The sequence below is a fragment of the Ischnura elegans genome, chromosome X, assembly GCF_921293095.1.
Source record: "Ischnura elegans chromosome X, ioIscEleg1.1, whole genome shotgun sequence".
NCBI lineage: Eukaryota > Metazoa > Arthropoda > Insecta > Odonata > Coenagrionidae > Ischnura > Ischnura elegans.
In genome coordinates this window covers 121,323,149-121,395,237 of record NC_060259.1, presented here as the reverse complement: position 1 = coordinate 121,395,237, position 72,089 = coordinate 121,323,149, and the positions used below count along the sequence as shown (strand labels likewise).

The 72,089-nt window shown below is 39.6% G+C and overlaps 1 protein-coding gene across 1 annotated transcript; it reads right to left on the bottom strand.

Moving 5' to 3' along the window:
* Positions 1 to 30,386: 30,386 nt before the first annotated feature.
* LOC124171071 lies at positions 30,387 to 34,157 on the bottom strand. The gene is made up of 2 exons (XM_046550220.1): positions 33,409 to 34,157; positions 30,387 to 31,394 (listed from the first exon to the last, which is right to left on the bottom strand). Exon 2 carries the CDS (start codon positions 31,363 to 31,365, stop codon positions 30,418 to 30,420), a length of 948 nt encoding a protein of 315 aa, XP_046406176.1. The 5' UTR covers positions 31,366 to 31,394; positions 33,409 to 34,157; the 3' UTR covers positions 30,387 to 30,417.
* Between the last annotated feature and the right edge of the window lie 37,932 nt (positions 34,158 to 72,089).

Sequence of the window (72,089 nt, the reverse complement as noted above, 5' to 3'; positions counted from 1 at the left end):
CAGCCTCAGATGGGTTGGTGTTGGATTTCCATATGTATACTGAAATGACTTGAAAGAAATGGGTCTGGGATCTTCCGTGGTAAAGCTACTTACCCAAAGTGTACCGCAAGATGGAAGGCACTGCGTTACACCGATAGATTTTTTACCAGCATTAAATCCATCAAATACCTCAGGAAAAATAATATCTTTCAAGTAGAAACAGTAATGAGGAACAGAATCGGACCAGTGATAAACAAGTGAAACTGAAAAAAAACTCAAAAGAGGAGAATGGGACGAATTAGTAGAGGAGATGGATAGCACTTGCCTCGTGAAGTGGAAAGATAATTAATGTGTTTTAATGCTGTCATCCTGTGCTGGTAGTCAACCACTCTCTACTTGAAAAAGGTGGAGTAAGGAGGAGAAGAAAAAGATTGAGGTACCCCAGCCATACGTTGTAAAAATTTACAATGAAAAAATGGGAGGTGTAGATTTATGCGATAGGTACATGTCGTACTATAGATGCAATGTGCGCACTAGAAAGTGGCCCGTGAGACTTTTCAACCATTTTGTTGATTTGGTGACTGTAAACTGTTGGATCATGAACCAAAGACACTACAAAAAGGAAGACACTCCAAAATAGGAAACAACATCGTTATTAGATTACAAAATGCATTTAGGAAGAGCACTGACCCTGTATGACAGAACTGAAGACACCCAGCGAAGTCGAGGACGACCACGATCACACTCGCCATCACCCAATGTGGAGGCTACCGGCGAAATAGAAGAGCCAATGGCTGAGCTACCGAGAAAGATTGTCTCGCATGCCATTCCAGACGTTCGGATGGACAATATTGGGCATATACCCACTTATATAGAAGCGAAAAATGCCTCCAAATGTAAAATGCCAGGCTGTACTTCTAAAACCAGGACGATGTGCAAAAAATGTCATTTGTATTTGTGTATAGTTAAAAATAATTGTTTTGAAAAATATCACAAAAAATAAATTGTTATCTAACGCCAGTTTAAAAAATAGTAATTATTTGAAAAACCCTCACAATGAACCATAAAGAAGTGACGCAAAAAATAAAATGGATGATTTTGCTTTGACCATTCTTTGTGTTATTAGAGCCCTGAGGTCCACAAATGAGGACCTACCATTATGCCGAAATAGGCTGGTGAAAAACATTTTTTTGTAAATTTGGTTTTCAGTACTCCTTGCATGGCCATATTTCAGTAAATAATATTTTTTTAGGCGATACTTTGATCTCAGGTCTGAAGAGGTTAAGCGCGCACTGCAAATACGATTGCACAGTTTTGACTAAAAATTAAATTAGCCTACATTTCCGAGAGCAGAGAGCTCAATACTTAAATCTTCATTCTTTTTCGCATTGCCATCAATATCCTTCTCTTATAAATCAGAGAATTATTTTACATTTCACAACTCTCTCCGACAGAGACCACATTCGGCCAACTATATACGGCTGTTCTACTTTCTTTGAGACTTCTACAATGAAGCGACTCGCACAGCAATTACTTCCTAACTTCACTATTATTCGACCAAAAAATACAGAACACTTTTTTTCATGACCTCTTGGAAATACCAACACGACGTTCTTGCAAGCGCGTGATGTACACCGTAACTTTGTAATATAATACTGAAGAAAACCTCATAAAAAATCAATATCATTCAAATCGAACAGGAAAGAAGATATAAAATAATTTTTAATATAATATTTTTAATCACGCAATTGTAACGGAATGTCCTCTAAGAATAGAGGTCAGTAAATGCTGAAAATATTTAAGGGCGAAAAAAAAATGTGAGACGGGATGTGCGGTCGTATTCAAGAAACTGCAGAAGACGGGGAGAGGAAATAGGAAGACACAAGGTCAATGGCGGTCAAGTGGAGAGGGGTGGGATGACGATAAAGTGAAAACATGAAGGGAAAAAAGCGCGCGGCGCTCGCATCAAACGCGAGAGGAGGGAAGAGATCGGAATTGAATCAAGTGATGCCGTCGCCGCCGCGGTAATACGAAACCGTAAAATTGCGGACTTTACGGATTAGTCCGGATGTACCCTAAATGTAAAACACTCGCTGAGGCGGCAGAGTCGTTTAGAAGGGTTCTACTTTATCTCTCCTCCCTCTCTTCCCACCTAAATACGCATATGATTCCCAAAATAAAAAAAAGAGAAAAAGCGGAAAGAAATGTGGGCGGTAAAGATTCCGCCGAGGCGGGTGCAGACAGCGTGATTGGCGGCAATCCCTTCGACGCTCCCGGGAGAAAAGTGTTGATCCGGGGAAGGGAATGAGAGAGAGAAGGGTTGGAAGAAGATCATCATTTACCATAATCACTGTGGGCGGGGCTGCAACACAGGAACGCACTTATTCAGCGATATCGGAAAAAGGAAACACTGCATCGATTGAGTTCTCGAGATGGCTGCTTCCCTCCATGCGCCCCCACACTCTCCAGAGATTTCCTCCTTTTTATGCACATATCGTGGAGTACCAAGATGAAAATTTGAAACAATCAACAAAACGAAACATTTTTGCTCAATTTAATGCGTCAGTTCGTCATTTTACTCCGAAAAGTCGAAATAGGTTTCAAAGAGAGAGAAATAAAACAAAATCCAAATAAAAAACTTAAAAGTATAATGACTGGATTCCGGGAAATCCGTCAACGAATGACACGGCAGATTCTTGACGCTCAAGTGTCCTCCTCGTCGTCCATTCACCGAGCGCACCCCCTCCATCCCCTCCGCTACCCACTCAAACTCCCGATAAGATGGCCGCCCGCGCATTCATCCTCGAAGAGCGAACATTTCTCAGCACCCCGTCGTCCTTCGCCTCCCTCACCCCCCTCCCAAACCCTGTTTTCGCGCTAACGGCTCGCGCATCCGCCTCCAGGGAAAGAGAAAGAGTGGCCCCATCCTCCGAATAAAAGCAAAAGAATCATTCTTGCCGTCATCTTGAGCCCTTTACCCAGCGTCCCCCCTTCGCTCCTCGCCTGCCAGCCGTATCCCCCTCCGACCACCACTCAGCACTAGAGGCAGCACCATCCACGAACCCAGCTTCCTTCAACGAGCCCAAAAAAACACATTCCTCTCGGAGTCGGAGGATCAGCTTAAGTTATAAAATTTGCGATTAACGATTCCTTTCCGAGTGAAAAGTATACACACAAAATTAAAAAGGATTTTATTATGATGGAACCAAGCGAATACCGCCCAAAAAGGAGGCATCATCCCTTTGATATAAGCATAATTCCAACATCCCTTGCTGTGTGAGTAAACTCTTCTCGGGATTCCCACCGGGTTAGTTTTTCCATAATGGCCAACTTTTCAAGCTCCGACTCGTTACTCATCCTCAGGGATAAATTACGTTGAATCCCGAGAAGAGTTTACCCACATCATTCGCTAGGAAAGCACCAAATCGCATTTCATCCCTTACAGTGGTCTATTTGCTAATTGCACTACGTTGGATTAGATTTGCGACATGAACATTGGGAGGGTAATCTAGGGTGCGTTCCGAATCACGCATCATGCGCATCAAAGCATGACCTTGATGCAGCCGTTCCGAAATTGCATCAAGGCATTGATGCGCTGATGCTGATGCGTGATTCGGAACGGCTTGATGCGATATGAGCGGGAAGTATTCCGCCGTTCAAAATACCCGCAGGCACCAGTGCTGGAAGATAGTTCGGGTTAAGCGATAACACAATGATTGATATGCCGAAATTTAATATGCATAGTACATATGATGATGAAAAACGTTTATTGATGCGTATATTAATACTTTATTATGTTCATTACGGTCGTTCGCAAGTTCCAAGCCGTAACTTGCAACTCATTTTTACTTAAAATAGTGATAGACTGAGCGAATTGACGGGAATTCGTGCAGCTAACTCGAAAAACGGTCAATAAGGAAGCGTAGTGTATAGTATATCTCAGCCATCAGTGAGTTTTACGGGTTAAATTGTTTTGAAGAGACGATTTTTACGATCAATAGTACGTAGATTTAGCTGCTAGACATCAATTTATGGCTTTCCGATAAGATATACGACTTGAAAACAAATTTTTTCATAAAAACCGGGAACAAATACTTAAAAGCTCGGTAAAATTTTCACAAACGCTTTTTCATACTGCATATATAATGCTTAAAAATAAACTCCAAGACATTTCTATTTTAGTATTTTTGGTATTAAGGTAGGTTTGCATGGAGCATTCCAAAAGTCCCCCCTGCCCTCATGGACTTCCCTCCGGAATTAACAGCTTCACCCTTTTCATGCTATCTAAAAATCCTATCCTCTCCTTTGTTTACCCAACATTCTATTCTCTAATAGTGTTTTCAACGTCCACTCCCAGCTCAGTACTCGCCTAATCCATACCTCCTGTCTCCTTTGAATTCTATCCAGTGCCTCTCTTCACTCAACATGTCTCGCACTTTGACCTTCTTTCTTCTCTCAGTCCACTTCACTTTCTCCTTACCAACATCTCAAACACCTCCAGTCTCTCCCATCCTCCTCCCTAAGTGCCCATGTTCCCACACTGTAAAGTGCTATACTCCAAATCAAAATGTTACAAATTTATCAACCGATGTACTGTCTGTAAGCAAGCTAGTTAAAAAGACACAGCTGTCTTGTTTAATGAATCTGGGTACGGCTTATTTGATGCCAGATCTTTGGAAGTAAAAGGAGTGATCTAGTCACTAGTTTTGAAGAAAATGGCATATGTTGTCAAGATTTGAAACAATTCAGAAAGTAAAGGTAATGCAACTTGTTACGTAGGATTGACTGTCAAAGTAGCAGAGGAATGTTTACTAAGTCTGTGGCACAAGAGTAGCAGACTTGTTACAGAGTAACATGCAGGTTATAATGTGGTTGTCAGTGGTGTGGATTGTCCCCCTAATAATAAATTTCAGCCTTGTGCAGCATATGTTGATGGCAAGTTAGCAAAGAAATGATTCGAGATAAGTGCTAGAATGGAAGCTGTATGTAATAAATTAAGGCTGACCCTCTCATAATTGTGTGGTCTGATGGTATTATAGGTGAAAATATATGTCTACTATTTATGTAAAATATATGCTCACCTTCACCGATTACTGCACAAGAAAGGTTTTTGTTTTCTTTATTAAAAGTAAGGAGTCTCATTTAGTCCTACAATGCTATACAATTTTTAAGACAAGCATGGAGAATGAGACAGGGAACAATATGAAATGCCTGCATACAGATTATGGGGGTGAATATATGGGTCAGGCATAACAGGGAAGGTTAAGGGCATGAGCGATAAAAGATTAAACTATAAAATCTTATAATATTCAAGCAGAAATGATTAGCTGAGCAAATAGAAAGCTAGGTACAAACTCTCTGGCACCAATTTACTAAAATATTATTGGGTTGAAGCTTGTTGAGCAGCTGTATATCTCAAAACAGTACCATCCAAAGCAGGAGGGAATGCATTACCTGAGGAGAGATGGTCTGAACGAAAATTTAATCGAAGACATCTAAAAGTATTTGGATGTATTTTCTATGCTTATGTGGCTAAAGAGCAATGAAAGATGCTGGATGCCAAATCCAAAGAGTATTGGCAATTGTGAGGAGTGGTATCTTTTGGCTGACCCTGATATATCGGGAAGATTCATCGTAGCATGTGATGTAGTATTCTTTGTAAATATGTTTAGGGACCTCAAACTCTTGGTAACTCTTTTATTCTACCTAGGCTCTTAGGGGGATAAGGGATAATTAGGTACTAGCCTCAACCTGACAGTGGAGAGAATGGCAGTGCTGAACTCACAAAGGTGCCCAAGTAGTGAGGAGAATATCAGAATATCAAGTAATGAAGACTCCATCCCTGAATCAAGTTGTGAGGATAATGACAAAGTTCCAACTAATGTAGACACTAGTTTTGAGAGTAATCAAGAAAATGAGTTAGTGTTTGGAAGCGAGGGAGGAGAAGCAGAAGAGATGTTTTCTTTAAAAAAATGGAGTGGCTCGAAAATTACCAGATCACATAATCTCCTTGTCATCTACTAACTTGACCTGCAATCAACCTTTGTCTCATAGAAGCAGGTATTAATGTAGCTCCTGGTGACCCAAAAACATTTCCTGATGTTCCATTTCTAGTTTTGATTGGTTGTCTTACGTATGCAATGATTTGTACAAGACCAGATCTTGTCTTTGCAGTGTCAAAGTTAAGAAGTTTATTGATGATTTAACAATGCAATACTGGGCATATGCAAAGAGTATATTAAGATATTTGAATTCAATTGAATCCCTTAAGGGAACTATAAAGTATCTTATTTCTTATTCTTAATCAAGAAAGTTTTTGGAGGGATACACAAATGCTGACTTTGCCATCGACAAAATAGATTGAGTGTCCTGTACTGGATATACGACAAGTTAGTTCATGGAGCAGTAGCTTGGGAAAACAAAAAGTAGTGCTGAGCAGTGGCTATGTATACAATAGAAGGCGAGTATGTTAGTTAGGCAGCTGGAGCAAAAAATGGTACTGTAATCTCCAGAGAATTATAAAAGAAATCATTGGAAAGAACTGCATTTAAAAACTTGGTACTGATGAGGTGCATGTATGCAATGATGACCAGTCTGCAGTAAAAAATACAAAGTGGAGATGGAAGGTCAAAGAACAGAGGTTAGACATCATTTTGTTAAAAACTCTGTTGCCAAAGGAAAAAATATTTTCTGATTACATGCCAAAATATACGGTAGCAAATTTGTTTTTAATTTTTATAATAATTAAAATTTAAATGTGCTCCCAAATGGGCTTAACAATGGTAAGCATTTGAACTGCATTAATGAATAGAATTTTGTAGCTGATGGAAGCAACTAGTTGAAGGGAGGTTGTTGTGCTTGTAACCTAATGGCAAAGTTAAGGAATAAATAGCTACATGTTAAAATAGTTCTTGGAGTGTAGGTCAATGTCTCATTTTTCAACATAGGTACATATTTAACTGTTCCGAGTCCATAAACAAGCCTAAATCACAATAAAATTAAGTACATTTTGTGGATTGGATAGTTGGGCACTGGCCATTTACGGAGTGGCATTCATCAAATAGAATTTAGCATTTCCTTCTGATCTTACAAAATTTTATATGGTGTAATTATGACTGAAAATTGAACGTAAACATTGAAAACCGGTAATCACTATATTTAGTTATGGCGATTTCCGATTTTCAATAATTTTGTTTACTTTCCAATGCTTGATGATGCAGCTTCTTAAGACAAATACCCAAGTTCAAGCGAGAACCATTTTGAAAACCCATTACTTTTGATATCATTGATAGAAGTGTGCCTTTAGTTGGATAGCATTTAGGAGGACACTGAAAATAAGTTGGCCGCGTCATCAATGCGTCGATTAAAGAGTATTTGGAGCCAATTTATAAACTAACTGCAGTACGTATTTATGCGGGCTTACCAAATCACACGCTATAAAAAAATAATTGCACTGAATACTCAATCAACTCGATGGGATTCTTCAAGCACACATCACTGTAAATCAAGCACACATCCATGATCCTAGCACAAATGCGTAAATAAATTAATTGATGATGTTAAATTTATCACGGCATCACTACCCTGAGTGTCCCTTTACTTGTGGTACCATAACGTGAACTAATCTCTTTAGCAGGGGAAAATAATTTTAGTACCTACCGAGCAAATTCACTTGCAATGAATGTATAGTTTCGCATATTAAATAGCTAATAAACGTTTGGCAAAATAGCAATAATTTGCAACATATATGCCTTCAAATGATAGACCAGTGAGATTCTGCAAAGCGTAAGCAATTCTAATATTCCGACGAACAAAGTCTTATATAGCTATTTTGAAGATACTATAATACTATAAACCACAGTCTCTGTGCTATAAACACTCCCTGATGTAGCTTTTCAACTAATCTTCTCACAATATAACGTTAAAGTGTCGAAAATTTCCACAAGTTAGGGTACAGAAGCAAAATTACGGTTAAAACTACCACGCCTGCATATCAATGTGTGAAATTATAGATCGTATTTTGCATTTTTTACCACCAATTAAATTAATAACGGTTGTAAACAAGTTAAATACACGCAGACTTCAACGCATCGGATATAGGTTTCACCATTTTCCATTTTATATGGACATATTATTTCAAAAACTAATAACTATAACTCCTTCAACTCTTTCCTATGATCGTAGAAGCACAATAGAGTCGTGTAAACACCCTATACAAACACAAAACAACAGTCACAATTTTAAAAGTTGCGCCCATTTTCGCCTTCGCATCAACTGCATCAAGAATTTCTGATGCGAGCCGATGCGAGTTGATGCTTCCGAAACCTCGAAATATGCTCGACGCAGGGCCGCATCGATGCGCATCAATGCTTAATTCGGAACGGCCTGATGCGCATCGATGCACATGATGCGTGATTCGGAACGCACCCCTAGGGACCCAATTTGCGTTGCTGCAAGGATGCGCTCGGCGACCAATCCGAGATTTTTTTAATTGCTGTATTTTAATATCGACTTCAAGGACTACCCGCTGATGATATATTAGGGAGACACTCCGGTTCCTTCGGCTATATCTGAGCTTAGTGCTGTGGAAATTAAAAATCTATTGATGAACGCTCAAATTTGAATTTAAATATTCCTTTTATTACACATGCGGACAAGAGATTCGCGAAAGAATTTACCAAAACTTTGTTGACAGCAGCGAAAGACGAGGAATGACGCTGACATAAGAAATACAGACTGGAAAGTAGATAATTGAGTAATTCTTTCGTGATTGTTCCTCACCGGACGATGCTAAAACATCAAATAGTAGTAAGACTAACGAAGAAAGACGCATTTGGTGTGCATTTTGGTGCTCCTGGGGAGTTTGAGAGGGGAGGGGGCAGGGGACGCCGGCGGCCTTCACCCAAAATCCATTTCGTCAAAGCTGTTGGACAATACCGGAATAGAAGTGCATATCCTAAGTTCCCACACCTTCATAGCCGCTCGAAAGGCGTCTTCATAGACCGTAGGCTTCTTTCCTGCGCTCGCAGATCTAAAAATATTTCATCAATTCTCTAAAAGCCGTTTTACACGGGACACGTACTTGCACAATCTGACATGCGTACGGAGGCGCAGTCGAAATTGCGTCGTGTAAAGCGGTGAATCGCCAGAACACATGCGACAATGCGTGGATGTGAGACGGCATAATAGCCCCTGTTCTAATTTAGGGGCATAACTTTTAATGCCGTTTTACACGGTACACGGAATTGCGCAGGTTAGAGCTGCATGAATTTGTAAAATGGCGTGGAATTGCGCGAATACATGAACGAAATAAGAACAGGGGCTATTTTGCCGTCTCGCATCCACGCATTCTCGCATGTGTTCTAGCAATTCACCGCTTTACACGACGCAATTTTGATTGCGCCTTCATACGTAAGTCAGACTGCGCAATTCCGTGTACCGTGTAAAACGGCCTTTTAAGGCCATCTCATCCACTCGCGCCGGTGGCAGTTTTTATCTCCTAGAAAACAGTGCGGATACATTTTCATTTTGCCTGATACATTCGCCTAGCTCCGGGGGATATTCAATGGGGAATTTTTCATTGAAGATAACTGCCTCCTTTTCTCTCCCTCGATATAAAATCTTTCCCTTCTCTCCTTCCACCCAAGCGCGTCGCGTCGACCTCCGCCGTAAGTCCCACTAAGTCTTCCAACCAAATGCCCCTCTTATTCTGCCCTAGCCCCGAGCACGAGAAAACGATAATTCATTCTGTAAGGCTACGTGGGTTTAATTTCGCCAATGCCTCCAAGGTTTCAATTTCATTTCAGTTCATCTGAATAAGGTGGAAAAATAGATGTTGCCGTACTAATTTAACTAATGACTTTTGTTACCATCGATTTGGAAGATCAGAGCTCTTAATTGACACGAACCAATCATGACAGTGACGATACAACAGCGCGTGGGTGCATGTAGCCTTATGACGGACAAATCTTCCAAATATATTCAGACATAACTTTATTTAAAAGTAGGAGACACCTGAGAGCAATATAAGTTTTATATCGAGGAGAGTGTCTTGAAATTTTCAATGATAGAAATGGGCGGAATGGCTGGAAATCAATTTCATATTTTTGCACTATTGTACTGTTAACACCTTCAAAATGGTAAAAACTTCACTTTCGTGGCCAAATCCATTTAGGTCCCACACACTTAATATAAATCCATACCACGAATGACAAATTAAAGCTGGAGATATAGACCAAACAATCCTTCAGAAGTGAAGTAGAGCAATAGGGAAGTGCACTAATTTTTTTTTATTGCTGAATTTGAAAGTTTAGCCTAAAGAAGAAACATTAGTATAGTCACTTTTATTTTCTGCATCTGGGGTATGCACTTTAAAACGTTTTGAAAGTCGGAAAATTTCATGTTGCGCTGAAACACAGTGCCTCCATCTTGATTGAGATGTGACGTCACAAGGCAGTAGTCACCAGTGGAGTATTGCTGTATTCCGTCGCCTTCTTTAGCGCGGCGAGAGTTTCCGGGAATCGGTGGAGTTTGCTTCCTAAAAATGTCGTCTAGTACCGAAAACATGAATTCAAAATAGAATTATAAATGATTTTTTGTTCCAAATTTCATCTCGACGTCGAAACAAAAGCCTGGAGAAGATATTCATTCTTGTGCCTTAAGCACAAGCTATACGGAATAAATGGTTCAAGGCTGCTCCTGACTCTTACCTATCGATTATATTCTGTTTTGAAGATCATTTGAAGGTATCGTAAGATCAAATTGATATTTATATTATAATAATTTAATTAATAGGTACCTCAGTCACATCAGAAAGTGTGTTGAGTCAAAATATAGCATCTTCCGCGTAGACCTACGTAATTTATAAACTGAAAGTAGTTTGGTTAAAGAATTATGGCGCGACTGTTTTTTTACACGACCGGGCAAAATGCGTACTTTGCCCATGATATGTGCATATATGATAACAAACGATTTTTGTTAAAGTTAATCTTTATTTGTTGAAATTAGTACATTTATAGGTGATACAGATATAAAGGTACACGGCAGGTCGCGCGGCGTAATTTGTACTCCACTGGTGACGGGTTCATCTTGCTGATCTAAAAAATTAGCTACAATACCTAGAACTTTGAAAACTCGCATTATAGGCAGTCAAAGTACATTGTAAGAATACACGATACCATTATAGCCCAGAATGTACGTACAATGTCGAAATCCTTGGTTTTCAAAGATTGACGTATTTTATACGCCAGCGCGCCCGGTTTCAGGGTTATCAACTTTTGTTTCATCCTATTTGTTAGTTGAAATTATATTTCAGAATGGTTCTTTTAGCACTTCTACTGAGGTAAACTGGTAGGTACTGAGTACAAGGTACTGAGGTATGTACTGAGTAAGTAAACTCCCTTTGGAGTAATGTGAATTACAAGTGTTCGAGATATATGGCATTTTATATTCGCTTTGTGTTCTTATTAATTATGCCTGTACGCATATTGTTGCTTGCCGCGAGCCTTTAATGGTATGTGCTCTTGCAAGAGTGGTTTTCATTTTTAATGTGGAAGTTGGTCAGTATAAGCATTATAATTAACATTTTAGCGCACACCAACCCTTGTAGTCATCGTGTCTCGGCGTTTGTAATGACACTGCTAAAATACCTAAACGCCATAATGACGATAAAAAAATTGTCTCATGTCAATGATTGCTGCAATTATAATTAATGATAAAGTAGACGCCGTATGATCACAATGAAGGCAACAAAAAATAATGCCATAACGTAGACTTGAACCACGGTCCTTCGAGTAACATCTTTACAGGTTATAGTGCACTCTACCACTACCCCAACCGACCCTTTGGGAATTGGAGGATATTTTAGATTTATATATATACCTTGTAAAAAGTAACGCAAGAAAATTAATTAATTACAGCCTAACTAACGCCATAATTGAAAAATATGCAGCAAGGTACGCGGTCTCCCCTTGTTAGCCTTAACGTCTCGCATTTCTATGGAGCGTTGAACCTGTCCTCCTTATTCAAAAATTCAGTAACCATAAATACATCAAAGTTTGGTATACCATTTATAAATCGTTGGAATTTTCCTTCTCCCAACCAAGATTATCTTTTCTTGAACCCATCCTGGACAGCGAACCATTGCAACGACCAGCTAGCTCGGAAATAAGGCTAACATCCCATGATTCTAGTTGCGAAGGGCGAACGTTCCGGCCGGCGTGAATACATACGCAACGAATAAGTCTTGCAGCAAACGTCTGAAATAGGTTTATTAGTTTGACTCGGTTCTTACAAAAAAAGTTTTGGCATGATAAACGGCATTGTGCCAAAATATACCCAGCGAAAAATAAATGCCATCATGCATTTATTAAAGATTCAATTGTGCTATTCGTACTACTCTTTCCAAACTTGAAGTTGACACGTAAATGAATATTAATATATTACGCAATGATGAAGTCATTTACTCAAAAGAGAAGCAGCCACATATATAATCTGAAGATATTTTATGACAGCAAAAAACGGATACCCTCAAATTCTGTAATTTTTCTATGCAATAATAGTGGTGGAACTAAACGGTGTAGAAGCTGCCTTCTGCTACTGCCTTGTGACGTCACCGCCAATATTCAACATGGACACCCGTTTTCGCGGCCTTTGAATTTTTCCATATTTCAGACGGTCATCTCGAATCAAGTATTCACTATTAGGATTTAAACTGTGGTTTTACGACATTATGTTATTCTGAACTCTAATTTAAAACATGTGTTTGGTGCATTTGAAACACTAGTGCACTTCCCTATTCCGAAGTACTGTGACCGAAATTACCAAGCTTTTACCCCCCCTGTCATCTTACTTTCGCCAGTACATTTATTTACTAAACTTTTTCTTCCTCATTCCAGGCAAATCTTCCAAAGCTTTCCCTCTAAACATGGCTGGGTGGCAGCGTTTCCTCCACGCGTCCCCTTGAGACAATCCCTCTTCCGTCGCGGCGGAATCACAAACAAACACACAGGATAGAACACTCGGAATGAGTGTCTCTATGGATTCCAAAAGTTACCCTCAAAAGGATTCAGCAAACTTTATCCACCAATTAGCCCACTACCTCAAGCACTTCAACAAATATTGCACTTATCTTGAGACCCATCTCCCTAACTTACCCTGCCGAGGCAGTTTTGAGGACGTTGAAGATCTCCCTTGCTCTACGGGACTGACTGAAGAGCAGTGAGTGATAGGAGAAATCACTATCGTGGCATAAAATTCCCTGAATAAAAAATCAAAGAGAGCTAAGCCTAAGACCCGAAAAAGAATAGTTATCTTAAATCGGGTAACATGATTAAAACAAGGTTAGCGGGTAAAGATGGGTAAACGAGGGAGAAGAAGAAAGATAATAGAATTTTTAATAAAAAATAAAAGGGAAATACACGATATTGAAAGTTCGCCATGAAAAAATTTGACTTAGCCGGGATACGAACCCGGAACTCCCGTATTGCCATCCAGTTACCCCATGAAGCCATTTTCTCGGTGTTAGCTACGCGTGACTGCGTACAAAGTCACTTTTTCCTGCAGTGCTTTGAGAATAGAAGGGGTGTTAGGTCTTACTATGAATTGATGTGGGAAGTTCATGATTGAAGGTGGGACTGCCATTGTGCTTCTTAGATACTCCATGAAAACCTATCTTAATCGGTAGAACACTCAAATAATAATAATACTTTTATGACATGAGTGAAATAAACTATGATAATGCCATCAACTAGATTATAGCGTCTCACAATGGTAAAAGTACGTATGCGGTTCCCATTTGTTAGACATGTATTAATTTGGGGGTCCAGTACACATCAAACGCACCTGTAGTACTTTGTATCGACAAATAATGGTGCAAGAGGAAATTCTTTAAAAGTAAGATGTGATAATGCGCGCGTGAATTCACGTTGATCACTTTAATCAGAAGAACGGCACTCAGAAAAAAATCAAAACCCATTGCCATACTTCCTTGTTTTTAAGATTGAGAGCTCTAAACTACACGATTTTCTCATTCAAAACACACTGACTAAATGCAAAGAAGCTGTAAAAAAAAAGCCGGTGAAGGCCACCACGATTAAATGAAACACGAGGATTTATTTTAACGCGTTTTGTTCCATAAAGCCGCTGGAACCCAATTTGTTCGGCGCGGCCTGGCTTTCACGATTCCGGGGACTTCTCCCCCTTCCCCCACCCCCAATGACCTGCAGAAACCAGTTCGGACTTCAATTCAACCCCTCGCTCCCGTAACGGACACAAACCGAGGCGACCCTTGGCGTATGCACTTGACAAATGACTCGCGCTGACAATAATTACGGACGTGGCCATTACGACGTGCATGGTATCTCTTGCTCCCGCGATTACGACATCGAACCTAATGGAACACAGAGGGAGTTTTTAATATGATGGACAGGTTAGAATGCCGATCACAATCTAATGCTAATTTCCAGCCGGCTCGAAATAAACGGTAGACCAGTGATGGAAGCGCTATGAATATAGACAAATCGAAGATCGTGAGATCACAAATAATCTTCAATTGTTGTGAAAAACTTACGATCACCAGCAAACCCTTGTGATATTCAACCTAGGCTGTGGGCATAATTTCCCATCATTACTCACCCGAAAAGAAAAAAAAAACATTAGGTCCAAGGTTAAAAATGTTCAAAACACAGAATTTCATACCAAATTCGAATTATTAACGATGTTAACATATCAACCTAATAATTTAAATTGACAATACGTGCGTTGAAATAATAATTCAATGCCAAAAAATGTCTTTTAAAAATGACCTTATAATTCATAATTACGAATGCAACTGCAAGATAGCAGATTGAAAAAAGAGAATTGCATTACATACAATACTATGACTTGGCTATGAAGGATATTGAAGTGTATTAAGTTTCGCAGGTTCATAAAATGAAAAATATCGTAAATTATTTTCAAAAGGGAGATAAGGATAAAATGGAAATGAAAATATATGGAAATACGGCAACCAGGTTGAAGATGAAAGATTTAGTGCTTCACCGGCGTAATAACTAGGATTAATTCTCTCAGGTTTTTACCGGGGGATGCTACTATAATTTCCGAAGTCTTAAGGTCCAAACCTATCCTCGTCCTCTGGGTGCTTGTTACCCGATTTGCAAAACCAAGAGAAATACATTAAGTTTTACATTTTGATTAAAACATCAATGATTTCGTTCAAATCAGATTCTTTTCCTTACCTACTTGACAAACATATCCGTCTAGCATTTCGCTGTCCCCTCACAATGACACTCTCTTCCTCACCATCTCCGCCAACCACGCCGAGAACTTTCTCCGAGAATGGTGGGGGAGAGAGAGAGAGGAAGAGAATTGGAATGCCAAGGCAACTGGGGACGGAGGTTCCCAACTTCCCGTGAAGTCGAGGGGCGGGCGGGGGCAACGGACGAGGCAGTGGCTGTGGGGGCGGAGAGGCGGGGGAGAGGAGATCAACCAACCCCCAGGGCCGGCGCTGCACCTGGCTCCTCGCCATGCTAATGCTAATTGTACCTTTAATTTGGACGTTAACGTCATCACCAACAAATCGCCTTGCCATGTTATTCGCCCATTCAACCGTAACGGCCAATTTTTATGTTAACTGCGCCGAAGATTGGCCGGCAAAACCGGAACGCATAATAAGGTATTTAGAGGCAATGAAATTAGCCTTTACGAATATTAGGCCCAATTAAAAAAATATACGGCAGCAAGGCATTAATTATAGCACTGCTCGATAACTAACAAGTAGATGATGGTGCCATTCCTCGAATAAAGAGTCTGAAATAATACTATCAGATGAGAAATTCATCCTTAAAATCAGAATTGCACAGGCACTTGGTATGTCAAAATTATACGGACAAAAGGTTCAATTACTGAACACGTACTCGTACAATACACGTGGATTACTAATTCCTCCTTCGTTTTGCACTAAGATTTTCAAATGCTTACAGGTTTACATTGTAATAACATCACTAGAGATCTCTTTTTGTATATTTTATAATTGTACCTTTGATAATACATTCTATTTTGTTATTCTATTCTGCGATGAAGTTTGTTATTTTTATGGACAATATAGTTTAACAATCCGCTACATAATTTAATTATCCTAAAGCCTTTGCTTTGTTTCACTTACGGGCCTTACTTCCTTGTTTATTTTTCAAAATATTACTTGAATTTAGCATGATTTTCTTGCTTCTACTCCACCAGCCGAAATGTAAGCAAGTGTACGGCAGGGCATTTTGGTGGAAAAAACATACCCCGCTAAGTCCGTCAAAGCCTCCGCTCCGCGGTGTCATAAAACGACCATTTTCGCAGTAGGATCCTGGGGGTCAGAGAACGAAGAGTGAAGAAGGTATAAAGGTACCAGCTGGTGTCTTTATGGGAGGTCTTTTTGTATGAGTCCCAGGGAAACAACTCACTTTTTCGAGGTTTGAATGCTTTTAATAGAAGCATGGTCTTCGATCTTATCGAAAGAAAACTAAATGAACTTCAATGAAACGTGCGCTTACGTTGGCTGATAATTCTCCACTGTCTTCACCATAGACTAATTGAGAATCGATGTCTTGACGCAAAGCTTAAAAACGGTGAATACTGAGCGTTAAAACCCATAAGTACACTTTAAAAAATCTTACCGCGTCGCGCCTATTCCAACTCCAGACGCGCGGAGACAAACCCGGCCGCGTGATCGAAAAATCAATGTAATTTCCGGCGACGCAAACTTAATTCAAAGATAACAGCTTAAAAACCTCAAGAAATCTTCCAAGAATGCTCTCGTATAAGTTACTTTGCGTGACTTTGCCGAAAACCCATTTGAAACCCTACCTAAAAGTAATATTTTGTCTTAAAACAGTGTTCGCCATTTTGTAACAGCATGGTAAGAATTTATCGATGATATTCTTTAAGATTACGCAAAATTGAAGAAAAAACACCATGCCAACAGATTGTGCGGTTTTTTGTTCCGCAAGAATACAACTATAACTTCATCATCTACTTACTTTGGAAGATTTTCAGAGAAAATGGAACACTGGCGTTTTAATAGAAATTTGTTCATGTTTGAACCTCTGCATCTCCGTAACGGGTAAAAACTATGTCAAACGAAGTACATATCTATAAAGTTCAATTATGTTCTAGTATACATGCTAAGTTTAAAGTTTATAATTCCAAATAAGACATTTTGTAATGTTAACCGGCTTTTTCCGATTTCCGCCCACTGTGGCGATGGAAGGAAATATGAAACATAAAAATGAACGCTTCCTTCCCCGCAATCTTTTTCGCCCGATTCTAAACCCTTACTTTCTTGACCCTCTTTAAACAAATGTTGTTCCTAATCAACATCAATAATGTTTAAATTTCAGCTCTATTTAGGACATATCTAAACTAAATATTATTTTGTACTTACCGTGAACTCTAATGACTGACTCTAATTCAGCTGCCAAGATAATTATCATTGAGAGTAAAATTTTCAAGTTTTCAAAATGAAAAATCTTGAAATTTGATTTCTCCCAGAAACAGCTCTGGGTTAGAAAGCGTTAAGTTGATATCATCTCATCACCTTAAAAAAACCTAGCTTTTTAAACTTGAAGATCAGACTAAAAAAAGCTGAAATTTATACGATAAGGTCTCTAGTAATAGCTTTTGAGAAAGATATATCATGCAGCAGACAGCGTTAACGTTAGTCTCCACTGCAATTCGTCCTTTCGAACAAATTTCAAATAAAGAACATGATGTATTGGTTATTAATACCAGAAATTACTAATTATGGATACAGGCGGAGATGTCAATCACAGCGTTACTCTCTCTATCACTTCAAGCAATGGAGGTAGAGATAAAAACGATGCCCAGCTTACGGTTTCAGAGTCCAGAAATCATATATATTCATCCTTTTTTCAACTTTTGACTTACGAGAGGTAGAAATATGATGGAAGGCGAAAACGAAGCCTTCTCTGATTTAAACGCCTACGGAACATGCTCGAAAAGAATAGTCAATTTCTTAGCGCTTGACTTCTGTCTCCAATACTTCGCATTAGAAAGGGCACCGGATTAAACCGGGTTCGTTCCCATAAATCTCTCTCCAATATTCATAGGCGATGAAATATAATCGGCTGTTTTCCCGGCGTAGGTGTTGGATGAAAAGTTCTCGGAGAAGGATTTTATTACCCGGTGGAAAGCCCGAGAACTATTCATCTATTCATAGGCGATGATTACGGCGAAAGTGAAATGAGGGATTAATAATTAATTTTCCTCAATCCCAACCGATTGCAATGAAGAAGCCATTTCTTATCCTATGAACTATGGAAAGCTCACAAATATGAGCATCTTGACTGCTGGCGGTCGAAAAACTGACTATAGAACATTGCCAATCAGGATTGTGTTGAAACAGACACAAATGAAGGGGTCTACGAACTCGGTGGAAACCATACCAAAGACCATCACAATAGCAATTCTCTTAGATTTACGCTGGTGAAAGGGCAACTTCAATTTAAGAAAAGTTCTTCAAAAGTTCTCTACTGACGGCGCACAGTGGTCCCAAATCGAAAAAAGCTGGCCAAAATTAATTACGCCGTTGTTATTATGTATATATTTGACCTAAAGGTCTATTCTTATTGTTTTTGACCCGCTTATTCTGAATTTATAACTATGTTTTATGTATTTGCAATAATTTTATTGCTATTTCACATTTTGTTTAAACAATTAATTTTTTTAACATTGGAATTTGAGATTATACTGGTGATAGCAAATTAAAATTATACATATCATAAAACTGAATTAGGTATTTAAAACATACATAAATGCATATAAAATGACTGCATTGTTTATTTTTGGACAAATTTTGAACAACTTATTTTGAATGAACCAAGAGAACATTTTCTACTTTCTCATATGTTTGATCGTATTTGATACGAAAAATAAGTTAATATTAATTGGAAATTTATATTATAAGTATATTATTAATATTATTGTACTGCATTAATTGTTTAAAAATTATAATATCTAATTCTAATTAAGTAGACAATTTTATAGTTCCTTGTAACGTGCCAATGGATTTGGAAGCAATTTTAAACGGGGTTCCGTATTTCACAAGTTTCAACGGAGGCATTATTACAATCATTAAAATGTTATAAAACAATATTTCATAACTCCTATAACTCAAGTTAAACGCCAAATTTATTGATACGCTTGCAATAAGCTCTTTACGAAGTGAGGCATCAATTTAACGAGCACATGATTTGGTACGAAAAATTAAATGAGATTTTCATTAATTTGGGCTTTTTTAATTATCAAAAAAATAAGTTAATATTTCTCCTTATCTTTCTCAGTCATTGTTACGAAAAAAATTTAAATACATTCATGATCACTATCCGACAAATCCTCATCACAGTCGTCATCCACTCAATTCTTCCAGGATTAATAAACTCTTTACCGCGACTGGTAATTGAAGTAATTTACTTCTGTGAGCCTTAGAAATACTTGATATCATTGCATCTGAAGTTAGGAGTAATCTTTTAAACAGGTCCTCATTCGTTGCTATCCAGGAAAATTTCCTTGCATGATGCTCCCTGAATCTTCTTATGTCCTTATTCCTCGCCTCCATTGCCTCCTCAGACAAGTGGACAATAGGAAGGGCAGCTTCTTTAGATGTCCGTCGGAGGAGCAAGTACTGATGTTTCGTGAAATTACCAGAAACGATCATGGAAAGGGCTTCTTCGTGGGAGATTTTACTTTGCCTCACATCCTTGGCTCTCCATTTTGATAACACTCGCCGCGCTCTTGAGAGAGTGGTTGTTGTCACCTCATTTATTATTTTCGCCACGAACTCATCACCTTTGCTTCGATAACTCATTATGCTCTACTGACGATGTGCTAGCTCTAAGATCCTCCGTTTTCCATCTCTAGGCCCTTTCACTGGACTTCTCAAATTGTTTAAATAAAGGCGGAGGAAATTTCAACTTCTCATTTAGGCAGTCAGCGAACTTTCTTCTAAAAAACCTGTCATTTCTTTTTCTTTCCTTCCAACGGCGAAGATAATTTGAGAGAAAAAACACTTCTCCGCAATTTTTTTAGGATAACTTTTGAATTAACGTCCTCATCTAACTCTATCCTGTTGCTCCAGCAATCCAATAAGTATTGGTTTTTAAACGATACGGACCCTTTTCCACTTTCAAGAAATTTTTCATGCATCTCAAGACGCGTGAAAATTTTCAGAGTTATCGAACTAAAACACTATGGGCACTCTTCTTTAACCCCACAAGTCTTCTTTAAAAAGTTCGAGGATACTCGAATTTTTCAAGACTCGATCTTCACGCTTGAGGAAACTAACTTTCACGTCTTTCGTTTGGCAAAATCTGAGTAAAACTGAGTTTTGGCGAGAAAATTTCGGGCAAGCGATGTCTAGAAGTAATTTGGGGGTTCCACAGTGTGAGGTTCGCGATGCTATTATCTATATTTTCTAGTAAATATCACATTTGAAAGGTGAAAAGGCTTACTCCGTTCATCCCCGGTGGCCAAAGTGCAATTCATAATAAGTGTATAGAGAGCGGTGGTTGTGTTTTCCCGATGGGCGCAATCAATAGCCTAGGCCTTTTCGGCCGTCGTTTGCCCTGCATGTGGTTGAGGGGGCCGCTAAGGAGGCGACAGAGGGACAATGTGCCGCGTGAGGGCGAAAACTAACCCGTCTAACGGAAGGAAAGGGTGGAGTAGCATTTGAGGGATTCTTTTTTGTTTTGAATGCATTCATGTTTTTGAGGATTACTATAAGTACAGCTGCGAACTTTCGTTCCATAAATATATCCTTCCGCTCGAGTCCTTAAGCAATTTTTATCAGAGCATGGGCACGCGTAAATAAAAGGTAAGGTCAAATGGAAACTATTAATGATAAAACGTTCTACGTATGACAAGAGATGTTTATTCATAGGGTAAATATTTTTTGTAGAAATAAAATATCCAACAATGTTGAATAACACCCATAAATACTGGATTTCCTCGAGCCCTACCACGCGCCAGCCAGGCCGCCGCCCGCGTCAGCGCATTGCATCATTATAGTTAAATCAATGCTGAGGTCGGAGTAGCAACTGGTAGCAAAAATTTTCTTCACTACTGCGTTGCATATACTTTTCCCTTTGTATTGGTGCAAAAGACACCGTGCATTCACGTGCCTTTCTAAACGATATTGTACATTTTATTTGAAAATTCGGGTAAAAAACACTAAAAGTTACAAAATATATATAAAATAGTAAACATAGTAAAATCCGAATAAAATTTATGTCCCACTATGTAATAATGTTTATGTTTGTAGTTAAAAATGTTTTTGGCCAAATATATCGCGCAAAGGTTGTCCTGCATGACGCTGAACTTCCTCAAAATCGACCGATTTCACGCAACTGTGATTTTTACGGTGAATGCTCCATGTTTGACGGATCACAGCAGCCGCTCTGATGAACAAAAATACTAACTTAGTAGTGTATTTTGTAGACCATATCCTGTAGAATCCGAAAATAAGGTTCAATCATTCCTTGAAAATTTTCGAAAAAACAACTTTTGGCCAGCTTTTTTCGATTTGGGACCACTGTGCGGCGTCAGATAGATGTGCCGTTTTACTTTACATATTTATAAATGGGCTTGTACGCTAAAATTTATTATTCGTCATTCTAAAGATAATTTTTTCTTAGTCCTGTTTTATTTTTTATGAAAATTTCAAAAATGTGGACACGCCAGTGAAATAAATGACTCCACGCACCGTAAACTTAGTCGCTTTGTCAACTTCATGAAGTTTGCAACTCAGCCTAGGGAATACTAATACGTCTACAGCATTCATCTTGCACAATAAGAGGTAGAAATTATTTTATTTTATTTTTATAACGTATGTTTTGTTGCCAATTTAAGAAAACGTTTAAACGTTATCTAGTCCTACAGTTACCCCGAAAGAAAAATAAAACTAAGAGAGACAATTTTTTATTTATTTGCAATTTTTCAATGAGCCATAATGAGCATATAGAAGTAACGATTGGAGTGGATGTTAATAAACTCTATCAACAGGGAAGCTCACTAATTAATTCATTTCCGAATTTGAAAGTTTAGCCTAAAAAAGAAACATAAGTATAGTCACTTTTATTTCCTGCATCTGGGGTATGCGATGCGTTTTGTAAGTCGGAAAAGACATATTCTTCTTTATTTTAAGACAAATCAAGGTTGATTACATTATTTTTGATACATTTTAAAATTAATATCAGTCTCGATTGTTTACATTCGCTCAGCGCCGAATAGCTGGTAACAGTTTTGAGGTATCGTTAAAACTTGCTAACGTTAATGCTACAGTTGCTCGATAACTGCAAATGTAAAAAATGACGGCTCACACTGCCTCAGAAATAGCATATAAATGTCCTTATCTTCTGGCTTTGATCTATAGCGAACCGGGAAGTGGTTTAATTTAAGCTCAAAGATAAAAAAGGCAAGACGAAACAAGCATGCAAGAGACTGACCTAATCAAAACGTGGGAAAAAAACAGAAACTGAAGAAGAATCGGGTGGACACAAGGAAAACGAAAGCCTTTAGTGTTGAATATCAAGCCAAGGGCCAACGACCAAGAGGTTAACAGACAGGAGGGTGCGAAAGGTCATGAAGCGGTGAGATTTCATTAAAAGCTATCGCCAAATGACTAAAGACAGACAGTACGCAATTTCACATTGCTTTAAGAAATTCAACTCGGCTCCATGGGCAAAATGGATAAAAGCAGCAACGTCGACATTGTAAAAATGATAGCAGCGGCACAAAGGTTGGTGAATTTACAAAATGCATTTTATGGCCTTTAACTTCGTCTCTGAGGCATCTGCTTCTTTTACCTATGCAACAGTTGCAGGTGAAATAGTGGAAAATTTATTGTTTAGAATGTGGAATAAATGAAAAATCATAAATCTAGTGACCATCAAACAAGGCTTGACGAAATAATAATACGGTAATGAGGATTGTGATATTGCTAGGGAACTGAAGATGACCATAATAATAATAAATTATGCTCTCACCGGTTTCCTGGCTGAAGTTTTCCAAGTATCTAATGGCTGGCCAACAACCAAAGCATCGTCCATGCACTCCAGCGGTATGCAGACTTCCGGCAAGAAGCACAATGCATTAACTCTCACGTGGATAAGTTAAGCACGTAGATAGCCGCAATATGGTTCACAGTGGAATCATCATCAAAGGATATAAGTAAATCCGAATTGCGATGCTGGTTGAAGGGTAACCTCGCTAAACCGAGTAACACTATCCGGAAACATTCACTATCCTGGTAATTTCACGTTTAAATTAAATTATAAGCGACACTACCACCAAAATAGTATCATGCTGCAACCAAATTAATGGCCGGGAACGAGAATACAAAATGTTGAACTTGAAAAGTAGCCCATCACTGCACGCGAACAAATGAACGGATAGAAGATCATAAGCGAGCATCTCTACATAGCGATACATGCAAAGCATTTTTTTCCACGCAAAAAAAGAAATATCCACAAAAAACAAGGTCCAGGTAAGTTGAAGGTATTCTTCTCAGGTTATCCATCGCGTCAGGATATCCGTGACCCACGTTTAGATACACGAGTCGAGCATCAAAAACTAAGAGCTAAGAAAAACCTGACCCGGAGGAGAACCAGAAGAGAATTCATCGGACGAGATCGTCGGGAAAGCTTTTCATCGTAGGTATATTTAAGTGAACACTATTTCCTTAACGGCTTTAAAAGTACTCGCTGTCCGTTCCACTATTCTCCCGTTGTTGAAGCGCAAAGAACACGTATCGCTTATTGTGAACCGTGCAAAATTTGGCACAAATAGCACGGCTGTGCACGAGATACCAAAGCACCGGATTGAAATTCCTACGGAGGCGATCGCGGTGGGTGAGTCGTGTCTCCGTGACAGCGAATCCAACACTGGCGGTCGGTGGAGTCGACTCCCGGGATACGCGTGGCCCATTGAACTCCAAGCCCCCCCCCCCAACGACCTGCAGCAGTAAACAAAACCAGCGAGAGCCGTGGGCTTCCTGCCTTCATGAATCCACAATGGAGGAGTGACGATGACTTCTTTGGGATCACTAGGTACTTGTCGGATTGCTCCGGATTTTGATAAGTTAGCTGGAACCCCCTCGATCAGCAGCCAAGCCATCTACAATTTAGACTACCACACTCAAGTGGCGTAGACATGAATTTCGTTGGGGGTTCCAAAACCAGGGGGGAATTTTTTGAAAAACAGGGTACCAAGAAATGGGTAAAATAATTTTTAGCGCCTTTCATAATCGAAAAAACCTCATTTGTTAAAGAAATATTTTGTAAATTCATGGTTTTTCAATATTTTGATTTCTTTTACGAAGGAAAATACTTTATTCAGGGGGGGTCCGAACACCCCCACCCCCGCCCCGGCTACGCTTCTGCCTCATTTCCCTCACTAAAACTACCTATCCTATTTTTTACGACATTCCTTCGAAAGAAATTAATATCCTTGTGTCTATTTCTTTATTTCATCTTTTTCTTATGAGCCTACACCGACAGTCAGTGTTTCACACCCAATGGGAACTCTGATAATTGAGGGTAGGGCTCAACCTGGAGTAAGCCAGAGGCGTGCGATTCTCTGTTATCCAGAGAAGGCAGTTTACTTCCTTAAGTCGCCTCTAACCGAGTGGATTTTCGTTTGGTTTGTCCAAAGGTTATATCAGGGATTTAAACTATCAGACAGTCTTCCGACAACAAAACGATCTGCCCGTAGTGTAAATACGCCAACCAAATCTTCTGCGTCAAATATTCCACATGATATTCCTGTATGACCAACATTATAAAAGAAATTAAAAGAAATTATTTTTGTACTCTTTAAACAACTCTTAAACCTTGAGAGATAGGCTAGTGCATAGTAAAGCTTTAAAATTGAAGTCATAATCTCAAAGTGAAAAAGTTTCCCCAGCACACGATGAGTGGAGCTAAATTTAATTTCGAGTCTTCCATTTTGCAAGAGTTGGCACAAAGACGCAATGAACGAGCCGTCATGTCAGGATAGTCAGACAGACGTCTGCTTCTGCGTTCGCCGTTTGTAATCTCTTGCAGAAATTAACGTGCAGGAATTAACTGTACGAAAGGTTTTCCTTTCCCGGAATCGGCAACAAGAGCCATCGCATGATCATTTAAAAGTCATTGAAGAGAAAGAGTTTGGCTCTGCGTGTGGCGTGCCTCTGATCCCATGGCTAGCACGGCACGCGAACGCATCCACGGAGGTCAAGGAGAGCTTGAAACGTGAATCCCTCTCTTCAGATTTTGGATTCAATACTATGAATTATCTTCTGACAGGCAAAGCTCTATATACCTTACAGTTATTTTGTAGTTCGAGTCATTTAAGCACTTTAAGAGCACTTCGAGTGCGTTGGAATTTGAATGAATAACACAACGCTGAATGAAATTTTAAATTGAGGAATGCAATGGAGGAGAAAAATTCCATCAAGGTCCTGAAAGAAGAGGATTTCCTTTTTCGGAAGATATGAACATAAAAATTAAATTCACGCAATTATCGCTGAGGCAATGTGGAAGATTACCATCACTCAAAGAATTAGGTGTGCAACTACGTTTCTACCATTTTTACATTGCCTTCGAATTCAGCCGGGCGGCCAGAGAGGTCATAATATCCTTTCAGTAATTCGCATAGCAATCTCGAGCCTTTCTTTCAGCTACAGCACCCACTCCATACATAGAAAATATGTTTCAAAAAGCTTCTGTGGCCTTTTATTTTTGATTGAAATCAAAAAGAATGTGTCAAAAATGCTCATTTTTCTGAACTTGACAATCCATTTTATCGATTTGAAAAGTAAAGGAAATTTATCTTCAAAAATCTTAGCCTACATTCCGGGAAAATTTTTCCTTTTAAATTACTTAATATATTGAGCTAAAATTATTTAATGACACGCGGAATGTTACAATTAAAAAAAGGCGGGAATTCAGTTGACAAACTAATAGTAACCTTTCTTTTGTTTTTATCGCATTAAAATTTGGATAAAAGTACATATTTGCTTTCGCAAGCATATCTTGTTTTCGGAGGAGTATGTTTGAGTCCATTCATTTCGTATGTTTAAAGATGTCAGTGAATCTTATCCCGTGGAGTAGAACAGATTAATAACATCAAGATCTAGTCTTCTGCGGTAGGAAGGTATGTCACCGCAAAACCTGCAGATCCACGTTCTGATCCATGGCTTACAACTCTCAGCCAAATATTACTTTTCCGTCCTCGGCGGCGGCAGGGTGAAGTCCTAGCCTGCTAATTCGAAGGACAAGGGCTCGAGTCCCACCTTACCTCTATCCTGGACATTGGAGTTTGAAATCGTCTTAAAATCGTAGCTGTAATGACCATAAGTGCGCTTTTTCGCGGCTGTGAAAATATGTGAATCAATAAAATAATTGAAGTATGCAATTATTCCACTATTTTTTCTGGAATTTTGTATTTACCTATTACATCCCACCTTCCTTTAACATAACATGGTTCTCAGTTATATTAGGGAAACGCCGAAACGAATAAAAGAGGAGGAAACCACTTCGTCAGCCAAAACCTTATGTCGCAGATTATTCCCGGCTTTGAAGGCTAAAATTCTTAAAACGTGCATACAGGCAGTTGAATTTAATAGTGTATCATTATATTTTAACAATGATATCGATATTGGCGTAATAAGTTTATAACTAGTAGAGAAACTGTTTCTGAAGCATAATGAAGTAGTACTCGAAGGAAATGTACGTAAGGGAATACACGATAAAAGAACACGAACAGTATGTTCCACACTTTATAATGGGCCTCTGTACAAATTTCCAGAAAGTGCATTAAAAAGTTCTTTCCGTCATTGCTAGAAGCTTAAATACTTAATTTCTCCAATGTAACGTTAATTTTGGCGAAATAATAAAAAAAAATAGTAGATGATTTTGAACGATTGCGAAAACGGCAAGAACGGGGAATTATGGGAAATGACGTCACAAGTCATACCCAGTTGCTTTGGAGTAGTTCATTCTGTTGTTTTACTGGCTTTGCACTGTGCTTAATACGGTTAAAATCCAAGCTATGGCTACTGTGGCTCAAAACAAATGGTGTTTTGTACCCATGTGCAACAATACCACCAAAAACGCTCCGGATAAAGTATTTATTACTGTTCCAAAGGATAAAAAAAAACGAGAACGTTGGTTCAAACGTGCACGGCGAGATATGAATTTGTCTCCCTCTTCGGTTCTATTTTGCTGCGGTGACCATTTCAACGTAAGTATAGATGAAATAGTATTCGCTATTAAAAGTAAAACTGCCGATATTTATGCGATATACTACATACTTCGTAAATTTCAGAATGCTTATGTAGGTAGTTGATAGTGTATGCATCATGATTCTATTCCATCGCTAAATTTGTATCTGGTCTGTGATTTAATTCTATTTTTAATATTTTACCTTCAGCTGGAGGAGGATATAGAGAATTATAAATACTTTGAATTGATGGGGGGACGCATTCGGCTTAAAAGAGATGTCGTTCCCCATATCTTTCACTGCCAAGAAAGCCAAAGATCTACGAATTCCACCAACAGTCCTCGGCCACTTGCAGCAAAATTGAAAAGGAAGCGAGATCTCCGCGATGCATTCGAGGCTTTCGATAGAGGAGTCGAAAATGAGGAGGCCGAATCTTGCGTTCATCACAACGAAAATCTCCCGATGCATTCGGAAGAGGTGACCGAAGCAGATCCTGGAGAGCCATTAAAGAATGATAAATGCATTCAGACGAGGCCAAGCTCATTTCGGAGTAAGGGTGTTAGCTGCTCTCTAAAAAGTAGCCAGGCGCATGTCGCTACGTCCCCAATAAAATTTATTACAACGAAAAATGCAATGACGTCGCCGGTGCGGAAATGTGTTGCATCTATGATGGAAGAGTCCTCCGAAGAGGGTGAAAACGAAGAATTGGGAAGTGATTATAATCCGAGCTCTTGTGATGAGGAACACTTTAGTGACCACGAAAAAGAAAGTGAGCGTTATTTTGAACAAACAGACAAATTAATAATGAAGAACCCGAAGAAGTATCTCGGCCTGCCAAGTGATTGGATCCCCATTATGTCGTTGTTGGCGCAGAAAACTGGCTGCAGTTTAAAATTTATAAAGCTAACGCTAATGAAAATTAAACTCAATGACTCCTTCGAAAGATTGGCTGACCAGTTTGGCATCTCAATGGGTTACTCCTGCCGAATGTTTCATACGTGTCTGCCCTTCTTAGTTCATTTTTTAAAAACCCTTATTTTCTGGCCTGAGGTTACCGATATAAAAAGAAATCTGCCTTTACCTTTTCGATGGAAGTACCACAATGTACAATCAATTATAGATTGTTTTGAGGTGGAAATTGAAAAACCATCGGACCCCATTAAGCAAGCCCTCACATGGTCAGAATACAAGAAATGTAATACCCTGAAATATTTAGTGTCTTCCACCCCTGATGGATTCATCAATTTCATTTCAAAAGGGTATGGGGGAAGGATGACAGATAAGAGTATCGTTGAAGAAAGTGGTTTTCTTGATTGCTTGAGACCTAGATCTTCAGTTATGGCAGATAGAGGATTCAAACATATTGATTTGATTTTAAATGAGAAGGGATGCAGATTAGTTAGGCCTCCCTCTGTGAGCTCCTCAGTAAAACCAACAAAAGAAGAGGTTCTAGAATCTAAGTGCATTGCAAGTTTGAGAGTGCATATTGAAAGAGTGATTAGAAGAATTAGGGAGTTTGAATTTTTGAAGCCTCATTCTGTAATTCACCACAGTTTAATCGGTTGCACTGATGATGTGGTTGTTGTTGCTGCAGCTCTCATAAACTTACAATCACCTATTATAAAATAAAGGAAACATTACTGCAACATTGTTTTGATTTATTTGAACCACCAAGGCAGTTCTCATTTCAGGTCTTAAAATACTGAATTTCTGTTAGTTTTTGTATTTTGCTAATAAAGTTATGTAGAAGGTTGTGGGGTCATCTTTCGTCTAATGATGAGTTTGATCATTTAACTCTGTTATAATGTATAGCTTTCATTAAGACTGTTGTGCTACTTAAATCTGCTTCAAGGGCCAATAAGTATACAATATTTTCTGACAAGAGCACTGATTTCTTGGGTATTGTAGTTGACATATGCAGTATATTACCACAGTAATGTTTTGGTTTCAAAATTGGTGATTGGATTAAAGAATACTAGGATAATTTGATTTCAGCCTACATTTCCACATTAACAGAAATTGTAGGTCATTCATTGCAATAGCTTTGTGAACCCATTAGTTGAATCAGAATTCGGAATAACCCAATAAGTTATTGATTTTGGAAAGGATGTCCTTACGCTTTAATAATATTACTGAATAAAAGGATAGTATGTACCAACTTGTGCCTTTATTAATAAATCCTGTTATGATATCTAATGCTTTCAATGAAGCATTCTTATAGATGCCCTCTTCTTTGTTGGCTGTTCCTGCTGTTTCATGTAATCCAAGTTTAGTGAATTGTAAATAATTTTATGTAAAACTTCATCATAAAAAGATCTAAAACAACATTTGACAATGGAAGGAGGTAAAAGTACTCTGGGTATTCATGGTGTTTAAGGGGATTGTCAGTGCGGAGACCTCATTCTTGATCCTCTCCTATCTTTAGTCAATCAGTCTGTCAGAAGTTGTTTATACTGATTCTCTTAAGGTGTCCAGGGTGGTTCCTGTGTACAAGAATAATAGAAAAAGAAACTTGAATTGCTATTGGCCAACATCCAATATTCCCCCGCTCGGTAAAGTTATGGAACGAGTATACTGTAAAAGCCTTGTTGGCTTCCTGTATAGTCAGAATCTGCTATCTGCATAACAATTTGGCTACAGAAAAGCTAGGTCTACTGAACAAGCCCTTTTTAACACTATTGAGCACATACTGCATCAGATGAATAAGAAATTTATAGAATTGTTTTATCTTTGTGAAGATTTTGATACAGTCAATTACTATTGACTACTCTCCAATGCCAGGCATTAGAGGTGTTGCATTTAATTGGCTGAAAGCATACCTAGATCACAGACAGATAGCCCATCAACAAGAAGGTAACATTTACTTGCTGAGAAAATTTTCTCTGTTCCAGGGCCTTTACTCTTTCCGCTTCCTTATAATGTGGAATAGGATAACGTTTTAGTTAGGCGATTCTGTCCAGATATTAAGGTCATAGCCCCAACTGAAATAAATCATAGTTTACTTTTATATTGAGATAACTTTTTCTTAATCAACTTCCCATCACCTTAATAAATTAAAGTTGCAATTATGCTAGCATTATTTTGAATTATTCAACTAGTTTTAATGTGTTTCATTCCCCATAATGTCATAGAAGAAAAGAGAGACATAGGTTTACTAATTTATTTTTCATGAATAAACTAAGGAGTTACAGATTTGAATAATCTGGGATAAACACTATTTTTCCAATATATCATTGCACCATCAATAATTTCATTCAGGAAATTTTGGTCTCTGCTCACCCATTTACATTCAACATATTTATTTTGTTCAAAAGATTCATTTGCTAAGCAAAAGAGTCCTTTCTGCATACCAGTTGCAAGCATTTGCAGTTGTATCTGGGCCATATATTTGGGTCGGATACTATCATTACATAAATAGCTTTTCTGCGTGGAATGCTTTGATGGGCACTTAATTTCTACAACAAATCCATCACCAAGGGCATCAGGTGATGCTCCCAAGGCAGGATATTCTTTCATAAGAAACAACCCACACCGAGACATTTTGCACTTGAGCTTACTTTCAACAACATTTAGTACACGATTTTCTAAGTAAAGCCCCCTTTTCATCGCCTCTGTCTCATGCCACTTGGTAGCACCTAAAATTAGCCTCAATATTGACCCCTCTGCTTTACATCGGCTGGCATCATATAGTCTGGAAGCAGTAATCCTCCCATATCGAAGCTCTTGCCAGAGGATATCCTTGGATTGATTCAATGTCTCATTTGCTGCTAGATCAATCAATTCATGTGACATTGCACTTTCAGCAAACCTTAAAAAATCGGTATATTCTCTCCCTCCATCTTTTGCAAAATTAAATACCAGTTTATGCATGGATAATTCCATCAAATCATTCCCCTCTGTTGTCATCTTTGACAGCTGACAAGATATGCTTTCCTTTGAGGCAATCTCTTGAACTGTCTTCAGAAAATCTTCATTTGAAGGCATTTTCAGGGCCTCAGCCTCTTTCTTGAAGTCCTCAGCTCTTATGTGGCAATGAGAGCTTTGGAGTCCTGCTAGTTTAGGCTTAGACCAATATGATGTAATTTCTGTGGGAGCTGGCTCCTCACTCCTCCTATGCATCCACATAAGGAATGCATAAGCATGCTTGCAACCTCCTAAAAATGGGAAAATTCAATATGTTTGTAAATTGGCAACAAAACAGCTTTTATTTAGCATTTAATTTATTCTCATCTGACCCATTTCTAAAACCAGTTATTCTATATTCCATTGAGAAGCAACCATATATAATTTTATTTGTATTAATAAAATTTTCTTTATTAATATTAATTCATTATCATAAAGCAAGACTGCAAGTTGTCTAATGAAAACCATTCCCGATCATGTATATTACAAATGTGAGCTCTAAATGAAAAATTCATTTCATTGAAATTATTTTTCTAGCCATTGTTAATATGAAGATGCTTTCCAAATGCAGAGCCACTGAAAGCAATTTGCATTTCCCACCAGGTCACTTCTGTCATTCCTACCGACATTTTGTGACTTGAATCAAGATCCATCCTCATGGCTACAGATTTACATGCTAAAGGCTGCAGTAAGAGTAGTGTCTCTGTAGGATATGAAAATAGATTTAAATGGTATTATAAGAATTTTGAGACATAATATTTCTAAGCATCAGCACTCCCCAAAACCTTGATCTTATATTAATCTTTATTTTTATTCACCTAGGCGTATGCATTTACTTGGCTTGTGCACACCAGCATGTATTAGTAATAAGACACATGTAAGTAGAAAGACATTCAAGGGACTGTATTAGTGTAGTGAAGTTTGGCATGATATCTCACAGAGGTTATTTGAAGGATTTCTCTGGCATCAGTCCTAAAAGTTATTATATGATGCATAAATAGGGATACGTGCAGGTGAGCTTTACGTTTCATCTCCATGTACCAAGAGGGAGCTTGTTACCTTGAAATGCTTCGTTGAGTTATTTCATCGGTAGGAAATGGGATGCTGTAGCCAATCTATTTTTACTGCCAAATCATTACATGATTCAATAATTGATAATGGAATGCAAACAGTGCGAGAAGGGATAAAGTGCAGACCAAAGCAAGCAATGATCAAGGGAGTTTTAATGGGTGAGAGGATACTTTAAACTGTAATGAAGGGAAGGATGATGGGTTAGGAAGAAAGAAAATAGGGTGCATGGATAGGATGAAGACATGTGAATCTACCTGGACCTGGAGATTAAATGTAATGATAATGGTTTGCGCAAGAACATGATCTATTCTAATAGCTACACCAAGCAGTGTTGCTTTTGGCACAAGAAATTGTATAATCAGTCAATGTACCCCATGTCACTGTCATTTATGGTGTTAAGACAAACTTAATAAAGTAACCATTACCTCTCAACCCTTTTTCTTGAAATAATTATATCAATGATACTACCTGTAGCTATTGCCAAATTAGAACATTTTCTTAATTTACTTTTCCATTGGCTAACAGAAGTGTAATGATATGCTAACACATATTATTTGTCATACATGTGTATAATACAAACAAATATAACTACTTATTTGTTCACCAGCACACAAATTGTTAGTATAGAAATTGTTACATATGAATAACAAACAAGCACAACCTAAATGGCAGTATCTATGACTGTTTATAACTACAGGATTATAGAAAATTTACCCCTCAAACAGTCCAATCACATTTTTAGAAGCATTTGAACAGTCACATCAAAATATGTTATTATAAATTTTCATTCTGGTATTATATTCACAAAACTGTAAGCCCTAGAGGTGTTTCAGTTTATCACAAAATCTGGCTAAGCAGGTCAAGGATTTTTTTGCTCTCTTGTGAGCTCTATGTTAAATACCTGATTACCAGGATGTAAAACTTGCTAGAGGAATATATTGAAAATTGGCAACAGGAAAGTTCTTAATTGGCAATAAATTTAGTCCCATAGAACCCATTTCCCAACCCAAAAACTCATAAACCAGATAGATCATTTGTTTATAGAACCACTACTTGAAAAGTATAACTCTATTATATGAAATGCATACAGCATATATATGCAGGTTATTTCAATGTACAATTCAATTAAAAAGTGAAGTAAACTAATTCAGAAGAAATATATTTCTAACGTAGCTAATTCCAACTAAGGCTTACCAGTGGACGCAGGGCAATCCAGGCAGTTCAGCTCCTTAACTGTTTCCTCTTTTTCGTTCAAAACGAGGGAAACATTATACGATTTGCTTCGTATTTTATGCTCCGGGCAAACTCGAGCATTTACAATGCACTCCGATCCCACTCTCTTCACTTTAACGTAGCCGATTGCAGAATCGCCGTAGTTCTCTCGGGCCGTCCTAATGAGTGATTTTCAAGTAGGAAATTAATACTATTCCTTACAACATAATTAAACTAGCAATGAGTGCTATATTCCTTCACATTAAAATATTTATTGGTGAAACTTGGCCGTATGCAGTAAGATATTCATTTCGGGGGATGGAACTTACCTCTTCATTTTTGTACCTCTGACCTCATCGGCGTTGAAGCGATCATCTCTTCTTATAAATTCGTGAAGAGTAAAAATGTCCAAGGCGGGAAGATTGTTAGAATCAGCTTTAACGAATTCTTCCTGATCCATTATATAAATTTATTATCGTACACGACGAAGGACACAGTACAAAGCGTCTTACTCAATGAATCAGCAGCAATCAGCAGACAGTTCGAGTTCTGGCCATGCGGGATATGACTTCTGACGTCATCCGTCCTTCAGCCAATGAAATGTCGTTTCGCGGCGCATAAGTTTTTATGCTAGATTTCATACTTTATTTTTAATACAGTAATTTAATACTTCATTTTATTTGAAACTTTCAATGATTTTTATAATCTGCTGCTCATAAACTATCGCTTAAGCTAAATAATTTAACAATATTATTTTTAGTACAGAACCCCATTCCAAAACTCAACAACCGACCATGGTTTCAACACATTGTGTCATTTCCAAGTACAAGTACAATGTGTTCAAACCACGGTCGGTTGTTGAGTTTTGACATTAAAAAGTGTGGAATATACTGTTAGTGTTCTTTTATCGACTTCCACCCAATCAAGCCAGAAAGATTTTATGCGTAGAGGACTACCATGAGAAAATAAATCCGGCAATGTAAGTAGGATTTGGGTAAAGAGAACTGTAAGGAAGTATTATGGGAGTGGCACGCTATTTGAGGAGATGGAGTGAACCAGTACTGGGATTGAAGTAGCGGTTACATCTATAGCATTGCTTCCCTTGCGAGAGACGCTAAGTAGTGCACTTGGTTTTGAAGTGAGTGGAGTTGAACTTAAGGGTTGGGTGTAGAAAAAAACGACCGATTAAAAAATTATTTGGATCGAAGGGATGAACACGAGATTAAATCCGCGAGATTAAATCTGCCGACGGCCAGAACACCAGACGATTATGGCAATGATCACGGCTTGAATTCACATTTTTCTGGCCTCGTTTTCAGTAGGTTAACGTCCTCGCCCGACAAAACAACGATCGCGGGTTCACATCCCATTTGAGCGCTAATTAAGCTTGAATTCGCCAAACTTTTCCATTAGTTAATTTAAACAATAGGTAGGTAAAGCATTCTAATTTCAACAGTCACAATGGCGTTACTATATGTGTTCATGTGTGGCGAGAGTGGGTGTGTCTCCGCCGCTGTGGGGGAAGGGAAGATGCGGCGGGCGGAATGCGAGGAATGTTCCGCCCCTCTTTCCCCACCCACGCCCTCCCCGTCCCGTCGACGACGCCAGCAGATCGATACGCAGGTGCGGTGCGCGTGGATCTGGGGAGTTCCACGCCCCGCGGTCGGTTGGAGGCAGCGGAGCGATCGCAGGTGGAACACGGCGCCTTTCCATGCGCAAGGCTCGTGCGACGCGAGACAAGGCTCCTGCGTGCGAGAGCCGATCTGACGAACATGCTTCAGCGGAGAGAAAGACAGTGTTTGCTTTCAAAACAAAAAATATCACGCCTGTCACTGCTGGCCCTAATAAAGAATTTGGAATCATTCTACCGGCGTTGCCTGATACGCCTATACATATTTATGTACTAAAAGTGGGAGAACTGCTCGGAGGTGGGAAATCCATCTCGCATGCAGCCCGATTATCTCATCTGCGTATTTGCATCTACTTAAAATCAAAAGATCTGGTAATTTCAATAAACAATAATTGGGTCGAGGCCAGGAGAATGGTCACCAAAACTGAAAAAAATTATTCTCAACAATGTCCCCCCGGAGGTAGGCGATGATGATTTGGTAGAGATATTACGTCAAGCGGTGAGAGTGGTTTCCCCTATTTATCATCTGACTCTGGGTATAAAAGATGAAGGCACATTAACTCATGGTAGAGGATGACTTACGTCGTCAAACGCGATGGTGTTATCCTTGCAGACTCATTCCAGGTCGAGATTGGAGATAACCCGTATCGCATATTCATCGAGTCTAATGATGAAAAATGTACCTTATGCAAGAGACGAGGCCACACCTCGACAGACTGCACTCGCTCCCTTTCCTCTTGGGAGATTTACTCCCTCAATCAACTCAACAAGATCGAGATCACGAGAGGATCTGCCCTGGACCGCAACTACCTCCTCCTCCTCCACCACCACCCCCTCCCATCCCAGCATCCTCTGCACTGATTTCGATGCCTCTGCCTAACCCTAATACTGAGCATCAACCCCTTTCCTCTTCACAGCCCATCCAAGCAACAACGATGGATGATACAAAAGGGTAGTTTCCTATTATTTTTTATTGCCTAAATCGAAAGATTATTACTCCTGGAGTATGTATTTCACGCTTTTAGATTTTTAAATGACGATATCTATTTTTCGCGATTAAATGAAAAGTGAAAATGTTCAAGCGCGCGAAAACGCGACGGGTAAGTATGAATGCCGGGAAATCTTTCCGTGTGACGTCTTTCTGGTTCCCGCAGCCACCCTGTGAGGTGACCTTGAGGCGATTCTTAGCGCTGATACGACGCAGGCTGCTAGCGGGTAGCCGAGTACCCTGCTGGCTGGTAGCGCTTGGCTTAAATAAGGATTATTAATACCTAATCAAACGAAGAAAACTTTCTTTTTTCTTTCGTTTTCTTTGATGAAGGAAACTACCCTATCCCACCGCTTAACCCATCGCAAAAACCTTGACTTCTTACGACCTTATCCCCGACTCCCTCAATGAATCATTAGATGGTGACTCTGAGATTCAATCCCTTACCTTTGACATATTACACACCAACAATGACGACATCTATGATAATATTATAGCCGGGCCATCGACACTGGATAGGCAAGGCAACAGTGGCGCCGACTCCATAGGGCCTGAGGGGGCCAGAGCCCCCTCAAAAATTCGTTATGGGTTTGAGAAAAAATGTGTCAGGTTTGTCGACTTTCCCCGGAGTGTCCAGATATCGAGATTCGAGTTATCAGGGTTCTGATGTTCATCATATGACTCTTCTTAAATTCTTAAAAACTCAATACTTAAAAAATTTACCAAGGCAAGATCCCTGATTTGGGCCCCCCAATATGTTTTGCAAGTTGGCACCCCTGCAAGGCAAACGAAAGATCTCCGAAGATGAGCACCACCACTACACAGCTCAGTCACCAGAAAGAAAGAGGGGGACAAAACTTAGATCTTCCGATTTGGACGGGTTACGCCAAACCGATGACTTTCATGCTGAAAAGCCAGATTGTAGCTCGATACCCTTCGCAGTGCTAAAATCCTACTCATAAGATGTTAGATGGACCCACATAGAAAGGCGAAAGAGCTTCTAATAGATTTGCATCAGCTCATTGAAACCCTTTGTGAGTTACATGACAGAAAAGGTTTTAAAATACGGGCTCTGGGAATCAGGTTACAGAGGCTGATGAATGCCCTCCACAAACGGAGAACACTCTTCTGACAAAGACTGATTTTAAATATTTTGTAAATAATTATTTTAAGTTCTTCCTCTTTCGTCAAAGTGTTGAGCATTTTCTACACGTGTTTTATGGCGAGATTGCCGTCTGACATTTTGAGAATAAGGCTGCATGGGCTTGTGATCTCTTATACAATTATCACAATCATCAGCGAAGGGTTTTATACAATTAACTTTATTATTAATTGCGTTTTTAGCGTCATCTCACGCATATCGTATTGAAGAATTTGGATTTTTAAATCATTTATAGATTATTTTATTGGTTAGCTTATAATAAATTTATTTATTTATTTATAGTTATGAGTGATGTACGGGTGATGACAATAAATGCTTGATCGGTACGTAGCGAGTTGAAATGGGCTCAGATGTCCTTGTTTCTCAGGCGATACGAACCTGAAATCGCTTTTACTCGGGAAACAAATACTGACTCACCTACTATGCGATCCCTACCAATGCATGATTTTTATTTCACCACTCCACACGTTCCACATGGAGGGACCGCTATAGCAGTGAATAAGAGTGTTCGTGTCTTCTCTGTGCCACGTCAGATAATCACACCGGGCTATGCATTAGCACTTTAAGAGTTTCAACTAATTACCCTGACCGACAAAATTTCCTTGTTATCAACATATATGGCCTTCAAATACAGGATAATGCAGTTGAATTAATGCATTTAGTTAACTTGTACATTAAAAACACCATTTCAACTCAGGGAATTCAAAACAAATAGGTAATTGTTGGTGGTGATTTCAATTGCACTCTTGTTCCCGGAGCTGACAGACGAATGGAGTTGAAAGATACCCAAGGTATGCAGACGTTTTAAGACATCTTGTTAATCAACATCGTCTCGTTGATGTTTGGAGACGCTTGGGATCCAATTATCCTGGCTACATCCACCTGAAGCGCATAGGAATAGCCACTGCTTCGCGTTTGGAGCGCTTTTATATCTCCGAGAGAAAATTGAGCGTGTCCGATTGGTTGAAACATTGCCTTCATTTTATACTCATTACGCCATCATGATGTGGCTGGCTGTATCACACGCCACTCGTAAGTCACCTTACTGGCGTTTTGACAACACACTTTTTGAAAATGAAGAATATTGGAAACACGTAAGACTATTACTTTCACCCGTGCCAACATTGCGATCTTGTTGTGGACCTATTTCTTTTTGGGAGGTGATAAAGTCCGAAATTAAAGAACATGCGATTATTTATAGAAGCCGTATCAAGATGAATGCTCAACATGATGAGGGCTACTATGCACGAGAGGGCAAAGCTCTGGTGGCCACGGTGGGCTGGGAAGGCATCTTGGCAAATGATGCACCAGCTACCGCTCACTTGTCACAGTGGGCATCAAAGTAAATACCGAAAACCATTACCAGACTTAAAATTTGCGGGAGGTGGGAGAGTGATCCTTCAAAACTTGCGTCTGAGGCTCGCCGACATTTTGCAGATGCTTTTACTCCACCAACACCTTCAAACTGTGAGTAAAAATAAATCCTCGGTTAGATGGCCTGAATCCTGAATTTTACCTCAGATTTAGGGATGTTTTGAAAAAGCCCTTCCTAAAAATGGCTCATACCAGCCTTGAAAGAGGAACGCTCCCTCAAACATCATCTCCACCGGCAATACCGCTAATGACAAAAACGGATGTGGTGGAGACAGTTGACTCGGTTAGACATTTATCAATTACTAACGCTGACTACAAAATTTTAGCTAAGGGCCTATCAAATGGACAATCGAAATTTATACCTTCTGTGGTGCCTGAGGAGAAATCCTATTGTATTCCCGGAAGAACAATATATGACTCTAATGCATGCACTCGAGATCGTATTAATCTTCATTAAAATGGCCAAGAACCTTTGGCTCTTATATCCTTAGATCAAAAGAAGGCCTTTGACAATGTAAGCCATTCCTTTTTATTTGCAGTTTTGAACAAAATGGGTTTTGGTGCGATGGTTAGTGGTAGTTTTGTGGGGCCAAGATATGGTCAGGTACGATGGTCGAAAGGGCGACCCTTTTTCGAACCCTTTCTCGGAGTCTCAGGGATAATCCGGGTGCTCGGGAGACGAGCGTCACAGTATGAGGTAACCGCTGTCGATATGACCTTTCGTAGTACATTTTTTACTTTACTAAAGCCAGTACTTGGAGGTAAACAATTACACCTATCATACTCATTGCCGTTGGGCGATTAAATGCGTCCTTTGATCGAGGTTCTACGATGAGAAATAAGGACTTTACGAAAAGTGATCAAATTTACGCCCATTGCGTCCGCTGAATTGGCAACGCCGAAATTTTGTGAGTGGATGAGGGAACGCGAAAAGCTCCTTTTTCTCCCCCCACCCCAATTTTTAGCTTGTCCACGTGTTTCAGGAATTCTGGTGACGAGGTTCCTCAAAGGTGTTTGGCAGGGTGTGCGCTTTCGCTGACCTTCAGTACTTCATTTATTCTTCTACATCTGCATAACTCCATGCGAGTAGCCTCTCGGGTATTTGGCAGGGGGTGACCACTAGGGTGGTGCGAAAAAACTCAAGTTACAAATTCAGTGTCGTAATAGTGCGGAAAAGTTGCGATACGTTAGTACAAGAAAAATAAAAAAAGAATTATTAAAATCGGACGTCATATTCCGATCCCGCAAAGCACCTGAAAAATGACAAAAATGAAAAAAATTGTTTTTTTTTTTGTTGTAAAAACAATTAAATAAACTTTATATTTTTAACGCTATAGCTAAAAATGATTACAAATAGGGTAGATTATTAGTAATATATACATATAAATGGCTTTAAACAATTATATCTGATCGCGCAAGATCATTAAAAATGTATAAAAATTGCAAATTAGCCGATTTTTCAGAGTTATGTAATAATTACTTATGACAAATTTTAGTGAAGTTTTAGTTAATCCAGTAGATCGAAAAGAGACAATATAGCTGACCACTAGACTTGAAAGGCAAAATTGTGCTTTAAAAAGGCAGCATTTTAACCCTGTTGAAATCGAGAGTGAAGATGTTGAGGTTTTAAATGACGCCACGCAAAATTTAACAATCAAGGAGCAATTTGATACTTTGAAGATTAAATGTCTAGTACATCCAAGAAAAATTTGTCACCCCGGCAAATGAGGGTAAAATTACTAACTACAGCTTTGCATTGTGATTGTGACCGTGCAGCTGCTGTTATAGAATCAAGTGCACTTGAAGACATTGGTGTTATAACTGAAGGAGATACTTCAAGTTCATCGAATGATGTGATATTAGAAGGGAAAGGAGAAATACTATAAGCGATTTACAGTAAATCAAGAGGGGTAAAATTACAAACTACAGCTTTGCATTGTAATTGCAAATTGATTTAGGTGAACTACACGGGTAATACTTGGAGGGAAGGATAGACGATACCCTAGTATTAGAAATTATTGATTCGAAGGAGTACCGCTGGACAGTTAAAGAGGAACACCATTCCCAAATAAAAGAACCGTTCTCTGTGTATCTAAGTCATGTTTATCCAAGCTCCGGGTCTGCTAAAGACATTTGGCCTTCATATTATCTCATTTCTCTGATCAAGGAGTATCGTTGAAGTACTTAGATTTAGTTTTCTGTGATGGCACAACACCAACATTGGATAGAAAGGTGGCACTATGAGAGAGATCGAAGAACACATTGGACATCCGCTGCAGTGGGCAGTTTGTTTACTTCATTTCATTGAATTACTTTTCCGCCATCTTTTTCAGTATTTGGATGGTGAATTAACTGGCCAAAAATATTTAAGTGGGAATTCTAAAACTGAATGATTATGGAAAGCTTCCAATACTGCATTTCCAAACAATTGAATATGAAATTCTACAAGTGGATGGATAAATTTTGAGCAAGGGCCAAAGATACCTTATAAACATAAGTCAAGCAATTATTTGTGGTGGCTTTCCAAATGACTTAGCAAACCGTGATCCAGGACCATTTTCACATGCTAGATGGCTTACCTATCCAAATCGAGTTCTCCGACTTTATGTAAGTACCGAAAACCCCTCAGATGCTTTTAAAGACGTAGTTACTTTTATTTTAAATCTTACATGCCTGTTCGTGTGTACAGAGCAATAGAAACCTCTTGATTCTTGACTTAAGATTAAAATAGTTTTCCCGGTTATTGAACGGAACTCTTACTTTGCTCACCCAGAGAACGTATTGATGGCGATGCTTTTTTTATTATAGAAGGCACATTAGAGAGCAAGGGCTAAAAAGAGTATTAACTGAAAATATAGAATTGATTGACCGGAATATAGTAAAACTATCTACTCCACCTCTTCTTCGGAGAATGACCAATGAAGAAATAGCTTCCTTCATTGAATCAGGCGATAAAACAGATTGGGATATTAAATCTTCCCATGTCACACGCAAGCAGTGGAGCCGTGAGTGAAATCGGTAACAGAGGCATCCCTTAAGCTTTGTGGTTATCTATCCAGAGATGGATTTATTCGGGCTATATTCAAATCAAGGTCCATTATGTCAGACTTCACCACCAAATCGTAGTATAAAGTAGCGTTCAAAAACTAAAAGCTAAAAGTAGGACAAAAAATGTAAATATTGTAAGTAGCACTAACCCTCATTGGTTGGATTGAGGGAAGGGAAAGGGTTGAACCCGAAGTAAGGCCACCTCCCCCCGGAGAGTTCTGGGATGTTTAAATATTATTAAATCATATCATAAAGGAAGAGCTGCATAATCAAACATGTATATTAGACTAAAATATTACCTCAAGTAAGTATTACACAACACTGAAAAATCGGCTAATTTGCAATTTTTATACATTTTTAATGATTTTTCGCGATCGGATATAATTGTTTAAAGCCATGAATATGTATTTATTACTAATAACCTATACTATTTTTAATCATTTTTAGCTATAGCGTTAAAAAATATAACGTTTATTTAATTTTTTGTACAAACGAAAAAATTTTTTTTTTCATTTTTGTCATATTTCCAGGTGCTTTGCGGGATCGGAAGATGACGTCCGATTTTAATAATTCTTTTTTTATTTTACTTGTACTAACGTATCGCAACTTTTCCGCGCTATTAGGACACTGAATTTGCAACTTGACTTTTTTCGCACCACCCTAGTGACCACCCACCAGCATGCAGCATGTAAAAGAATCTTCACTAGCGCGCTCTCCAATGGAGCAATGGATAAATGAAAGCATCCAATCTGCATCATTTTTATATGTGCACATTCATTCGTAGTAAAAGTAGATTTATATCATTGACGCTATTATCGAGGCTCTTCTATGGCCTAGGGAGACAACAGAATGAAGCCAATATCTACTGCTACATATTACTCTGCAGGCGTACTACAGAGGTGTTTGGCAGGGGGTGATCAATCACACGCATCCAGTAAGCAAGAGGCTACCTTCTGGCTACTTTCGTCGGAAAATAAACTGCCCTTGGATTAACATATTAGGTTTAATCTAGTTTCCAGTCAAGGGTCAGACAGAGATTCCTCTCGAGTTGTTCTAAGAACCTGGCAGGTTCTTAGAACAAATCGTGGTTAGTTACACTAAGAACCTGGCAGCTCTTCTCTCTACGCGTTATAATTCCTATGCTTAAAGCCTATTGTATAAGGATGACAACATTGGTAGTTATTCATCCCCCACTGCCAAACAGCCTAGTGGTGGCTCGCAGGGTACCAATGACATTAAGATGTATTCCGAATGGGATCTAACTAAGCGCATAAGTGGCTTATTTCTCTCACTTAGTCGTCACACTCTCCTAGTATCCCTTTAAAAAACCCAATATACGATTATCTTGACCTGCCATTTCCCGAATATGTTTACTCCACTATAGATTATTATTGAGTCTAACTCCTTATGTCATCTTTTGAAGGGGTACAGATAATACAATAACTGTTTGAAATTGATTCATGTCGCAATACTTTAACATGAAGAGTATTTTTATTCCCCAAATATATGCCTAATTTTATTAAAATATTCAATTTGCAACACAATGTATCCCACTACCTATTATAAGCTAATACGGCAAAAAACATAGTCGTAACTGTTCATCTCAAATACCGCGGTCCAAATGATGATAGAATAATATTTATTGCGTTAGAAAGAATCAAAGCGGCTTGCACAGCGATTAAATAAAAATATAAAAGCTAAGCTCTTCATCGCAGAAACGTCTACGACATGAGTTTGTGTGTGTAATTTTTTCAACTGCATAATGCTTATGTATTTAATATTATGTTAGGGCATCAGTTTTTTCCAACTTCACGCCTAAAAGGAATGAAATGACACACGGGTGCATAGTCACTGTAATACCTAAAAGCAATATTAACTTATTCGATAAATGCCACTTCATTAAATTTGGCGAGATGCCGAACGACTCCTACACAAAAATTCGTAGCTTAAACAGAGGACAGAAGTTGAGATGTATGATGGGAACACTTCTCAGAAGTTCTGCGCCAAGGAATTAACGACTATTTTCCGCAAAAACTGAAATGTGATAATATATAACCTCGCTGGTAAACAACGATGTAAGGAAGAACCTTAGGAAACAGAGAAAACTGTACAACTTGTACAAAAAGTCCATCGCACTAGATAAAATATCGAAGGAACTGGAAGCATAGGAAATTTATGATGCACAACGCTCAATTACCAAGAAATTAATGCAAAACGTACTGAGAAATTTCAAGAAAAATGTACTCGGCGAATTACTCCACGAAAACCCGAAATATTTTTGGCCATATGCGAGAGGGCTTCAGGGAAAATCTTCAACGGTAGATTCCTTATTTGATAAAGATGGTAGCCTTGACACCAAAAATATCGACGAAGCTAACACGTTAAATTCCCACTTCGAATGTGAATTCACTACGGACGTTACTATACAGACGTAACGAACGATTAGACATCCCATTCACTGAGGAACCGATGAGAGAAATCTCTCTTAAACGCGATGAGCAGCTACAATCAATAAAGAATAGTTAACCTCCAGGTCCGGAAAGTATACCCGCGTATGTCCTCAAGGTGTTGTCACCACAGATCGCACCGTTCTCAGAGAAAATACCCAAGAAGCCACTGTCTGAATGAAAGTTACCGCTAGACTGGAAAATTTTTAGCGTTACACCGATATTCAAAAAGAGAAACGGAGATGACCCAGACAACCATTGAAAACATACATTTGATTTGACTATGTACAAAATTAGAAAAGATGGTTCGATAACTGTACTCAAGGTAGGCATGGGAACTAATTTGCATTGGCCTTAGAGCAGGATGCTCGATTAATTAATATTCCGAGAGAGGATGCGAGTGGAATGCCTTTGTTCCAATCGATGGAATCAAAATGTTTCATTAAAAGAGGTTTCCTGCCCCGCTATTGGATTCCCGAGTCCTTCCCCCTCCATTCCCCACGCTCCCCGTGTCTCCGCCAGACCAATTTGCCATAGAATACGTAAAAAAAAGGGGAGTAGAGGTGGCGAAGGAAAAAATACAGCGAGGGAATGAGATAAAAGACGCATCGTACTTCCTCTTTACTCTAAAAAGTTCGAGGAAGTAAGTTGAGCAGCAGGAATGAATACGGGTGACGCGGGGTGAATACATTCGAAGTCATCTAAGTTCCGCTACCCCGAAGCGTTGAGGGAGCTTCCGGTGGACGTAAGGGTAAAAAAAAAGAACTTTAATAACGCCTTTAGCTACCGTTGATTTACCAGTCTCCCGTAAGTCACGGAGAAGTAACATACACCAACGCTACCGAAACGGATAAGTAACCAAGAATGTATATTGGAGCTTCAGGAACGCTTGAAGGTTATTTCAGGTTTATACGAATATATATGCATCTGAAAATTATGCCGATTTAAAAGAATATTATTCACGCAAAACACGATGCATATGAACTCACTTTATTCATAAATTGACATTATGTAACCAGGTCTTTTACCGAGTTTAAACTTCCCTCGTCGACTTATAGAATGAAGCTTCTACGGGACGGACTGGGGCCTCCTATCCATGGTAACCCAAGAGAATATGGGCTTCCAAGAAACAAATAACGAAAGGTGAACACCATTCTAGCGTTAACACTGTACTTGGTGGTAAATACGGTTCATTTCAAGCCTACCGCAAGAACGGCGGTGAAATTCACACAAATTGCCGTGATTATGAAGAAACTACGTGCGACACTACAGTTTTAAGCTACGTGGTAAAATTTTCAAATTTGAGATAAAGAAAATGTTGGAAATGGTCTAATGTATGTTCCATTATAAATTCAAGATATTTTAAGATTCAAAATTTAGATTCAAGATATATTAAGTCCTAAGCGAGTCATATGTCACAAACAAATACCAAAACCATCGGAAGATTATCATCCCCTTAAAATCTATGAAACCGTACCGCCATTATTTCCGAGGTGATGAGCGCCCAGGGAGAACAGGACAGAGTCTAAAGACGTGTACTCCTGAGCAGATGCACAAGGATAGAGTGAGCGACGCGAGTAGAGCGACGACTCCGGGCGGGGCAATTTCTTACCAATCTATGCAAATTGTCTTCGGCAGATGCCCCGACCCGCCCCACGGTATCTCCTTTCCTCTCCTGCTCCACACATTACCCGTAAAGCCTTAGCTATCCGCGACTATCTTTCCCACTATTCTCCTCACTCGAGTGCACGAATGCCATCACCCTAATACCACCTTTCCACGGGGGCAGAAGGTAGCCTGGTTCAAGCGATGAATACCACCCCACCCCTCCCCCGATTTCCATTTCAATTTCCCCAATCGTTACGTTTTGGCTGTTCCCAATTTAAAAAAAATTCTCCTTTTTTTCCTTAAGCCTTCGGAATTTTCGTTCGGCCCATTCATTTATACCCCCACCTCCTTCCTCCTCATACCCCCAAACCCACCACCCCCAATGCTATATCCTCTCCTTACTCAACGTCATTCAATTCTTCTCTTTATCTTGTCTCCTTGTTCCCATCCCAATAGATATCTACACACTCATTCCATCCTCACACACCCCATAGCTCTCCCTTGCAATTCACTTTTCCATTTTTAACTTCAGTTCAGGTAAGTCCCGGCCCCTTGACCTCTGACCACACACTTGTCCACCCTTCCCAATACCCATGGCGACCAAAGGAAATTGTTCCTCCTCTTGGAGCATATTAGAAGAGTGAACTCACGCAAAAATACTGCGTATAAGGTTACAAGAATCACCCAAGATGATATTAAAATCCTCAATAAATGATAAGGAAGCACAGAATGGTACTTACGAAAAAATATCTAAAACGTAGGATCTATAATGGATACTAGATTGATTTAATAAATTTATTTTATACAGAATATCTATTTGACTAAAACAAGGCATACAAATTCATTATTTAATTATTTTCGTGAGTAAGGGAAAAAATTTGAGATACAACTGATCGTGAGCCTATCATTGAGAAATTACGGATCTTAATTTATCGATAGAAAAACAAAAACATGCCATTTTAAATACTTTATAATTCACAATCAGCGAGGAAGATTACCAGCTTGAGGGGAAAAATAGAATAAAGAACCCTAGGACACGGGGCACAAACAATTGGAATAGGTGGAGATTGAGGACATGGTTCCCCCAGCGACACCCCTTAAGGCCGTATCACACTAGCGACTGCGGCCGGCGCTGCGGCTGCGACCGCGACTGCGACTGGCCCGTCGACCAATCGGAGCGAGGCAGTCGACGCTGCGACTGCGACTCCGAAGAATAGCCGACCGGCTATTCTTCTGAGTCGCAGTCGCAGTCGCAGCCAATCAGAGAGCTCCATTTCAATCTCGCGCGCTTGCGGCAGACGTGTTTGTTTGTTTTGGTTACCGTAGCGAGGGAAGTTCAAGAAGGTTATAAGATAACGCTGAGATAATTTCGGATTTTTAAAGTGAAGATGGAAGCCCAGTATATTGGATATTGCACCCGAGTACACAGGTGAATGAAAATGAAGTACGTTTTAACATATTTTAGGAACATTTTCAACAATTGCTGCTCTCTATCTATTCTTTGGGCTTTCGTAAACAAACAAGCCACAAGCAGAAACGTTCATACGTGCTCATGCGCGATCGTGGCGTCGGCCGCAATGTGTGATGGGGTGTAGTCGCAGCCGCAGCCGCAGTCGCGGTCGCAGCGGCGGTCGCAGTCGCTAGTGTGATACGGCCTTTACACAACGCGCCAACCAACAGAGGCGGCTGCCCAGCTGACCCCTTCCCCACGTCGGAAGATAATCTTACCACTAACACACGCGCACTGGTCCACCCAAACCCCTTGAACCCCCTTTCAATTCTTTCGGGAGTATCGATTTTGGTTTTGACGCTGTCCGATTTCGCCCCTTGGCCTCCGCTCCTCCTCCATCAGCAGCAATCCCATTAGCCCCTTCCGGTCCAATCTCCAGAGCACAGGCCACATTCGACTACACCGCCTCTGCCGTCCTCCCCCGCCGCCCAATTCAACTCCCCCACCGACCACTCCCCACTACAGCGGCCCCTCCTCATAGCTCCATTAAGCGAGGCACAAAGGGCAATGAGAAGCCAGGTGCAAGGAAAACTCCGGCGAGGCACCCAGTGGCCTCCATCAACCATAGAAGCTGGTCGCTCAAGACAGGTAAATGTGATTCACTGGCGGCGGAGAGTGTGACGCAGTGCTTCTAACACGGCAGGGAGTAAAAGAAAATGTTCTGAGTAACTGGCTAATGTAAAATGTTTACTGCAGCCGTAGTTTTCGAGACTTAGCGAACTTTAATAAAAGCTACATAGTGTGCATTCTAGATGACGCCGTTCAGTGGTAAAATAGAGTGACGGAGCATGAAGAACTCACCTGTCAATCAGATATGTTGGTAAATATTTAAAATACTGTAAATAATTCTGCCCTTCTGATAATTAGACAAACGGCGTACTCCAAGCAGAAACACCGCGATAAATGAGTTTTAACATTTGCTGCAAAGTAGTTAGTAGGAAGAAAAAATATTTTCAAGCCTTGATATAGCCTTTCAAGCCTTGATATATGATATAGATTTCAAGCAAAGATAAGATAAATAAAACAAAACGCGTAATTTACAAAAGAGAATCCTTAAATTCCTTTACTATGCCTAATAGAAATAAGTTGAATAAAATAATGACATTTCCAGTACGGAATTGGTAAGCAGGCTAAATTCTCAATCGAGACCACGGAAGTCTCAAACTTAACAATACCGCACTTAGTACATGACGAATAACTAAGGCGTATTCAATGTGTCCGAGGATATTGAGAACATAGTTTCATTATTTGCACCAACGAAAAAATGCTATAAACAATTCCCAACGACGCAGACGATGAACGAAGCAGAGTCGAGAGAGAACTCATAGTAAAATATATGCCAGTATTCAAGCGTATGTGAACGACAAATCAACCACGAACCGTGGAAATATAAATTATAGCTTGGAGATTTGTATTCGATTACACGCGCCGAGCGCTACAATATCTCTTGACCATATCCTCCATTTACACTTATCCGAGTCATTTCCACTCCGTGCACCCGATGGATTCACTCGCGGACGAAGCTTACAATTAGCGAAATTCCAAGTCAGAGCCAGTGAGGCGCAACGAGGATCCACTGCCTTGCGGGGATGGGCGCACGAGCGAATAAAAAATATGCACGTTACGATTCCGTTTTACGCACCAAAAACTCAGTTTTCCTTCAAATTAATTTTTCATCGTATAAAAAAATTTATTCCACAAGTATTCAAGCATTCCTGCACGTCACTTTATACATCTGCTCTCGATACAGGAATAGAATCAAGGCTCATATTCTAAATGTTATTCTACTCGATGGAACAGAATATTCAGAGGGAAATATATTTCTGAAAGCCACAGGATTTTTTATTCCTCAGTGTAAAATAAGAGTGATACAACAAGATAGGCCCGGGAACAACTACGCGGGCCCCATAAATGCACGGCGTATTTAAAAAACCGGCACAAATTGGAAAAAAACAAAAGAAGGAAAACGCCGATATCGTTGATTCATTCGTAAGAAACATATATCTGGCAAGAAATCAAGTCTATGGCACGAACTATATAAATTGCGAAGGTAAAGACCTTACCAAACCGATAGAAGGCTGCTAAATCAAGCCCAAGGTGAATGAGCAATGCGTAATTTGGCCACGAACTTTATTCTGTAGCGCAATATAACACAGTATTCTTGATTACAGGTAAAGATAGGAAAACGAGGAAGATATGAAACAGTTAAAAGGTAGAGACAACTACGCAGAATTAGAAATCTACCGAAATACCATCGGTATGGAATCCAAAGATAAACAGAGAGACTTTAAAATCTCAATAATTTTCCTGAGAAATTCGATATCAAAAGTCGGCATCGAAAAATGGAATCCATGGTTATCGATCAACGGCAGTCGTCTACTGGCGATGGAATATAATAGAAATGTTTGCAATGAATTTTCCACCATTGATACTCTCTACAGTGTACATTCAGTCGGTAAGAAGAATTGAACTATCATGGACTTAATAAGCTATGAGACCCCTGAATTGGTCATCGCATAGTTAAACCGTCGGAAATCAATCAATAAATGAAATCGTAGGACTACTATATATTTGACAATAGATACTGTGGCATTTTTTAAGTGTTGCCCCCCCCCAAAAATTTCTGGTACCCCTCCCCCCCCCAGAAATTCCTCGAACTTCCTCCGAACTTATCCGCAGAACTTCTCCCGCCAAGAACTTTTCGCGCTAAGGTTTTTTCGCGCAAAGGATTTTTTGCGCAAAGGGTCCCTGTAGCAAAGTGCCCTGTCTCGCAAAATCCTGTCTCTGGAAAATCCTGTCTCTGGAAAATCCTGTCTCTGGAAACAGTCTCTGAAACAGCCTCCGAAACAGCCTCCGAACCAGCCTCCGAACCAGCCTACCTGCAATGCAAGACTTATATAGGACTACTGCGGAGAAATACTTCTCCTTGGCAAGCAAGGGGAAATCGGTGCTAAGGCCTTAGTATTGCACTTGGAGTGAGAAGTTTTACCATTGTCCTATCACAAACTCTCTCTCCCTCCAACACCTCACCCCAGTATCTCCTTCCCCTCCATGTGTTCCAATGAACGATTCCTCTGATGTCTCCAACCCAGAAGTTGAGGGGAAAATTCTGGGTGCTGGCTGTTGTCTCAAAACCAGGGAATGGTGTTTTGTGGAGCGGCCGTTTCTGCAGGGGCAGTGACGCATCAGTGGGCGGTTGTTGAATTCGCCTGGCTACCCCTCCACTCCCTGGAAGAAGCCCTCCCCTCAAATGCTGTCTCGCCTTGCATAGGCAAGCCCTCTCTTCTGCTCGTGGTCTGCTCGGAGTCACATGTCTCGTGAGGCATGGCAAATTTTGTGAAATATTCTGCTGGTATTTTAGCTGGTAATGTTTCCTCTGGGATCATGAATTACTATCATTGTTTTCTGTAATACTTCTGATTTTTGAATACTCTACTTTGAATAGATATCGTACGGTAATAACTCGTAAATTATTTTTGGCTACCTTTTTCTTGTGAGCTGTTTTTCTTGTTTGTGGAGTCTTTCCCTGATTCCAGCATGGGACCGACGGTTGGAGTATTTCCCTTGTCTGGACTTACGTGAAAAATCAAGCAGATTTTCGACGTAACGTCACATTTTGGTAGCAGAGTTGAGGTTCGATTTCCTGTCCTTTCGTCGAGGTCTCCCGAGTGCTGGACAATGGTGACATTTCTCCACTATTTCTCCACTTTTTGCAGTTTCTGGTTGTTTCTCCTCTTAAAAGTGAGTTATTTTATGTTCCATTAAGTGCTTTTTGGTTCGTGTGGGATTACGTGACTAGTGTTGCCGACTTTTCCTCGTGGTCATATGCCATTTGACATTAATGTTCGTAATGCTCGTAATGTTCTTGATAGTTTGGATAGCAGCTAGTTATTCTCGCACCCCTCTTTTCCTATTGGATTCTTCCAGTAATGAGAGATAGTTTTATTTCTCGCTTTTTCTCTCTCTTTTTCTCGTTGTCGTCACTTCACTTTTCAAAATGCCTGGAGGTACTGAAAACCCGTACGAAAAAACTTATTTAACCACGGGCGAGGATCGTAAGGCCAGGGGTACGGCTAATGTGTCCGTAGGAAGTGAAGTTTCTAATAATGAACGGGAATCTTCTTTAGAAGTTGTTCCACCTCGCCCAACGCACGAGGAAAGCTGTGATGTTCACGTCTCTCACGAAATGTCTGCTTCTCAGACATTGCCAGTTTCTGAAGGGTTAGTGATTGTCAAACAATTACTCAGTGATTTTCCGCCATTTGAAGTGTCAAACAGTGAGAATTGGTTTAATTTCATGTTAAAAGTTAATGAAATCGTTTCTTTGTCCTTGGTTCCTCTGTCAACGTTATTGTACCTTGTAGTATCTAAACTACCTGCCAGCTCTCGTCATTTTTGGTTGTCTATGTTAAACTTGAATCTCGCATGGTCTCAAATCACAGAAAAAGTTTGGGCTAGAATTGTTAGTGACAGAGAGTTTGATCGTTTGATCACTACGAAAGTTAAAAGATTTCAGTTCCCTCGCGAAACGCCCCACGATTTCGTGTGTTCTGTGCGTAATGCCACTCAGGTGCTGGGTTTGCAGTATTCCGAGTCTTCTATTGTGCGACTCATTATTCAAGGGTTAAATCCTTTAACAAAATCTGCAATTATGTTCTCAAATCAGCCTAACACATTTGTAGAATTGGACTCTGTTATCACGCAGGCTTCTAAACATTTAATGGACTGTGCTGAATATTCCAACACTTTCCATCGTATCTCTAGGAATCCGTCTTCTGTTGCCTCTTCCAGTGCGCCTAGGGAAGTTTCTTTTCCTATTAATTGTTCTTACTGTCATAAACCTGGCCACAAAGTGAACGAGTGTCGCAAAAGACGACGATTTACTCAGCCTGCCGTGAGTTTGATGAGTGTCCGTGACAAGTGTTCGACTCGATTGCCAATATTATCTATTAATCTTCATTCTATGCCATGCCAGGCTCTAATTGACACTGGGTGTTCAGTTTCACTGTGTGATGAAGATTTCTTTGCTTCTCTGAAATGTTGCCGGAGAAAAATTATTCGTCAAAGTGTTGACGTCGATTTAATCACGGTGTCGGGGCAGCCTTTTCATATTAATTCCTCTGTCTCACTCAAGGTTCAAATAGGCAAGTTTTCTTGGAACCACGTGTTTTATCTAGCTAAAATCCCGTTTCCCGAGTTACTGGGTGTGGATTTCATTTGTAATTCAAAGATGATTATTCGTCCGGCGAACGTCAGTTTTGAAATTGCCCCGAATTCTCTTTTTTCCTTTACGGACAATTGCGAAGCGTTTAAATCGGCGCCAGTTAGTAACTCGTCCGAATCACATGTTCTGTCGTCCACTGAAATCACGTTGTGTGATAAGTTGAAGGGTTTATTGTCAAAGTATCCTGATGTGATTTCTCAAGAATTGGGGGTCACATCTGTTATGACCTACGAAATTGAACTGCTAGATTCTACTCCGATTCGATCCCATCCTTATTCATTGTCACCTCCAAAGGCAAATTTAATGAAGAAGCACATCCAATCTTTACTTGATAAGAAAGTGATTGAGGTTTCCAATTCAAACTGGTGTTCGCCAGCTTTTCTAGTGCCTAAAAAGGATGGATCTGAAAGATTAGTGGTTGATTACCGTAAGTTGAACAAAGTTGTTAAATCGGACGGTTATCCTACACCTTCTGTTGAACATGCATTCCAATATCTTGCTGATGCAAAATATTTTACTGTTCTTGATCTCAATTCTGCCTTTCATCAAATACCATTATCTGAGAATTCTAAGAAATTAACTGCTTTTGTGACGCCGTTCGGAGTGTACCAGTATAATAGATTGCCATTTGGTTTTGTAAATTCTCCTCAAATATTCACTCGTCTCATTAATGAAGTATTGGGCGATTTGAAATATTCATGTGTCTATCCATATATTGATGACTTGTGTATCTATTCCAAGTCTGCTGAAGACCATGTATCTCATGTTAATGCTGTCCTCAACAAACTACGCAGTGCCGGTTTGACGGTGTGCGAGGACAAGGTTAAGCTTGGTGTGGAATCACTCACTTTTCTGGGCCATCTCATCACAAATGGAACCTTGCAAGTTGATCCTGAGAGAGTGAGACCAATTGAACAATTCCCAGTTCCCAGAAATGTGAAGGAAGTGGCCAGATTCATTGGACTTTGTGGGTTTTACTGCAAGTTTATTCCAAGGTATTCTGAAATTTCTATGCCACTGAATCGCTTGAAACGTAAAAATGTTCCTTTTCAATGGACAGCCGTTGAAAATGAGGCTTTCTGCCAGTTGAAGAAAGCTCTCACCAATCCACCAGTGTTATCTTTCCCTCGATTTGACGAGGAATTTCATTTATTTGTCGATGCCAGTAATTTTGCGGTTGGTGCCGTTTTGAATCACAAAGTAAATGGTGATTTTGTCCCTGTGGCTTTCGCTAGTAAGGCACTCTTGGAACATGAACGTAAATTTTCTTCTTATGAATTGGAGTGTCACGCAATTCATTTTGGAATTCAAAAATTCAGTGTTTACTTACAAGTAAAACCATTTCACTTGTACACTGATAATGGTGCCTTGACATGGCTTTTCTCTCATCCTAAGCAGTTGGGCAAATTAGGCAGGATGGTTCTTAAATTATCCTCTTATAAATTCATTGTGCATCATGTTCGAGGATCAGCTAATTCTGTCGCAGATTGTCTTTCTCGCATTGAGCCATTCTCATCTACAAATAGTCAATCAGATGTGGAATCTAACACTCATAAGGAGTCAGCTGTTCCTTATTCTTGTGTGTTACATAAATTGCCTTTGTCATTTGTCGACATTCGAAAACACCAAGAAACTGATCTCGTTCTAAAGGATATTTTCAATCAGATTAATAATAATTCCTTGAACGACAAAAACTATTTTCTGAAGGGACAGCTATTATGTTATGGGAATTCTAAAATTAAGCGAGGAAGAGCTGTTTTGCCTACGGTCTTGAGGCCTATGATTTTTCAATATTTTCACTGCTCTAGTATGTCTGCTCACTTGGGCATGGCTAAAACTTATGATAAGATTAGCAGACACTTTTGGTGGAAGGACATGAAAAAAGAGGTTTATGACTTGGTCAGAAAATGCCATGTGTCAAACTTGTAAACCCAGAAATGCTCCACCTCCTGGCATGCTATCGTCGCACAATCCTTCTGATGTTTGGGAAAGACTTTATATTGACTTTGTGGGTCCTTTACCTCTGACTAAAGGTGGACACCAATATGTACTTTCTCTTATTGATGGATTTTCTAAGTTTTGTTTTCTTGAGCCAGTTCGCAAGGCTACGGCCGGTTCGGTTGTTTCAATACTCACTCAAAGAGTGTTTCCAAAATTCGGTTTTCCAAAATATTTGGTTTCTGATAATGCACAAGTTTTCAAATCTCATGCCGTTAAGGAGATGTGTTTGCAACTGGGGGTTAAGCAAATTTTTGTTTCTCCATACTATCCCTGTTCTAATCAGGTAGAGAGATTGCATAGAAATCTAAAATCTGCACTTGCTATTTTGTGCAATAATGCTCACCATATGTGGGACTCTATGCTTGCTGACTTAAATTTTGCCTTGAACACTGCCTCTCATGAGAGCAGTGGTTATTCTCCTGCCAAAATAATTTTCGGCAGAGAACTTAAGCATCCTTTAATTAATCAGTGGGACATTCCAAAATCTTTATTCGAGAATGATCTCAGCGATAATGACAGACAAGCATGCCTGAATCATGTTATTGCTAATTTAAAAAAGGCCAGAAACAGGTATAAAGAATCCTATAATAAATCTCACTCCCAAATCACTTTCTGTGTGGGAGATCTTGTTCTCTGCAAAAACCATCCTGTCAGTTCTAAAGGTGAACAGAAAATGGCAAAACTGGAACCTCTGTGGAAAGGACCTTTCGTCCTTAAAAAGTATCTCTCTCCTGTAACAGTTATTCTGGAAGTTTCTCCTGGGAAAGAGAAAATTTGTCATGTTTCTCATTTAAAGGCATATCATGGTGGCATTGCTAATTCCAGTAATTAAAAGGAGAGAAATATCATTGATTTTTTTTTTATTCTTTTTTTTTCAATGAATGCTAATGTTTGCTCTCTCAAATACTATTTGATGCTTGATTTCGGTGTTGTATTTCTATTGATTCCTAATAATATTGTTTTGATTAATGAATAATAAGTCTATTTCTATGCTTGTAATTGAAATTGTTCTGAAATATTGTATTGTACTTGCTTATTCTCATCTGCTTAATTCACTCATGTAATTTAGTGTTGGTCTACTGTGATTGTGAGATGGGGTAAGGTGGAGGAATTATGGGTGCTTGGAGGGAGAGGACGGGAGAATAACTTGGGGATATATCCCCGAGATGGCTCGTTTCCAGATAAGCTGTGGAGGTGGCCCCAGTTATTAAGATTCAATTGTGTTTTGTGTCACCTTTCCTCCACCAAGACTTTATGGACATTCTCACAATTCTGGACAGTGATAAGTGTCGTGATTTTGCAGTGTTCAATATTCTATCGATGGCTGAGTGATTGAATTGATCAGCTGATCTTAAGACTGCCTACTGTGTTTTAGTGTGGCTTTGGCGTTGAGTTGCGACCTTCATCGCCCGACAAGTATGAACTTTCATCTTGTCGCAACCAGCATGTAGCTCTCATTTCTATTGTTAATTGAAGAGTGAAATTTAGAGTGATTTCTTTTGTTGATGCAATATGCAGTTCTCATTTTGTTAGCATCGCCTATGATTCTTTTTTGACTTGTTTAATTAATACTGAGAGATATATATACACATCTTGATTAAATTTAGTCAGTACTTGTTCAATAGCTGACATGAATACCATATGCCTTATAAATTGTTAATAATTATTGGAAAATCGAGGAATTTAGTGCAATCTATTGTCATTTACTTAATCTTGTTGAATTTTGGAGGATTCTTTATTGATAATTAATTATGGACTGATAATATTTACAAACATGGAGGGTTTAAAGGGAGAAATACTAATGCCAATGTATATTAATTAAGTGAGACACATATTATGCTGAATATTTTTGCTGGTATTTTGATAACTAATAATTATTTAGTGAATAACCGTATTTTTGAATAAACTTGTACTTAATGATTATATAATATGGGGTATATATTTTGTTGGTCGACCCTAACTTTCTCTTGGGTTGCAATATGAATTTTGGGTAGAAGTTAAAACCCATTTTTGTGAATCGTTGTTTTTTTGATAAGGTGGTTGAACCCAACTAATGGGACAACCCAGGGTTTCCCATGAACCCAACTGCTTCACCAACCCAATCTTGCCCATTTCCTAAGTGGTTGGTTATTGTATTGCTTTACTTGGTTTAAAAAAAAAAAAACCCACAAAATATCTCTGATGAGAGAAGGAACATTTGAGTTTGGTAAAGATATCCTGGTGTTATACCAATAAAAATCTTCCCAGTTCCTTCTAGTTGCTGATGGTAATTATTTGTAATTTTGATTCACTGTTCACCGAAACAAGCATCACTTTATGACATATTGATTATTAATTTTATTTTCTTGCTATGTAATACTAAATAATTTACTCTATATCTATCAGCAATATTTCTTGTCTCACTCTTGTAATTATGCCATGTTACTCACTTATGAATTCTGTTGAATTCCAAACATCACTCTTGAAATTATTTTTTTTCTGAGTGATAAAAATGTATTTTCTTCTCAAAATTATTTTTGAGTGATATTTCTTGAAAACTGTTACCTCAATCAATAAACTTTTCAATATTCAGTTCAATTCTAACCACTGAATAATGGTTTTTTGTAAATTCCATGGGGGGTTAAACAGTGGGGGTTCATCCAGTGAAAACCAGTGGACCTGTGATGCCTCGATAAGTTTTCTAGGCATTAATCAGTTCTTGGTGGACGTGTCTTGGTCCCCAAGTTCAAGCAATTTTTGTGGTCATTTTCCCACAGAGGATGTGGCATTTTTTAAGTGTTGCCCCCCCCCAAAAATTTCTGGTACCCCTCCCCCCCCAGAAATTCCTCGAACTTCCTCCGAACTTATCCGCAGAACTTCTCCCGCCAAGAACTTTTCGCGCTAAGGTTTTTTCGCGCAAAGGATTTTTTGCGCAAAGGGTCCCTGTAGCAAAGTGCCCTGTCTCGCAAAATCCTGTCTCTGGAAAATCCTGTCTCTGGAAAATCCTGTCTCTGGAAACAGTCTCTGAAACAGCCTCCGAAACAGCCTCCGAACCAGCCTCCGAACCAGCCTACCTGCAATGCAAGACTTATATAGGACTACTGCGGAGAAATACTTCTCCTTGGCAAGCAAGGGGAAATCGGTGCTAAGGCCTTAGTATTGCACTTGGAGTGAGAAGTTTTACCATTGTCCTATCACAAACTCTCTCTCCCTCCAACACCTCACCCCAGTATCTCCTTCCCCTCCATGTGTTCCAATGAACGATTCCTCTGATGTCTCCAACCCAGAAGTTGAGGGGAAAATTCTGGGTGCTGGCTGTTGTCTCAAAACCAGGGAATGGTGTTTTGTGGAGCGGCCGTTTCTGCAGGGGCAGTGACGCATCAGTGGGCGGTTGTTGAATTCGCCTGGCTACCCCTCCACTCCCTGGAAGAAGCCCTCCCCTCAAATGCTGTCTCGCCTTGCATAGGCAAGCCCTCTCTTCTGCTCGTGGTCTGCTCGGAGTCACATGTCTCGTGAGGCATGGCAAATTTTGTGAAATATTCTGCTGGTATTTTAGCTGGTAATGTTTCCTCTGGGATCATGAATTACTATCATTGTTTTCTGTAATACTTCTGATTTTTGAATACTCTACTTTGAATAGATATCGTACGGTAATAACTCGTAAATTATTTTTGGCTACCTTTTTCTTGTGAGCTGTTTTTCTTGTTTGTGGAGTCTTTCCCTGATTCCAGCATGGGACCGACGGTTGGAGTATTTCCCTTGTCTGGACTTACGTGAAAAATCAAGCAGATTTTCGACGTAACGTCACAATACAATGCTGAACGTCGCGCCGAATGTAAGAATACGATCGCCGTTCAGCTAGAGGATGTCGCTATCGAATACTTACATCGATCGAAACGTATCTCACTCCCGACGACGGAAGGACCTTCGAGACAGGGGCAGGGGGAAGGCGAAAGAAGCCATGAGGTGTCCGTAGGCAGAAGGCCTCCGCAACGGTCAAAATAAGTCGATATCAAACCGTATTAGCCGGATTCCTACTCGACCGCTTTCAATGAGGTTTCTTGTAGGAAATTGCCGAAAAAAATAACATCGGCGTAAGGGAGGGATGAAAATAGGGGGGGAAGAGACGAAGTAAGAGGACAGGGGATAAAAATTATCCTTTTTTCGGGAGATGAGGATAACACGTGCATAGATATGGGGTGGGGATGGGAACCGTTTGAAATGAGAGCGCGAATTGGAGGGGAGAGAGAAGAGGTGAAATTTGCAGGACGATATGTGTGGCGTGGGGCGGGGGGGAGTGGAAGGGGGAACACTGACGAGGGGAGAGGGAGGACACACAAGAGAGGATTCGGAAGTTATTTCGCGGAGCAGAAGGAATATATTTTCATTTGGCTGGCTCGAAAATCGAGTTTAAAATAAAATAAAAAAACGATGGAAAAAGGCAATTCATTTATTCTTTGCTCAGTGTTGAATTATGTTACTTAGTGAACGAGCTTCTCTTTCATTATAAAAATTAATTATAAGTACTACTCATTCTCCGACCCAGCCGCGGCCCCGCTCTTACCTTCCTCCTCCACTACGCCCAATATATATATTTCCTCTTCCAGCCACTAGCTTTTCTCCACCACTTCCTTCCCCCAACCTTACGACACACATAGAGATACCACAGCACGCAATAAAGTACTCACCTCGTCAAGAAACCTGCTCGCGAAAAGTAAAGCCAAAGACACAAACTTTCAAGATACGGTCATATCGGTGTCCAATGCGTACCTTCAAGTTTCGAATGAAATAAGGTAGTGATTTTTTCATACTGTTTTACTGCCCTTCACCGATATCGACGCAACACCGTTATTTTCAAGAGATAAGATATTTATCATAGCTTCGAAAAGGCAACTTTATGATAACCTCGAAAGGTTATCTTAACTTTTGAAAACATTTCACTCCAAACAATTGAAGTATTCCAAAAAGTAAGCCTGTCCACTATTAAAATTATACGTATCCACAGCTCGTCATTCCTCCCGATGGTAGCTAGTGATTACAACACATGCGTCAAAATATATAAAAACAATATTCATTAACTTATTAAAGTTTAATTTTCGCAGAAACTTGGACCAATTATATACATTTTTCAGCTAGAGCTTCGATACCTCTTCAATTTTACAGCTGACATAGAAGTCAGAGCAACGAAGAACTAAACTGAGACGGTAACCATGTTGCGATAAATGGATTCTTGTAATGGAGGAAATCTCAGCGGTTTTCAGCCATTTTTCTAGGCCCTTACCAAGGGTACGCCGATGTAAGGCAAGGAAAAACCGATAACAGGGAATTGAGAAAGAAAAAAATATTACATGTTCCTTTTTAAATCAAAAGTTGTGATTTCACCAAAGGTAACTACGGATAGGAAAAACGAAGAGGTCAAAACATACATAGGGAAGAATTCTTCGCCTATTATTGGCGTAAGGTAATTAGACAATCAATATTTCGAATGTTGGACCTGCAATCTTAATTGAGGGTGGTGAGAAGCCGATAGGTACAAGTGATTTCTTATTGTAAAGTCATTTCTTATCATAATCAGAGTTAGGTACAAATATTAGGTAAAGAAAACAAGCGTGATCTACTAGATTTTTAATATGTAGTGATTTTGAGTTTTCACTCTATGTCAGCACAGAACAGAGACTCACTAACATCTGACTACCAAGATTTGTCCATTTATTTTATCAATTTCTGTACCTAATTCTGCTCGGAAAGAAAATGACTTGGCTTCTCACCCCATCAATTGAGACTGACAGCAACAATAAAAAAGGAATCATACTGGAACTAAGAAAATTGAGCTTCCAGAATACATTTCGACTACGTAGGAGACCATGAAACATACACAAAAAGATCCCTACAGAGATAAATCCTCAGATCTTCACATGGAAACAAATTATTGTTAACGCTCCAATGGTCTACTAACTATGCAACACATCCTTCCTTGACGGCCCGTCGCCACTTTCATCTGACCCTAACAACAACTTTAGTTCTATCATCGCAACCGCAAACCCCGCCTTATTTCGACACAACACTTGGACGATCAACTGGATTCTCGACCGCCCAATTCCGTCAGCTAGAGAAAATTGTGGCATACGAGCTGATGGCACGGCTGGCACGCACCACCGAAGCTGAACCAGCCCAGACCGGTACAGACCATCTGCCGGTTAGTTTAGCGGACGCGCAAGGCCTGGGGCCCGAATCAAACGCACGGCCGGACTCCGGCAGCGGCACACATTTCTTTCCCCCTCTCTTTTTTTCATTTAATTTTACCACCGAACCTTTGTTGAGCGACAGATCGGTCCTTTTATTTCTGTTTTTATTTAACGATCCCGAAATGGCTGGGGTTAATCCGGCACCCGAGTCCGCTGTGAATTTCAATTGCTTTCAATTAAGTCACACGAGCAGAAAAGGATTTGTCACGTTTGCGATGAACTTATACAGAACTGCAAGCGGGCCGGAGCACGCTCCGTGCATCCGAATAAATTTTTATGAACCTCATAAGTTTTCAAAAGACTCCATCCGATAGAATTAACTTTATAAATACATGCGGCAGAGCAATGCTGAAATTTTGAACGCAACACAATGATGATGAGCTGACTTTCCGCAAAGTCTGTGCGAAATAATTGACCTTGATTTCGACGAATTACCATCCTAAAGATGGATATTTTTATTGCATCAAAGTTATACATATAAATTTCGTTCCGTTATTGTCATCCAGCGCATTAAAAATTTAAAAAACACGCGGCGAATTGGAGGAAATAATGATATTTTTTGCCTCTTCCTTTAGCCGCTCATCTTCGGTCGTAGGTTTCTCTTATAAGTATTGGGAAACTATGGGGAAACCTAATTTTATAATGAATTCAGGAGGCTTGCAGTTACGGAAAATATAAAAAAGGAGTTGGAAAAGCAATGTGCGCGTAACTATTTAAAACGCAACCTCAAGCAGACGAGAAAAAATGGTAGTCAAGGAGAAGATGGGTAGTACTTCGCGGGAATGCAAGTATTACCCACAACGGCTAGCCTGGCTACTTCTAAAGAATACCAAGATTGCCCAAACCTCTGCCAACTGTCTCGGAGCAACATACCTACTTCACCAAGTGTTTCCCGTTGGACCTGTCGACGACAAAGACGCAACATCTCACGGATATCATCCATCAGGGAACACGAACGGATGGGACAAGCATTACAAATAGCAGAATGACTACTATTTATAACATATCCGAGGAGATTCAGAGATGAAAAAAAAATCGCGAAATTAAATTCATCACGAACGCTATGGAGGGATCTGAATTACATGTTATACATTCGCGCGAATCTATGGCCACTGTTAAACCATCAGGAGGGTGAGGAATGGAGAGAGAGAGAGATGAAGGTGGCATTACGGAGGACTCGTTAATGAGCCAAAGGGGTGGCAATGTGTGCGCTGGGCGGGATTAGGGGCATGCAGTGGTGGTGGTGGTGGCGATATAGTAAGCGTAGGGGAGGGGTGGTGAAATAGAGCCGAGGGAGGGGGTATTAAGTTGGTACACGCAAACGCACATGCCGCAGCACACGCCGCCGTTGGAGAGAAGGATGCAGGGAGCACACGGTGGCATTCGGTGGTTTCTCAATGGTGGTGGTCTCAATGTCAGGCGAGTGATTTAGTAGACACAAAAATGACCACGAAATTTGAGAAAAAAGTCGAGATCAGCCATCAGCTACCATACCTGATGATAGCATAAGATGCAGAAACCCGAGTTGTACTATTGAAAATAAAGTGTGGAATAGAACAAAGTATTTTTATTTTATTTTCAGATCAAACTTTCTCCTCGAACTGACAGTTGAATAGCAAATTTTTCTAACCTCATGCATAGTTCCCTTGTGTCCTTACCATACATTCAGAGTTAAATATTTTTTTTAACTTTAGTCAATATTCTGCAAAAGTGTGGAGGAGGGACTAGAAGGGTAGGGCGTGAGACGTGAGAGCAAAAAGGGAAGGAGTTGGAAGAGGCTATCTCCGACGACAGAGGCGAATGGAAATGAAGCACAAATGAATGCGATGAGTGAAAAAATGTGAGGGAGAGGAATGGAATGGCGAGAAATGAAAGAATATCAATTTTCGGGGAGCGGGAAAGACGCGAAATCGGCAGAACACACGTTGGAACCATCACCTTCTAACACACGTGCGACTCGACGGCCGATCCAAGGTGACTTCGCAGAAGAGGCCCAATTCCATCCCATACAAGGACTATTTCTGTCGCCAGTTCGGTCTACTTTTAATCGGCTAGCAAAACTTTACGGAGCGCGGTGATGAGAGCAATGCGACCCAATTTTTCTACATTTTCCAGAAAAATTTTTGTAATTGCGGGATATAGCCTTAAAGTGTTATTAATTTTATAAATAACATCATCATGAGAGTAAATTTCGGTTGACACGATATGCCTTATTTCCCCGTGAAACTCGGATCAATTTGTGAGTCAGCGACGCCAGTGGCGATTTCTGCATAACCATTTGAATGTGCTTAGGGCGACAACACATTATCAGGCCGACTTGAGGATCCTCCATAGTAATATTCGCGGGCCGATCTCTTAGCGCCTGCTCCCTCGTGGAAAAACGTATCAAACGTAATGTTTTTACACAGGGCGGATATGCCTTTTCACGGGAGGAATTGTGCACGAGTCGCCTTCCGCTGCTGTCACGGAGTGAGGGACGCGGGTGGTGAGAGAGTGGGGGGGGGGGGGAGGGGAAACACCTCAGCCAATGAGGATATTGCTCGTTTCGCGAATCTACTGCGGCCACGCCTCGTCTCATTGGCGCACTCTAGATGGGATGGAATCAAAAGAAACCCAAGCGATCATACAACAGCATCCTTCATCCGAGTCCTCCGAGCGTTGACGACAGAATACTGATGAATCCTCAATAGGCATTCTATCTGCTTCTATTACGTCAAGGACTTATCGTTTCCCATTTCCGTGCTCGGTTTTAAAGCATTTATCTTTCGTTTTACTTCAGACATTATGTGCTACTTTGATTACACATGCACTACTTTAGTTATACTAATATGCAATAGAAACCACGCGGAAAAATAAGCTATCGAATGTTTAACACTTGGTGAAATAATAAGTTACTAAGCATTTCAAACACAATTAGAGATCAGCTAGAAAAGAACTCCACTCCAAAATTAATTTTTAGAATAATAATCTTAACACCACCTGAACTTAATACAAACACGTACAAAATCACATCATTTTCAGCCATTCTCATTAAGAATAATTTAGATTGACATCTATCGCTAAGTTCAACAAAAAAACGTTCTCCTCGGTCTCATATTTGATTTGGTAGATTTCTTAATGCCATGATTATTTCCCATAACATACGTTCACATTGTTTTCCGACCATACTTAAACTTCGAGACGTATCAGAACTCTGCAAGGAAATATGACAGAAAAGACTGAGCCCTGGCCCTGAACTCTTAAGAAGCTGGCGGCATCATCAAGAGAACTTAATATTTGTTCCATTACTCTGGAAGAATCGGGAAAATAAGTAGTTTCCTGCACTCTGATTTTAAGAATAAGCCGTGATTTATTACAACTCGAGACGAATGGGCATCGAGAACTTCTGTGGCCACGTCCCACCGATGCAAAATTACTCATGGAAGCCCTTCTTCGAAGGAATCAGCGCCCCACCGACTCTGTGACATTTCTCCGCCCGCCCATCTGCCAATCCGCGCGCCGCGGAAGGGACGGTGACTTCGTGCTCGTGGGGCGTGCAAACCCGTGCTTTATTGCAAAGATTACTTCGCACAAGGGGAGGTGGGAGGATGTTGCTAGCGGTGGAGACAGAGGGAAAGAAGACCTGCGGTGGAAGGGGCCGAAGCAAGGAACTTGTGGAGGGCACGCGGTCGTAAGGCAATTGTTTCGCTGTTCCTTGAGTCGCGAATTAAGGGAGGTTGGGGCAAGGAAAAAAGATTACGGGAAGGCGGAGGATTACAATGAGGAATTGAAGCTATTAAGAATAAGATTCTAAACAGGCGTCACGTAAATAATTTGGTTACAAAAATTAGTAGACATTTTTTTCGCAAGCCGTATAAGGCTCCTTCCTCGTCGCAAAGCCATGAAATGTATATATAAAACGATGAAAATACTTATGATTACTTCTAAGTCAACACAAAGTGACGCGTTGCTTTCGTATATAATTGAATTCTATAATGCTTCTAGTCTTTAAGTGGTAAGCCAGGTAGCACTAAAAATTAGAAAGTCCTAGAACAGAACCGTTTGACGAATTCATGCCAGTTAACCATGAACTAGCAGGTACGTACACTGCAGGAATCTAATTATGAAAAGTCATCATGATTTCACCACCACTAGTTTTTGAGTGGTGGAACAGTGATCCCATATCAGATTATAAACACCCTCCATAACGGAGTACTCACGGCAGGTAATTCAGCCAGATCTTTGAATTACGGATATCCGGATTTAATAGATTTTCTACCCCTAACCTGCCTCAAATCTAAAAAAAATACATAAGTACTACTCTATTTCAACAATTACGAAATACTCCTCCGTACTGAAGTCGACATCAACAGCTATACCTACACCTCTTTCCAAATGCAACCAGTCTTTTACTACTCCCCGCGGTAGTGCATGAGGTTATGTGGGCAAGCCACAAAAAAAAAAGACATGACAAGAGACAAGGAGAAGAAGCACCTGACAAAGCGACCGGCACGTGGTTGTGTCGGGAGGAAAGGAACACCTCCGAGGCAAAGAGAGCGAGGCAATAAACAATTCACGGGGCAGAAAAATGCGTCTCCGCGACGCTCCGACCGCGACGGATTCCAGGTACGGCGGCTCCGGAATGGCTTTATCAAATGCGCGCGCCGGGGCGAAGGGATCAAGTTACCCTTTTCGCACTCTGGCCGCATTCCTCATCGCATCGCGGGGTCAATTGGAGGGGGAAGGAAGAGAGGAGGGTATAACGCCGCCCGCCACGAAACCTATGAAATGCCATCTCAAAGGCGAGGCTCACTGAAACAATTACGCGAGCGAAAAAAAAAATTGATGTGATGCCACCGCCGGCAGACAACTCGGTTTGCCGTCATCGCATCAGGTGAATGCATATTCAGATGAGCGGCTAATGCATTCCGCGCCACATTTAATGACTATATATAAGTTGCCTCTTGACCTGAAAGCGTTTTATGACGTAATTAGCAATTTTATAACGTGTTTACTTTCGCGACTCTGTGCGCGCTCGCCTGCGGAGCAGATATTTGACCCAGAATTGGGGATTACGCGTCAACTCATTGTGACGAGGAAGAAAATAGAGTCACACACCTATTAAGGGGATGAATTAAGCCAATTAACAAAATCACTTCTATGACAAGGCCGATCATCAGCCCGGAGTTGATTTGAAAAATTTACGACAACAAAATTTCATAGACTTAGTTACAAAGGGTGATTTTCTGACAAAATTGGCATGGAGTCCTGTTTGTTGATGAAAAGCTAGGTCCGCTGCATTAGGCACAGGAACAAAGAAAAATGAGACTGTAAGCATGATGACTAAGTCTATGAAATTTTGTTGTCGTAAATTTTTCAAATCAACTCCGGGCTCATGATCGGCCTTGTCAAACGTATATAACGTGTATAATATATAAATAACATTTATTAATTCATTCATTTGTTTTCCTTTTTACTTTTCGGGGGAATCCTTGCACGGCTGGAAGGACAGGCGCGGCTGAAATTATGTCTCCCGTCCCCTCCTTGATGTATCCATAACGAAAAAGGGGGTGACGAAGACCGAGACCTGCAGGGCTATTCAGTAACTGTTTACGCGGTCGCGAAGACGAAAGATTTCGTGACGGGATCGCGAAAATCACATTGTTGCTATTCTGTAAGCCATTTCGAACATTCCGCCGCGTAAGTTTCGTGCTTCAGTTTACGCGACGAGAGTTGTCAACGAAAACTCAGTTTCCGCCGCGTAAACAGCAGACCGCGGTAGACGACGGGGCCACATGCTGTTAATATATGTCATGTATTTGCTTTTCCATGTAAACAGCGGTGTTCATTGTAGTTGTGGACGTAATTTCATATCGTGCAAGTAATATTTTTGCATATTTAAGTGTTAATTTCGTGAATTTTAAATTATTCTTGTCTTGTATATGCTTCTCATATTCTCTTTTCGGAATACATACCTATTGGAGTTGGAGGTGTTGTTATCTGTCATTGAGGAAATGTTTAATATTTTTCATATTTATCGTTATAGCCCGCTTAATTGCACATCTCAATAGTGCTCTATTTATTTTCAACCGTTTATCAAAGTGAATACCTGAGTTGAAAATGTGTCGTCGCATCTTGTTTTTATGCCGTGTTTACAAGACATTTTCCCGTCGTCCGTTTCCCTCTGAGTGTAGATGATGTATGAGCGTAGATATTTTAAATTCTTTGTTCTACTTTTCCCCGGGACGGTTACAAAAGTAGGAAGATATTTGCTGGTTAAGAGGAAACGTCTGTGTTCCATTCATGAATTTGCTGCTGCGAGTCACCTTTGTGGTTTTAGTCAGTGCTTTCCCACTTCGGAATGCAGTGTTACTCTATGAATACTAGTGTATATGCAAAAGGAGTATGTAGCGGGATTCAAGAACTTAGGATAAAGTACAAATGCTACTTTTAATATCCACTGAGAAGGTAAACAACTCGTAGTATGATCATAATATTATTTTATTTCTTCTGGTTTGAAAGGGCTCATGTTCAACATCAATGCTAAAATAACATGAATGAATACTGCGCTCTACAGTCTGTATATACGGTTGTATAATATTTTTTGGATGATCAAGTTGGAGGGACATAACTAGCGGAAAGACAGCTCCTCTGCTGATCAATATTTTTACTCAGGCTGGCGATGTATAAATATTCACAATTATTGCCGTATAGTGGATGTATATTTTTTTCTACGTTGTGATGGCTATTGTTTTAACTAATCAAATACAAGATATTGACACTGAAAGGATATAACTTATAGGTGAATCGATATTGTGTGTTTATGTTAGCTCCTTTTCGCAAATGAAATGTGCAGCAGCTGTGGCTAGAGGTTACCATGTCTAAACTGTGGATAGGTAGATGCTTGTATGACAGATAGACGTTTGTAGGCATGTTATTTATGTACATAGCATAGTGGGTACAACTTAAATTATTTTATCAAGTAGTCATTATTGAGTATACTACTGTTTTCAGTGTAATCTGTCTTGCAACAAAAGATGACTGTAAGTATTTCTTGACATAAGAGATTTGTTTTGTTCAAAATGGTTAGTATATACATTGGGGACATATGTCGTTTTTGTGATATCTATCATACAGGATGTTTCCTTTCTATTATGCCTATGATTCCATGGCATGACAATGATTATTATGGAAGGGAGAGCGAGAGTATTTATTCAATGGCCATTAGTGTGATGGTCCCTATTAAAGAATTGAGGCAAGTCAATCATCTTATTTGTATTGATTGCGGATAGTGGTGAGAGGATATTGTCTGAGAGACAGATACCCATTTGTGCCTGCTGCAGTATCATGATGGTATAAAGGAATTGACTCCCACATTCTAGCCACTGAGAACCATAGATGAGGGATTTATGCTTTTATGTGAAATGACTCATAGTAAACCAATGAAATAAGACAGCCAATTACTTCATAATGTGCTACAGATATGTTTTGTTCCATATAACATTTTGAGACCATTTATTGTTTCTGAGATTACAATTTTAATGTTCTCATAAGGTCAGGTGAGGCTAACCTATTTTCATTTGCATGTGTATCGTTAATTTATTTAATGATGGAATCTGATTGAAAATTAATGGTGTGAGAGCCCTAGAAATACTTAGGAGGAGGAGAGAGATGAAAGAGACAAGTCTTGTGTGAGGGAACTAATGGATGTATATGACCCTTTTGTATTAACATAAGAGGTATTTCAGGGAAAATATTGGATAAAGATTTAGCTTGGAGACTAATAAATATTTTATATCCCCCACATGATTCCAGCTCAAAGAGCTCTTGTAGTACCAATGAATTTGTAGGTATAGTACTAAACCACATCAACCACTATCCCTATAATAAGTTAGTGAAAATTGTACATGGAATACCTACCTAAATCTAGATATTTTGTGCACTGCATTTTTATGGGCATGACAGTTACTGGTAGTGACAATAATTTGGGACTTAGCCATCCCTCTGTCAGCAGAGAAGTTGAGGGGGTTACAGAAGCATAGAATTCTCCTCCCATATTGACCAAAGATATATAAGTCCCATCAATAGAAAATGAACTGATTGTGAGTAGAGAATTATAAAATTAAGCGTGAATTGCCCATGAATTTTTGTAACAAATTGTGATGAGCCCATTGCTGTTTACATAGGATTTTCCAACAAATTTATACTGTTATAGGATAATCAAACCAACATTATAATTTATTTTAATAATTTGCCATGGATTAGACGTTGATTCTGAAAATTATTCACTTGAGTGTTTTTAAATCATCATTACCTTATATGCCAGTCCTTTTCAAATTAATTGGTGATAATTGAGGTATTCCTACAAATAGGCCTAACACAGTTAATAGGTATTTATGCATTCACAATAAAGGATCCAGTTCCTTTCGTTAAATTTCCTGTATTATAACATGGCATGGTGTAAGTAACCGATTAATGGAGATGTTGCTCCAGATGTTCATGAACTTTACCTAGATTGTTTCCATTAGTATGGGATCAGAATCGTAGCATTCCAAAAAATTTGGTGATAATGCCACTCTTCTATTCATATTACAAACTTTTACCAATTTACAGCTCCCTACCCCCTTTAATTAAATTATTCATATTCGCTATATCATGAAACCCATTCTACATCCACAGCTTATGTCTCTTGTAACTACTCTCATCCCATATGCTATGTAAATCCACTCAGAAGCATATTAATAACATGCTTGTGAGCACAAGCTCTTAATCAATTTGAAATGTGATGGTAACTGATACCACCTCCAGAACTATGGTTGAATTTCGTTATTCTTTATAGTTACTAAATAATTACAGGTAAGCTCAAAGGAAATAAAGTAAGAGAGTATCATTTCTAAGTCATTCCTATTTTATTTAACAGTAATTTGCAAGCATAATTTTTTCCAGATTATCAGTTATGTCGATTCATATATGGAATCAATCAGTCATGCATGGGGAAATGAAAGGTACTTGGGAGAGTGGATATCAATGTTCGTTGTTTGGAATAAATTTGGGAAAATAATCATCTGGTACATAATTTAGCATACATTTTATGATATTAATAATACGTAGGAAGAAATGACCTTAATTTTTTTAAAGTAAGCTCCTTGCATTGAAAAGAAAGAATAATTTTTTTATCATATCTGTATGCTTAAGCACCGAATATATTAAAAACGGTGTAATGAATGATAGGAGGCTTAGGTTACCCACACCACCTCTGGCCCCAGACTGGAATACTATATGGCAGGACAAGTACCCCTGAAACTTAATAAACTGAAACCCATGTGCGGGTTATGAAGTCTATTGAGAGGTGCATGGGGTTTCTTAACTCTAGGTTCAGATTATTGCTGAGACATTGAGTGCTGGAGTGTACACCAATAAAATCAGGATTGATAGTCAATTCTTTTGTTGTACTTCATAATATGTGTGTAGGGGCTGGTTTTCCCTTCCCAGACGAGGCTGATTATTATGGAGATGCCAGCTCTTGCAGAGTCCCTAATTAATGGAAGAGGCATATTAAACAAGGCCAGAACTATTAGACAAGCCATTATTAACATGTTACCTAATGCATTGGTAAATTACCAATTGATACACTACCATTGCTTTTGTTGGTGGTCAAACTACGGTTTTCCACCTTAAAATTAATCATGGGATCCCTCGTAGAAGGGATACCCTGTAGTTGCCACCAACCTCATCAAAATCGTCTAAAATGATAAAAGAAATATTACCAATAGGTCATATTTCATCCATTATTTTTTCATGCATTTTTCTGTTCCTTGAATAAGACATATAATTTCATCTACCAGGTAGAACCTTCCCTTACCAATTATCACTGTTTGGGTCTATAACTTTCTTGATTGTGAGGTATTTCAGGGTAAAAGTAGAACAGTCATCACTATAGCTAAGTTTATATCAATTGCCACCCATTCAGGGAGTACTTTCTTTTTCTTAGGAACCGCAGTAAAAAGTGATATTTTTAGGTGTGCTGATGACTTTAGATGCTGCAAATTTGCTACCTATTTGATATTATAGCGTGATTGATTTTTAAACATCCAAAATTATGAGGTAGAAACTCCTTCACTTGACTTTATACTTAAGTTAAAAATTCCCAAGGTATCTTTTACATTGAAACTACTTCAAAATAAATAAGATTTGGATTTATTCAATAAAAATATGAACTTAATGTCAATTCTATTCTAAAAAGTTAGGTGTACTTATATACGTTAGCGAAAAATGTTGAGGTGCATTTCATCAGTACCATAACTCTTAAATGTTAATGCAAGGATACAAATTGTGAACATTGAAGTCAGGGCTGCAACGTAATGATAGGCAGTCCAGTGTAAATAGATTCTGATTTTTATCTATTTTGAGGGGTTTAGTTCTTCACCTTATTTTCCGTCTTCTTAGCACCCTGTTACCAGCTCTTATCCCGTTAAGTTATCCTTTCTTATCTACAGTCTTCCAATAATTAAGCACACTATTCTTAGGACATCGCTGGCGATTGACAATAATTTTCAAAACATTTTACCACACTTCTGAGTTTACACTGTTTACATGACTATTTTCATTGCCTATAGCTAACTATTTAGCCAATTCTGCGAGAAACGATATGACAAAACTGACTACTTCATTTCAAATACTTGCATTATCATTAAAAGAGGTCTCTGGCATAAGCAAATGCATAATAACGCGAAATTCCTCTCATTTACAAGTTTTTTTTATCCCAATTACTCACTGTAATCTTTGGTATCTAATCGCATACATATTTCCTACGTACTCACCTTCAACATTAATATACACGTTGAGCTCTCACTTATATTTAAAAGTGTACAACATACTTCTCACTGATCAACGTTATAATTCATAATAGCCTTGCACTTACCAGCCGAATCTCGCTCTATTTTTGTTTGTCTAGAACAATTGCATGCCGATTTTCTCTGATTGGCTCGCAGTGACGTATTGCAGGAAAACTTGGGGTATCTTCGACTTCCCCCACTTCCGCGGAGGGGAAGGCACGAAAACGTTTTCGTGGAGCCTACTGAATAGCAAATTACGCGTCTTCGAATGTTTACGCGGCGTAACCACGTAAACGGAATCTTTCGTCTTCGCGACCGCGTAAAGAGTTACTGAATAGCCCTGCTGGGCTGGAGTGGGGTTGGTCAAACGAAATGCGAGTCCCGACGAATATCGACACGGGATTTACATTTCGAAGGGGGAAGTCCCGTACAAAGTGGTCGCCTGGTGACAACGGCGGCGGTGAAAGCAGCGTGAAAGATAGGCATTGATTTACAGGAACAGTAGATTTGCTAGGAGGAGGGGATGGGGTGGGGGGTGTGCGACGAAAAAAAAAATGCATAGCCAAACTCGAAAATGACGTCGGCAAGGGAATGTCCCGTTCCCGAAAACGAGTGTTTTCCCTGGACATCCAT

Coding starts and splice junctions, on each gene's coding strand:
- LOC124171071 (XM_046550220.1), bottom strand. CDS start 31,365: ATGTGGATGCATAGGAGGAGTGAGGAGCCAGCTCCCACAGAAATTACA.